This window comes from Apaloderma vittatum, unplaced genomic scaffold (genome assembly GCF_000703405.1).
Source record: "Apaloderma vittatum isolate BGI_N311 unplaced genomic scaffold, ASM70340v1 scaffold42434, whole genome shotgun sequence".
In the NCBI taxonomy this organism is placed as follows: domain Eukaryota; kingdom Metazoa; phylum Chordata; class Aves; order Trogoniformes; family Trogonidae; genus Apaloderma; species Apaloderma vittatum.
In genome coordinates this window covers 22,817-91,115 of record NW_009714071.1, presented here as the reverse complement: position 1 = coordinate 91,115, position 68,299 = coordinate 22,817, and the positions used below count along the sequence as shown (strand labels likewise).

The window sequence follows — 68,299 nt, the reverse complement described above, 5'->3', positions numbered from 1 at the left end:
AGGTGCTGGGAGGGCGGCGCGGGGAGGGAAGGAGGAGGAGGAGGAGGGCGAGTCCGTGCGCGAGTGAAGTGCTGAATGGATTCAGCGCTGTGGGGACCGGATGAAACTGAAGGAAGGTGATCTTCAGTCTCTTACTTGTTTCTGTGGTAAGTGTGGTTATTGTTGAAATGAGAAGTCGTTCATGGTCACCATATTCATAGTGAAGTGTTTGTGAAGTACCTTGAGGCTGCTGTCATGAAGAAGGTGGCATGTGAACTCAAGTTTCTTAGAAATTAATGGTTTTAAGCATATTAACTACCTTTTCTATTTCTTACTGTATTTAGTAGTGAGGCTTGGGTCATGTGATACCAAAGGAAGACAAATAATCAAATTGTCTAGTTTAAAATTGTTTCCCCTGCTCTTGGATTTATTTTTCTGCTGGATTCTTTTAAATGCTGCAATTACAATACCACAATATAGTTTCATTTAACTTATCATTGTGAGGCCCACCTTTCTACTGGGACAGACTCGTGTTTGTTTTGTGATTTCCCCTTTCTTGGATGTAGATTTTTGCTCTATGTGTGTTGACTTGGTATCCTGCAATAGCATTTTAAGGTTTGGGGTATAGACAAGCCACTGCTCTCCATTGAGCTGTGTACAGAGATGTACAGCTATGTTGGTGTGTGGAGGCAGTAGACAGGCATATAAAGCAAGCAGTGGATGAGAGAGTTGTTGTGCCTTTGAGGAAAATCCATTCAGCCCATGGTTTGCTCTTGGCTTTTTACAAGAAGAGAGCAAGGAACAGTCTGTATTGTTCTAACAGGCTACTTGGGGCCCAGGGCCACAAGCTGAGCTTGCCTACTTTGGGAGGACTGGGATGTCTTGGGCACATGGTCAAATGTGAACAACTTTGGATGCGTTTAGTTCTTATGGAAAGGGATTTAATGCTTTTGCGCGAGACATGTCAATCAGTGCTGCTCACTGGGAGAAATGTGTCGTTCCAAAATTGTTGCCTTCCATACTGAGTTTTTTGTTGGTTTGAATTTAGGAAGAAATCATTGTTTCTGGAAGAAGACCAGTTTAGCTGGTTTTCAGGGGTTTATTTTGAACGGATTATTGTGTAATTTCTACAGTTACTGCATCCTTGAAGAGCAGGAGAGACAGGCTTTTGTGAAGGTGCATGTGACCTGAAGGATAGCTTCTTTCTCCATGAAAGCACAGGCATCGTTAATACCTATGCTTCTACAAGCTATCAGCATTGCTTTCCTGTATTAGCATTTGCTATAGGATCATAATGGATTGCTATTTTTACTCTAAATAACTTTTTCTGGATTAGAATAAAAACTATGTTGCTTGAAGGAACTTGTGGTCAAAATGGTACAACTGCTGTGACAGTGTAAAGGAGCCACTGAAAAGCTTGGTCTGCACCATGGTAACAGCTGTCTTTGATGTACCTAGAGCCCAGCCTATTTCTATGTATAGAAACAAGCAAACAAACAAAACCTTAAAGGGAGATGTACCTCTGTCTTAAGGTTCCCTCTGCACATCTGAGATGTGATTGAGACATGTTTGAGATATTGTGCGTGAAAATTCTGATAAGTAAATACAGCTTGGATATGAGAATCTAGGTAGAGTTTGTTTGAGGATAATACTCCTGATGGGGAAGAGAGAATTCTGTTGCCTATACTCTTTTGGAGGCAGCAATTGATGAACACCTGAGTCCTGTTCTAGTGATTTCCAGCTAATTTGGAGGAGGTAGATGTATTTGTGAGACCTAGAAGGTTGATGAAAAATGCAGTAAAAGTAGCAGTGATACTGCGTGGCTTTTATCAGTGGCATTAGGACAATCCAAACCCAGATGCTTTTTTCTTGCAGTGTTCTGTGTGTTCATTCAGTTTTCCTGCCTCTTTTGAACTATTGCTTCATTTTTTCCTAGCGAAGCTGCAGCCACATGTACCTTAACCAAAATTTTTGTTCATTATGCCTGTTGCATCTTACCTGTAGTGTTTGCAATAGTTCCAAAGCTACAGACACTGTCGTACCAGATCTAGTGCACTTTGCTTATGTTGCATTTCTTCTGCAAGCTGGAAGACTCTCTGACAATTAAAATCTCTGTGTAGTAATTTAGGTGCATGTCTCTGAGGACAGAAGATTTTTTTCTGACTGCTTATCCAGTAGTTACTATACAGTGACCTGCAGAAGTATGGCTTAGTTGTTGATAGCTCAGAGACCGAACTGTTAAGGATCTTACACAGACATTATTCATCACCAGTGAGTGGAAGCAGAGTACATGGAATTGACTGAAAATCTGAGGGTGCTCATCTATTTGTTCCTGTTTCCAAATAAAAATGCTTCTGAAGGCAGTGTGTTTGCAAATTGATATATTTAAAGCTACAGTAGAGAGCTTGAGGTGCTGGAGCGAGTGCAGAGGAAGGCAACAAAGCTGGTGACGGGCTTGGAGAATAAGACTTATGAAGAGTAGTTGAAGGAGCTGGGCCTGTTTAGTTTGAAGAAGAGGAGGCTGGGGGGAGACCTCATCACTCTCTACAACTACCTAAAAGGACATTGTAGAGAGGTTGGTGCTGGTCCCTTCTCACAGGTAATTACTGACAGAACAAGAGGGAATGGCTTCAAACTGCAACAGGATAGGTTTAGACTGGACATTAGGAAGAAAAAAATTCACAGAAAGAGTAGTTAGACATTGGAATAGGCTGCCCAGGGAAGTGCTTGAATTACCATCCCTGGATGTGTTTAAAGGTCATTTAGATGTGATGTTGGGGGATATGGTTCAGAGGTGAGCTTTGTAGAGCAGAGTTAGTAGCTGGACTCAATGATCCCAGGGGTCATTTCCTGCCTAAATGATTCTATGATAGTAATATGCTTCCTAGTAGTTAAAATTGTGGTTATCAAGATGGAAAAATGCCTTTAAAAAGACAAACAACTCTATGGTTATCTGACTATGCTCCTGAGGGAAATCTTAGGTACTGTAAGAGTGGAGAGATGTTATTTTTTTTTCATTCCTGGCTTGAATTTTGTATTCGTTAGTGAAATTTGGGGATTATTGTAGCCCTAAAAGTGTGATAGGCATCCTGAAAAAATTATTAACAAAAAAAAAGAGTTGGAAAAGAGCCCTTCCTTGAAATTACTTTTTCTAAACTTTTATGCCATGGACACTTGTTGACTGGTTATTAGTAGGCTCACTTTGCTGGCAAGACTTGAGTTAAAAACTTACATATGTTTAGTTTTATTAAAGATAAGGTACTTGAAGTGTTTAGCTTGTACTGCTTTGAAAACAGTGAAGTGCAACAACTCCAGAGAACACAGTTGTACCAGAGTTACTGTTACGTATGCTAGAAAGTAAGAGTGCCTCAGAGGTAGAGCATGCACTGATGTTAATCTTGCCATAATGGCTTGTATTGTAACTTACTGAAATCAACCTCTAAACAGTTTGGCTCTTGTTAAAAGAGAATATTGATTGAATGTAACTGAATGTTGACTCTGTAGCTCGAAGGCTTAAAATTTTTGTGTCCTGGCGCAAGAGAAAACAGGGCAGGATTTCCTGATTTTCTTATCTCTTTATGGAGAAACTTCTTTCTTGTGGAATGAAGAGACACTTGTTGATCTTTTAATTATTATGGGCATGCTGTTACCCAACGTGAACTGAGGGATGAGCGTGTAGCCAGCTGCCTGTTCTGTATCAAGTTCACACCTGGATCGCTCAGGGTAATGTGTTAGTGTCGTCATGGTTTTTCACATAGACTTTCAGGATTCTTACTGTAGTTATTGCTAAAGATTATGGCTTTATAAAGCAGCAACATGAATTAACTACTAAAGAGTTGATACTACTTGAATTTAAAAAATAACATCAAAGAGGCTTCATATCTTGCCACCAATACTTGGTGCAATCTTTATTTTAACACTTAACTCTTAAGACAGTAGTGTTTAAACAGCACTTGACCCTAAACTGACTCCTGGAATAGCTGACTTCTGAGCCTAAGGTGGCCGAAACTTACGGCAAGGAAGGAAGGGGCTGATGCCACTAGAGAGTCTTAATAAATCAAAGAGTAAGAGCCTGTTGCCTTGAGGAAGGTGTGGCAGTTCACAGGAGGCTCTGTGATTGCAGCAAAGCAGTTAATTGCTAGTAAAGGGTAATGCCTGAAGAAGAGGAACAGATAAAGAAGTTTCTCATATGGAAACGTTATCCTGATAAAAATAAGTGTCATAATTTGAAAGCAAATGTGACTTCATGCACAACAGCAATTCCTGTCATCTAGCTCCGGGCAACTCAATATCAGGCAGGTGAAAGGTAAGAAATCTTGTAAGAATTCAAGTAATATAATATGTATTGTTAGGTTACTTGATACCATGTAAACCAAACTGGATATATTAGTTAAATTTTATCAGAAAAAAAATAGCTACAAGATAGAAGTACAAAGTATTTTTAATATGTAAAGTATAATATGGTTAATTATATGAAAGCAGGTAGCAATTTACAGCAAAAACTGAAATAATTTTGTGGATTGAAGTCATATCTACTGAGATCTGAACTGTTATGCACAAGAAACTAAATGTATATATACATTTAGTTATATAAACTTCAATTTGTTTATTTAAATTGAATAGAATGATCTATTAATTCTATAGACTTGGACTTCCTAGAGGCTATTCTGAGCTGGAGTAAAGTAAGGACATCTGTAGTCGAATAACAGCTTGCAGCTAGCTAGACTTTCCTGAAATGTTACTCTACCTCTTAATAAAGAACAAATAAGGTGAAGTGTTAAAAAAATCAATTGTAGGCTGAATGTGATGAACAAGCATAATGCTTCTGTAGTTTTGTATCCAAAATTGGGCTGCTGTGTGCAAGTGTTCAGGGTTGATGATACAGGCCAAAATTTTATTCAGCAGTTATCTGTGCTACAGAGCATGCTAAAAATTCTCTATGCAATAGGTGAAATAGTGTTATCTGGGAACTTGAGCAAATAAATGGCAGACAATCAATTCTTTCATTAACTCGTGATTGCCTCTTTTTTTTCGGTTTGTTTGTTTAAGAGAGTGAAGCAGATTTCGTGGTTTTGCAAGCTTTCAAAAAATATTTCCCAGCAGACTGATCTCTAGTGTTTGAAAAATATTTAAGGGCTTGCTCACTTACTGGAAGTAGCCATGTGCATGCATTTTTGTAGTAAAGCAGTCTCTTCAAAGATAAAAATGAAACCGGTGTCAACTGAAGTGGTAGGTGGAACAGAGAGAGCTTCTAGTGAAGTATTCGGTTGCATAAGAGTCATCGGTTGGCGAAGCGTGGTTAGAATGTCTTGCCTCTCCCAAACCTTTAATTTACCTTAACTGACTTCGGCTTTCTATGAGTGAACATTAGAGTACCACCAATTTCACTACTGCATGGGGGTTTGCTGGGGCTAGGAACATGTGTAAGGGGAGTTAGCGTTTATTAGAACAGTTGTTTAAAAGTAAACTGAAAACGCGCACTGTGCTTTTGAAGTATCTAAACACTTGAAGTCTTATGCCTAAAATCTTGTGTCTGCATTTGCTGCTCACCGTAGATATAAACTGTAAAATATGAACGCAGGTTTTGTTTTAGCCCCTCTCTTGCGCCCCAGACTGGGCACGCTGCCACCTTGGGAGCTTCTGCCCAGTTTGTAGGCTCCACAAAAGCAGTTTGGGGGCTTAGTATAGTGCCTTGTGCTGTGACCTAAGCAGCATCTTGCTCAGTGTTTCCTTGATAATTCCATAGCCAGTTTTCCAGAAATATGCAGAAAACACTTGTCTTATTGACCAAATATTTTGCTCTAAAAATCCATATTGCATCAAGTCAAACTAGTATTTCTGTGTTGGGCATTGTAATCAAACGGAAATATTTAAATTCACTTAACCTGGTCGCATTGTTTTTCTCTCCTGTTGTCACTGTTTCCACGGTAACTTTTCTTCCAGGTTTTTTCCCTTCAGGCAATATATGTACATATACACCCATGTGTATATAAAATAAAAATATACACTGCAAAAAGTTAAGCAGGCTTTACTTTGTAGTGTTTCATACATTTCCATAGTGAATAACTGACTTTTAAGTTAGAAGGCAAGAAAGAACGGGTCGTTTCCTACTGGATAAAATTCTGTATTTCTGTTCAAGATGAAAGTAGAGTTGGGGAACTTGGTCCATGTACTGAACAGAAAAGGTGTTGTCTTTAAGTGAGACAGTTCAGGTACAATATAGAGCTGAGTAACATTGAATTAAAAGCAAGAATAATACTAAATGTTGATGAGTATCTTTCCAAAAATATGTATAGCAAAAGGAGCTGTGAAGAAAAATAGAAGGATGTATAGATTATCTTGTTAGACATGGACTGTGTATAGCTTTAACATGTTGGTTCACTAAGCCAAACTGAGCATCTCTCTTCAGGCTGGGACATGAAACTTTTTAGTGTATTCTGAGATACCCTGTACAATATCTGGTTATCCAGGGCTTTTTGTGGCTGTTGTTTTACTATTTAGCAATTAAATTCTTGAATTTTTGAAGAATGGGGATAGAAACTATTTTTGCAAGGAAAATTTTGTTTCAGAATACAAAATATATAGAAAATATTGAAGTATTAGAGAATACATAATTTGTAGAAGTCTACATATAATAATGGTGGTACATATTAGTTGCAGATCAATGTGTAGTTTGGGTCTCTTGGTCTTGAAGCCAGGATTGGATACACTGAGTACTCGTACACAGAGGGGGCTTTTAATGTTTAGATCTTCACATGCTCACCAGTTCTTTCTGCTGCTTATACTATCCTGGAATATGAATTTAACATAGATTTTGGGGAAGAACAACATACTGCCCTGGCCTCTCTATTGCAGAGCTGCTTGCACCTCTTCTGAATAATATGCCGGCTAATAGGTAACACTTCCAGAAAGTTCTGCTGCAGTCTTTGAATTATATGACATTGACTTTGCCTCAGTAGTCAAGGAGTTTTGCAGATCTCCTCTGAATGTCTCCTGCTTTTGTTTGTGCTGAAGATAATTCTCTTGGGTTGTGAGGTTCACCAGCTCTGGTTCATGAAGAGCTTATCTTTCAAATGGTATGTGAGGAGATCTCAACAGCTTGGTCTTCCTGCAGGCTGAGTCAATTGCAAATCAGAGCTGACTAATTAGTCTTTCTTTTAAAATATTTTTTTTCTTTTTGTTTAGGCAGCCACATGCAGTATTTCCTTTACCATGTTCTTAGTGTGTAAGTATGAAGTGCTAGGAACTACAAGAAGTAAACCCAACAACAGTTCTTAAAACGGCAATACTCTGCTGTAGTGAAGCAAATGAAAAAAATAAATGTAAGATGACACTACAAAAATAACCCTTCTTGTCTTCAGACAGAAACCTTAGACGTGCTCCATATAGTTTTGAATATAAAAATTAAATGCTTGATGTCTTGTTGTGATATTTACCTGGCACAAGGTGTAATACTGCCTGTTAGGGGGCAGGGGGGAGATCTGCCTTTGTGTAGGAGGTAGCTGAGAAGTTTTAGAACAGCTTCCTTCCACAAACATCCAACTGTTATGTTACATTTTAATTTATTCTCATCACAGCAATAACAGCGATGTTGTCTGGCACAGTAAACCTTTGTTTGCTTATTTTATTCAGGAGTACTTCAACCTAAAAATTAACTGTTAGAAGTTAAAAGTTTTAACTCTTGTTCTGTATTTTAAAACCTGAGGAAAGCACCAGGTAGTTGAACACCAACCTAGAAAAGCAGGTATTTAGGAAAAAAAAAAATCTACTTGAGCTTTCCTCAAATTTTGCTTATTAATATCAAGTCTGTTCTGACTTTACAGAGTTTGGCAAACTATTGAGAGCAGGTATCTAGGAATACCTCATTTAGTCAGCAGACGGAGAAATCTTGCCTTGAGGACTGCAACGATGGCGATTTGAGGGGAACGTTTAGTTTAAGGAAATAAATGCCACTTGAGTTTGCCAATTCTGTGTCAATTTATTCTGATCTGGGAACAACTCAGCCGTGTATGACTTTGTGGAATTTATCATAAATATATTCAATATTTATGAAGAGACATATATAGTATATTCCTATATTGGACGTATGTCTAAAAATAGGCCAGATGGCATAACAGGCGTTAAGAACAGTTTCCATAATCTGTTATGTCAGCGTGATAGCACAAGGCATTCCCGTGCTGTCAAACACGAGTGCATCCCTGCGCTTTTCTGAGTAAACTCTATATGGGTAAGGATTACATCTGTCTAGAGAAGAGGCACCCAAACAGAGGGACTTCTGTATCTTGACAACTGCTCAAACGGTTGAATTTTGGCTGAAATTTTAGAATCAATTCCTTAGTGTGGAAGAACAGCATAGACTGGCTATTTCACAAAACTCAGTCAGTTACTTATTACTGAAACTGCTCTATAAAGTTTGCTGAAGTGCTGGATTTGTCAAAGACTTGTTGAAAAGTCTGATTCAGACAGTTAGAATGAAATATATGTCTATGGCTTTTTTTTCTTCTGTTTGAATAATGAAAACCTAGTGTACAGGCAGTTTGAGGAAAATGAATTTTCATTAAGCCAAGTCTGTTTAATTACAACACTGACAGTATGTCAGCAGCCTGTATTAACATTATCTTTATAACAAAGGCCTTTGGTAATCAGTCATCACCGGGTTATCTTGTATGGAGTTACAGCTATCTTAAGGCAGTGCTTTTGCAGAATCGTGAGGTCTTTTTGAAATGGTAGCCCATCATCATCTTACTCTTATACTATACAGTCAAAGAGTAGAAACTACATTCACATATATGTAGCAGAGTGAGGTAAATTGTCTGTCTTCAGACTTCTTTAAGATGCTTTTTTATTAACTAAATTTCAGTTTTTAGATTGCTACTTCATTTGTAATGTAAATAAATGGCAAACTTCTTATTTAAAACTTAGAGTAATTTAGTTTATGTTTACATTTATATATTTCTGATGACTTTATAATAATTAAGAGATCCTCTATGGCATTGTTTTGCATAAGGTATTTCAATTTTGTAGTTGTATTTTTGGCAGTTTTGAGTTTTGGATTTTTTTAATTCCCTTTATGGTGACACTTTCAGGTTGTATTTGGTATGTTACTCCTGCAGTTCTTGGGGTTTGATTTTGTGTTGGTTTTTTTTTTTTAACTTTTCAAAATATATTTTCAGTCTAAATGTGTTGTAGAGTGCCTCATCAAGTGAATGTTAATAAGAATGAAGTGAAATTACAGTAGTGATGTCAAACAACTAAAATTTAGAATTACTTTCTTGATAGAATAATAATAATGCTATATATATTTTCATTTTGAAAATATGTAGCTATTGTCTATTTGTGTGTTAGTATTTATGTATAGTTTTTAAAACAAGCATCTTCCAAACATTACTTCTGCCAATTTGAGAATGTTGCCAAGCAGTGTACATTGACTTAAGCCAGTGGTTGTTTTTATAAAGCATCTTGTCTTTCAAGTCTTAGGATACAATCTGAAGGAGTAGTGGTTGTGGCTGCAGAATTACTTTTAACTCTTAAGCTCTGCATTATTGATATGTACTTCGTTCCTTGAATTGCTATCTGATAAGGCATTTTTCCAAAGCTTTGTAACTGCAAATCATTTTGACTTACAATATGCTAACATTCTCACTTAATGATTTTTCTTCCTCTAAGGCAAGAACTTCTGAAGTGGAATGGATGGGGATATAATGACTCCAAATTCATCTTCAATAAGAAAGGTCAAGCAGAATTCACAGGAAAAAGGTAGACTGAAAAATTTTATAACTGACATGTCTTAGTATTATTTTTTTTAAAAAAAAGTTTAAAAACTGCACTGGTAAATTAATCCAAAGAAGCTGAAAAACTTGCTTTATCTCATAGAATAGGTTATTAGTTGTTTGTGTATTTAATATGTCTACTGAATTCTATACATTGTAGTCTAACATGTAGCAAAATAGACTGTATGGATTGCTGGAAGCTTTACTAAAAGTGTTATAAAGACAAATTAATGTGAGTCTTCTCTGTAACAATATACTCTGTGCATTAAACATTCTCTTGGAGAAGGGAATCAGATTGAGAAACTGCACGATGTTCTAAAACTTCAGATAACGTGCAGTTTTGAAAATCTCAAGCATCAACCAGTTGCTTTACTGAACTTTGAATTTGTGTTTTAGGTTTCTCAACCTTTGTGTATGGAGCTTCCTTATCTTCTGAGCTTAAAAATAAAAACTACTTCAGTTGTGTGTTCTGTAGTGGCAACACTTCTGATTTATTGCTTACTAGCCCTGTATACAGCAAGTTTGTTTTTCTGAGAGAGAGATTTTTTGAAGAAATTACATTAAAATTAAGTCTGCTTGGGGAACTCTTGACTTTCTTTCAGTGGGATTTAAGCCTGTCGCTTCACCTACTACTGTTGTTTTTTCTGCCTCAGTGGAAAGCAGTTTTGCATTCTCTTCCATGATTTAAAAATTTATTTTTTGTAAGAGTAAAGAAAAAGAATGGGAAAGAGAAATAAGCTTGAAACAAGTACTGTCCTTCAGGAAAAAGTCCTTTCTAAACTTCTGAGTTTATGTAAACTAGCACGAGCTAGTTTGAGTCAAAGATGCAAAAACCTAACTGGTATGTTGAGCGCTTCAGTACTTAATTCCTTAATTTTCAGGCCCAGATTAAAATGCAAAGACTTGTCTTAGGCACTTGAGTTCACTGCATAATATTTAGGGACACCTTGGTGATCTCTCTCCTCTTCCCAAGTTTCTGACTTGTGTCACTTTGTCACTCCTTTTCTCATCTGATATTTTTAGTTTATCTGGGATAGGTTATGTTGCTTAGAAAACCTATGCAATGGACTGGAGCTGGATTTTTTTCAGGAGGAAGCATCAAGACTGCTCCCTGACTGATGAATATCAGTGGCTGTTCTAGAATGGGGGGAGAATGACATTTTTTCCCCCAATCTGCATTCTTTCTCTCTGATAGGTTAGAAATGCCCTGTTGGGCCACGCTAGCATGGATTCTGTGGAATAGTTTGTCACAGTGGCACAAGGAGACTGTTTGAAGTGAAAACAGAATAGGCATCTTCAGAAATGTTGTAGATGCCTCGTCCTTTCAGTGTCCCCTTAGAGATCTGTGGTCCATGTATTTGTGTAAGAGCTTTCAAGTCTGCTGATACTGTCTGCCTCAGCAGCATCCTGCGGCAGCAAGTTCCGGGTTGATGTTGTGTTTTAAACCAAGTATCCCTTACTGTGTTGCGGGATTAGGTGGATGATAGTTCTTCAGCTGATGTATTGCTTTATTGATTACGTAAGACTCAATTGTTTCCTCTCGTCCACTTTCCCTCTGTTCTGAGGAATCCTTGGCCCTTTGGACTATGCTTGTAAGGCCCTTTGATCTTTGCAGTTTCTCCACTACGTCTTTTTGGAGATACAGGGACAAAAACTGTGTGCAGCACCCACGGTGTGGATAGACTGGGATTTTACAGAGCAGTAAAAAGAAATAAACTTTCTTATACCTGCCTGGTTAATGTGTAACACTGTTAACTGCTGTTGTATGTTGTCACTGAAGAGGCTGTGATTTTTCCTATACTGAAAACCAGTCTGATTCTGCAAAATATGCAAGCAAATTGTGGTGTTTTTCGCTTTTGCATTTAATTGCATCTTTTCTTCCATTTCACTTGTCTGCTGCTTTTTTTAAGGTTCTGAGTTCCTATCGGTGTAGTATCTGTCTCCCCAAAAGAGCTTAATATTATTCACTTAGTTGGAGAGTCCACTGATGAATCCAGATCACTGATGAAGACATTATGTAAAACTGGTCCCAGTACCAGTACCAGTGTGTGGCAAGCTGCACTCCTGAGTCTGTCAGGGACAGTGATCAATAAACCTTGCCCTTTGCTTCTTATCTGAACCTTATACTTCAGCCCATAGAAGAACCTTTTCTTCAGTACTGTAGCAGTGTATTTTCTTATATAGCCTTTGAGGTGAACAGCTTTGGAAGTATAAAGCAGCATGAAACTTCATGTTCACTGTATCCCCTTAATTAATCTTCTGGTTTTACCCCTTGGTAGAACTCCAAAGAGTTAGTGGAACAGGATTTCCCTTTACCAAAGCCATGTTGACTTTCCTAACAGACTATGCTTTTCCATGTGTCAAATGGTGTTTCTATTACAGACTCTACCATCTCACCAGGGATAGATAATACTGGGTAGTGTGAGCAACTAAACCCTTTTCTGGGGAGTGAGGGGAAGGAGGTCTGTTGAGGGGCTTCTTGCACCATCAACACACATAAAGCTTGTTTCCTGACTGACCATGTGTCGCATTGTGTGCAGTAAACTCGCTAATTCCCTCTATGCTGTGGTTTCTGTCTGTGTCTTGACTTAAAAGTTGTTGTTTTTTTGATAGCTTTAGTTTGTCCTTTGAATAAGCGATTAAGGTTTCCCTTGCAAGCTAGCTATAGTACTAGATTGGCGCTGCCACAAAGCATGTCTGGAGAAGAAAACACACCAAGTTGACTTGAGTGTCTTGCCTTTGTTGCAAGCTCCTGATGCAAATGCACTAAACTTTCATTGCTTATTGTGCTTTCTTGTTTTCATATAGGTATGATAATTAACAGCTGCCACAAGAGGAATGACTGAGTGCTGTCTTCTGAGCTGAAGACTGTAGCTTGAGTTGAGATACGGTTGTAGCCTCTTATCCCTAGGAATAGAGTAGGGTTGCTTTGTTGTTTTTGGGAGTTTTCTTTGCAATAGGAGAACTAAGAGATAGTTGAGATAAGGAAACAAAAGGAATTGATCTTTTTGTGGAATAGATGACTTAGTTTTGGAGTAGGTTGTAATAGCTGTGAAGGACAGTGTCATAACTGGATTAACAGTGATTGAATAATATTAGAAAGATGACCCATTAGGCCTAATGCAGTGACCCAAGTGCAAACTGCAGTAGGGATTCTCAGAGGTTGAAGGCTCTTAATACCAAAGACAGGTTGCTTTTTCCTCTTCTACTCAGAGAATGCTTGTGCATATATGAACATGCAAATGGTGTGTGTATATACACAATTAGTAGCATTAATTTCTACCTGTTTCACATGTGGTCACAGGCAGCTTCGTTGTCCCTTCTCAAGTCGTCATTTGTCACATGCCTAAGTTTTTGCCAAAGAATTTGTGATAGAAATAATTTCATGTTGCTTGGTGGATTCTCATGCATTCTGATGATGAGGGAGGAACCTTTAACACTGTTTTTCTTGAGAACATGTGAGGAGTACTGGGCTGGGTTTGTGTGTCTCAGACTGCTGTTTATATTGCACACGTCCTGTAACTGTAACTGGCATGTAAACTGTGACACTGCTTTCTACACCACTGAAAGGGAGAGATCTTGATTGGGGGGGATATCTGAAAAGTCTTGTGCCACAATTCCTAAAGATCTTGAGGAAAAGTAGTGCCTGAGATAATTTGATTTGTGTGAAGTATAAAACAAATACAATGAAATGTCCAATTGCATGAAAACTAAATGTGCAGAAGCTTTGCAGGCTCGCAGATAAAAATTAAAACTTTTCTATGTATGCAGAATCAAAAGAAGTGTATCTGACATACATTCTTTTAATTTAAAATGACCCTGTGTAATATTAACTTTTCAGGTACAGATTAGGTGGTATGGTATTACCAACTTTTAAGGAATGGATAGAAAAAACCTTTGGAGCAAGTCTGGAGCACAAAACTACCTCTAGAGTAAGTAAATAGCTGAAAACAGTTCCTTTGAACATTATTCTTGATGATAATCAAGACCACACTGTTAAAGATGTTTCAGCTGTTGTCTTGAAGGTCATATTGTGCATAATTGATTTAAATATAGTGTATTAATACCTTATTTTTGAAAAAAGTATTTGATGCAAAACTGCATGAAACTTCAGGTGACTTGGTGTGACTCGTGGTTCCAGATTAACTGGTAGTGCTTTCATTGCAATGAAAGTTTTTGACCCAGGGAGATTTTTTTTGTCCTTGTTTGTAGCTTGTTTTTCAAGATTGTAGAAACTGTTAGCCGAGGAGGGATTGTTTATGCAACCTCAGTGTGGTTGATGATAACAAAGACAGGAGATACAGAGCAGTTAAATTGTGCTGTTTGCAATATGTTTAATTATATCAAAGTTCATATTTGACAGTAAATTCTTGGATAAAAACTGGATGCTAAAAACTGTCTACCAGAATATTCAAAGGTTGTGTTGGATGTTTTCAGGAAAACATGTTTCGAATGTTCTGACTTTTGTGAAGCATCTATATTTTGCTTTTTAAAAAAAGAATAACTCATGTTAGGAGACCTGACTCCCTTCAAAGAAGAATTCCTTTGAGGCCACGTGTTCCTGACTAGATAGCTGCTTAAGCTTGTACAGTGACTGTAGCAACCCTGTTTTACCTACTTCTCAAGTGAGTTCAAGATTGCATTTTCTCTGAAGCATGTAATCTCCCAGGGCCCAAAAATGTCATTGTGTTTTTCAGTCTTCTGTTAATCAAGATATTCTTTCATCTGCTGTGACTTGTAGGATCTCTATTTGCCAATATATTTTGAAAAAAATCATCTTGATGTGAGCATTTTCCTTGACTAGATTGGTCTTAATTGGCAGTTGCTTTAACTTGCTATGAGCAGAGGTCCTGAGAGCTGTTCTTCCCTTTGTACATGTAGAGGGAATCGAGAATGAGGTACAGTTAGAGAACAGGGGCAGATTCTTGAATAGTATCTTGATTCTGCAGCGTGTCTTGCAAATGAGCTTCTCAGGATATCTGCCAGCAATGTTGAATGCTTTCTTGTTATGTTATGCCAGTCTGATTCTGCTATTCTGGTTGGGATCCGAAGCAAGCTGACTGCCTTGACACAGAATAGGGCTCTCTGGAGTCTACAGTAAGTCTCTAGACTTTTCATAGCTATTCTCAGCTACTGCTGCAGGTCCCTCATTTTCATGCCTCTGTCATAATTCCTAGTTTATGTTTCAGACTGTATTGCTATGTTGGTTTTTCACCTTCGATTGTCATGACAGCATAAAGAAACAGGCATAGGAATAGTGGTAGAAGAGGGATTTCCCGGTCCAATTATCTGTTTTATCTTCCTACCTCTGTTGTATGAGACTGGAGGATTCTGTGCTGCATCCAACTTTTCTGTTATAATTAACAACAGTAAGTGTACCTGCTTCTGTGATGCTCAAGGCCTGATGACATGTTTTCCTTTTTCAGACTAGGCTTAACCCCAGACAACAGTTTAGACCTAGTTCATGTAGGCTTTCAGTCTAGCCTAGTGCTAGACTGAATAAATCTTAAAATAAATAAATAAATCTTAAAATATTTCAGTCCCAGAAGAATAAAGGTGTGTAAAATTTTTATAGATTAATATTAACTTTGAATCATGAAGGTGAAAACTAAAGGATTAAAATACTCGTGGAAGAGAGATAAAAATCAAGATACTTAAAACCATCTGCAAGGAATTGCTACAGCTTTAAGGAGTTTTTGTCCTTCTTACAGAGAACAAAGATCTTCAAGCACTTTTTGTTCAACCTGAAATAATATGAAATAGTTATGTCAGGAAATTTGTGAAGAAAACAAAGTTTAAAATACAAAAACCTAAGCATTTTTGTTGATGGGGCTTTTTGTTGTTTTGGGTTTTTTTTTTGTATTTTTAAAAAGTGACTTAAAGGTCTTTATTTGGTACCCATTTGTTTCTCATGTTTCCCAAGTTTGTCAGAGCTCTACATTTTCAAAACATCTCTGTGCATGTGCATTAATTACAGAACAGTAAGAGCTAAGAGCAGCAATCCAAGAGCTGACTTCCTCTGTGCTTATTGTAACTGATACCTAAAATCACAATCTCTCATTAGTGGTGCACCTCTCACCTGAATAACCGTTAAAAACAACTTGTATTTGTTGATGACAGAGTGAATATGTTGGAGGGAAAAGTGGTGTGTGGTGTTTTTTTCCCTTCAGATGCCTGACACGTTGTTTCAAGAAGTATAATATTATCCTAAGGATAGCAGTCAGAACAGCATATATCCTCTTCTACAAGTCACATCATTGTTAGAATTATATTTTCATTAGGTCATGTGTCCCATAAGAGAACTAAAACAAATGTTTGACTGTCCTTTTGAACTTCGTTGTTATTAGCTATTGTCATAAAGATGGGTCATGCAGATCCTGCTTTCACCCTTAATTTCTGCATAGCTTTACATAGTTTTTTTCTGTGGTGAATACTGGTAGGCAAGTTCCATCACCATGCATCTTTGAACTATCTGGAAACTTTGCTGTTGATGTTCAAATCTTCCCTCCTTCAACTCTCATGACGTTGAGACTCTACCCGTTCAGAATAGAGTGCTGTCGTGGTGGCAGATGGGAGACTAATCTCTATTTTCCTTGCTGGTAGCTTAGTGGCTTGTGCTATCATTTGATCTTTTATTTTAAGACATTTATTGGCAAAAAGTATCAGCTGTTCTGAAGGTTATGGAGAGCAAAGATAGGCAAAACTCTGAGGAAAGAAAACTTGGATGGATGAATGCTTCTTTTGTAGAAAGCTGGAACTTCAAAAGGTAAAAAAGAAAGTGAATTTCATTTTCCTGTTTTCTCTTTGTACTTGTCCAGAAGTGTAGGCTAGACTTGTCAAAGAAATATCATGTTGACTACATGGAACATTTTGTAGAAAATGCTTTTTGATGGTAGGTCTGTAAGCAAGCTCTCTGTAGTGCTATTAGGCAGACTGTAGTCTTTCCTGATAGCTTTATAACAAAATTGCAATCATGTTCTTCTATTTGAGTTGAAGGCGATGCTAACTAATGTGCCAGCAAAGTTTTCATGACAAAAGTTTGAAAGAATTGCACTATGTTTTAACTAATTTTTGTACAACTCTTAATTTTTTTTAAGAATGCATTTAAAATAAGAGAGATATGGTAGTGAATAATTTTCAGTTTTCCTGCTCTCAAACTTGAGGAACGACTTCAACTAGAAATGAGATTCTTGACCAACATTTTCTTTTGACATAGGAGTTGAAGTCAAGAAGCTTTTGGTTATAGGACAAGCTTTATACCTAAGTAAGGAATTCCTTAATTAGAGGCTGTTTATAAAAGACCTGTTGCTTTAGGGAGATTACCCATAGAAAAGTATAAATGAATTTGTTGGCTGCTCTTTAAGGAGGGAAAAAAAAATCAAACTGTTCTTTTGGAACACTCAAAGCATTTAGAAGCATTACACTTAGTGTCTACTAAAGTCTTACCTTTCTGGAACTGGATCCTATAAAGAATCCTCATTCTCTTAAGTGTGTTTAAAAGGTTGACACAAGAACTATATTTAGTAGACTTCAGAAAAGAGACTCAAATGGCTAGGTCTGCAGTTTGAGAAGCCATAAGAATACTATTTAAGACATCTGTTGTAAGAACCTGGAAGAATGGATTGGTAGAAAACCTTAAGCAGGGCTTCTCCCTCTGGACTTACAGAACCTTGATTCAAGACTGGTAAGCGAAAATGCCCAGTGTACCTCCTTTAAAAAAAAACTCAACAAACATTTTTGCAAGGTGTTGACCAGCACTTCTAACAAGAAGGTTTCTGGAAACGCCTGCATGTTCCTGACTGAACATGGATTTTTATAAAGTCTTTCTGATGTGTGAGGTCTACTTAAATTATGCCAATTATGTAAGTCAAATTTAGTTTTTTGCCTTGCTTTGGACTTCTGATTAGGCTTTGGTATCCAGTACATGACAGGAGGAGGGGGAGTGTATTGGTAGAAGCAGAACTGTAAGTAGAAAAATTTGCAGAGTGGGAAGTGGCTTTAGTGTGTATTTCTCTGTAGTGGAAGAGGAATTTATAGTCAAAAAGGAGTTTTGACTTTTAATCTCTCTCCTTTATCAGCAGGAGAGTCTCTAGTTCAGGCAACTGGTATTCTTGGATCTACGGAAGTCTTAAAAGTGTTATTTTGTTCAGTATGTGCTCATAAACTAGTGCATTTCTCCAAGTTTATCAGGAGGAAAAAAAAAAGAAAAATAAGAATGTGCTACTGAACTAAAGCTTGCCCTGTGCATCTAGTCAGCTGAGTGCCAGGTAGGACAGATGGGGTCAGTGACTGAAGCTGAGGAGAACTTCTGTATTTCTGGTCGTGGATAGTTGTGCTTGGGTATCAGTTAATGTTCACCTGTTTTTATTGTTTCTGTTATACAGAAATGCTCTAAGAGTGAACGTACTTTTAATGAACTTATTTTCTTGTGTTATAGGCATCCTTAAATGTTAATGATGTACCTCCATCCATTGTAAATGAAGAATTTCTTCATGATCTTAGAGCCACTAAAATCTCATATTCGCAGGATGCAGAAGATAGAGTATTCAGAGCTCATGGTAAGAGAAGTTAATTCATGTAACTGTGCTGCTTTTGATGCTTCCTTGTTTGAACTTGTTAACTTATTGTTTGTTTTTCAGGTCACTGCCTACATGAGATATTTGTACTCAGGGAAGGAATGTTTAAGCGAATTCCTGATATAGTTGTATGGCCTGGTAAGCTTTAATTGTCTTCTCCCTTATGATCTGGGAGGCCATTGTCTGCTCAACTCCTGTGCTTTCTTGTCATGGGGAAGATGTCTCTTGCTTCACTGACTTCACTCATCTTTACAGAAACTGAAGGAATTTCCTTATGAATGATAATCATGATTGTTTAACATCTAGATTGCAAGTTGTGCCTGTGGAATCCCATCATTTGATGGGGAAGTCAGATTTATTACTAAATATAGCTGAAGGTTCTGTTGACCGCTCAAATAATGACTTAAGTAATCACAGTCTAATTTGAACTTTTATGTTCGCCAAGAATAGTTGTCTAAATGGCAGTTCAAATCTTGGTTTTGTGAAGGAGTTACATGTTGGTAGAAGAGTAGTGAAATGTTTGTATTAAAGAACTTCTGTTTTATGACATACTGTACTTTAAAAAAAAAAGTCTTAACACCTGTGATTCCTATCAGAACTTTACTTCTCACTTAAAATAAATTAGACAGACTATTTTCAAGAAAAGCTTTAAACTTGATTTGTTCTCCACGTTACCTAGATTAATTGTTAACTGCTTCGTAGTAGCCCATCTTGCCCTGAGAATTTAGTTTCAGTCCATGAGTGGAGCAGGAGACTAAGGCTGTAGTTAGTTCTTCAAATGTAGAATTGTTTTGGATCTGGAACTCTGATACTTCAGAGCCTAGCTCTTTAGTGCCTAACTCCTTGAAGTGTCTTCCTTGCTGGTGTTAGAAAAGGAGCTGATGATTATTCAGACTGCAGTATTTGGTACTAAGCACAGATCTTGGTTTTTAACTGTTTGGACTTTTCTAGTTTGCCATGAAGACGTAGTTAAAATTGTGGAATTAGCCTGCAAACACAATCTCTGCATAATACCATTTGGTGGTAAGTGTTACGAAATCTTAAATCTCTAATGTTACGGAGGAAAATGTATTCTACTTGAATTCAATTTAAATATGTATTCTTAGTGATGTATTGTACCAATAATGCAGTAGTTAGAAAATTTTTTAGTAGTATTTTAAGTGTGGTGTTAATTCTTTTTTATGATCTTGCAGTATTAAAAGCTGATGTTCAGTTTAGTGAAAGTCATTAAAAGTATGTGAACACCGTGAATATTCAGTGTGCAAGAGGAGAGATGTTCCACAAAAATATTAGGAAAAACCTTTTCGCTGTGAGAGTGACAGAGCCCTGGCACAGGCTGCCCAGGGAGGTTGTGGAGTCTCCTTCTCTGGAGGCATTCAAAACCCGCCTGGACGCATTCTTGTGTGACCTACTGTAGGTGATCCTGCTCTGGCAGGGGGGCTGGACTAGATGATCTTTTGAGGTCCCTTCCAACCCCTGACATTCTGTGATTCTCTGATTATATGTAACTGAAATCTACCTCTGTGCCTTGGAAGTCTTCTAGGAAATAAGTCAAGAGATTCAATTATCTGTGTTAGAGTTACTGTGCTTTGGATGCATTACTTGTGCTCGGTTCCCACAAATGTGTGTAAATTCTTTTTTATTTTTTATTTGTTTGGTTTGTTTTACTGTTGAAGCTCATAGGTCCAGGGAGGACTGTGGTCAGACAGTGTAAAGCAAAATTGTTAATCATAATTCTAATTTCCTTGTAGACATTATTCGGTTTAAAAGTTAAAGTAGAGACTCCTTTGGCAAGGGGTTTTCAGGAAATGTTCCAGGTGCACAGTACAGGTAAAGGCCTGTATAATCTCTGTCCTTCTCAACCTAAAGAATTTCTAAAGGACTTCAGGTATTTAGTTGTGGATGCTTTTTCCTCTAAGCCTGCTGAAATGGAGGGGTTACTTACCTTGTTTTGACCTTGAGCTCAGGGAACATGGGATGCTGGCTTTCATGAGCTCCTTCTGTGAGAAGCTTTTTGTCAAGAACTCCTTAATTCTGTAGGATAAATTTGTGTATTTTACTTGGTACTTGCCTATGCTGTAAGAGTAGGAAGGACATTTACTACTTGAGAAGATGAGTGTTTCACTTGAAGAGAATACCAAACTAATGGAGCTGGTTTCTCTGTAAAACTCATTCACCCTTGCCTGATACATCTGGAGAGCTGTAAGACTGCCACAAGTCACCTTTGGTGCCCGTAGAGTGGTACAGCTGAAAGCAGCAGTATTAGCTGACTCTTATTCGCTGACCAGGTTAAAAAAAGATCTTCAGATTGTTTTCCAAGTCTGTTTATACTGAACTACAGTCAACTTGAGTTATTACTATAGGAGTTGGTTTTTAAGGAAGATGCCACCTTTTCTGTCACTGGAAATGAAGATGACGGGCTTTGCTGCTCTTGGAGCTTGTCTAACTAATAGGCACTGTCCCTGTACTTGCTGTGGATCTCTGGCACTCTAGTCTCTCTCTTCCTGTGGTTTTTGTAGTCTGAGAAGCCAAAGGCTTCTTGGAGGCTGTTGTGTGATGTCCTATAAAAATACATTAGAAACCTTCAGAAAAGTTTGGCGTTTGGCTTTACCCATATTGTAGCTATTTGGAAATAGTTACACCCTTTCAGTTTCTTTTTGCTTTCAGGTAAGTATTGCATTCCTGTGTTAGGTAGACCTCTTAAGCCAGCCTGCAAGGTAGAAGTGTAATAGCTTCCACAGTGATCTCAAAAGAATGTGTAAAAACCAGAGCTATCTCCATATCTTGGATGGCTTTGTTATTTTGTATGCTTCCGGGTTTTAAAACTCTATTCTGGAGTTAACAGAAGCAGCTGAGATAATCACAGAATTTCATGGTTTGTCAAGCATTGTCACCTTGATTTTGTGAAGCCCAGTTTGGGACAGGGGACATCTTTAAAAGTCTAATCAGTGGCCTCAAACAGTTAACTTAGTGATCTTTTTAGTTCAATATCAGAAGGGGAGAAGGGAGATAGTATGTGAAGAAAAGCTACCTGAGAATTTTATAATCACAATGTCACTCCTGTATTTGCAGGAGGGACAAGTGTGTCTAGTGCCCTTGAATGTCCTGAAGAAGAAAAAAGAACAATTGTCTCACTGGATACATCACAAATGGTATGTGTCTCCATTTCTTTCTTTATATTTTTAAATTATATCGTTGTTATTTTGAATGGTGATCGCTGTTTCTTTCTTTGCAAGAGTAAAGTTTCTTTCTCTGCAAGAAAAAAGTAGGGATGGAAGTATTTTTCTATACCATTCATGATTAAATTGGTACTCCTTCAGCTGAAGTGATACTTTTCTGATGTTAGCCCTGCACTTTGACCTCTGTTTAATAATAAAAAAATAAATCACTGTTAAGCATTCTCATAACAGCTTTAAGTGAAAATCAGAGGACGCTTCTACTCTTCTATATTGGGACTTGTATCTGGGATTAAATGAAAGGCTAAGAGGGAGTTATTTGTCATCGCAACTTACGCTGGATTTTGCAGACACTTAAAAATATTTAAAGGAAAGGTTGGTAAGATGATCTAATATCTATAAATCAACTTGAAGGATCAACTTAAAAGGAAAAAAATAAGCCACCCACACTACATTTTGGTGTGGATGGCACCTTTAGAATGTGAAGTTCATAGCTTTATGGCGGTTTAGAAATGAAGTTCTGAAAAATTTAGTGCTAGTTTTCATCTTTCCATTACAAAGGAGCTTTATACTTTTAAAATTATAGTTTCGTGACTGCATGGTAATTAGATGCTTCAGAAACAGCTCTGTGTGTTTGATATAAAGCTCTGCTGACTCTGAGCACCTGCTGAGCTTATTAACTTCTTTAGCCTTGAAGGCAAGGCCTGAGTTTTGGCTCCATTTTCTCTGCTCAGTCTGTGGTGTTTCAGTTCAGCTGCTTGTTTCGCAGCGTGTGTGGCTACCAAGTGATCTTTTCTGCACGGGTGGTAGTTGCATATTGAAGGAAGCTCTTCAGGTGTATATCAGGGTGAAATCCAAAGAGTACAACACTGACTTAGGCCTTCATGTGACCTCATTGATTCATAGCCCACAGCTGTGACTTCTGTGTGGTTTGGGAGTGGGAGAGGAATGTGGTCAACTCTTACTATCACGCTTTTGTGTCAGTTAAACATACAAGCATAGACAAATAGACCTCTTTGTGTCTTGAGTGACTCTGCCAGCCAATTGTAACCATTAATGAGAGGGGGAAAATAAGGAAATTAAGCATTGTCAAAGTTGAAACCCTGATATTTCAGAGCAGTTAAGATAATTGGCTAAGCTTTACTATTTTAATAGACATTTAATTGGTATCTTCATTTTACGTGTAAGGTCTATATTTCATAAAAACTGATTTACATAAGCATCTTAGATCAGTTAAGCGGTTTATGTTGAAACTGCAGGTATCTGAAAGGACCTGAAATAGCTGGCTCTGAATAAATAGTTAGCCCGGTTGTTGTGAGGGGAAACAATTGCTTTACCACGTAGTTTAAGTTGGACTACACAATATTTGTCATTTGAAAAATCAAGGCAGTGGGAAGTTAGAGTTGTTCTCCTCTATAATTTTGTGTATTAATAGTGTATATAAGTATACCAGAAGAGTACTTAATAAGAATGAAGAGTGAGGGTTGAAGCTTTTGTGGTGTCATATAATAAACAAAGCTAAAAATTTATTTAAGTTTCTTCTTAATGTGGATTGTCATCATTGTCAATCATGCTTAGAGCACCGTCTAACTTGTAGCAGTTACCACTTCTACTTTTTTAGCAGAATATACTGATGAGATAATGAGTGTCTCATTAGATAAAATGATGTAATCCTTAGAAGTGTCTTAAATTTCTAAAGTATGTACATACTCTGACATCCTATAGTATATCTTGCTTCTAGCTTACTGTGTCAAATTCAAGAGCTGAACTGGAATAATGGAATGCAGTCTTACTGCAAGGAGTATGCTTAAGAGTACTCTTCTTGGTGTGTACTTAATGCCCAGATAGTTAGATTCAGGCACCTTCAGTCATTAATTATGTAAATCACTGTATTGCTTTACCTTCTGCAAGGGTTTTAACTTAATTATTTTTTGCTTTTCTGCATTGTTTCTGTAAACATTTTGACTTTAAATTGTCTAATAAATATGTTACTCTTAGTAGAGACTTCATAAATTGTAACCTGTTGTGTAGCTGTTCGAGGGAGTGAGGGGGCTCAGCCTCCACCACTGGATTAATAGGAAGCTCTAAGACCAAGCATGTTGATCCTGTAGCATTAGGGAGGGAAATAACTAAGAACTGGTGTTAAAGTTTCTTGATTTTGTTTGGCTTTTCAACAGAATCGGATTCTTTGGATAGATGAGAAAAACTTAACAGCTTGTGTGGAAGCCGGCATTGTTGGACAGGATCTGGAAAAACAGGTATTTTAACTTGTCAAGCATCTAATATTTTTCCTTTTTTTTTTTTTTTTCCTTTGCTCTTTTTTATGTGTCGTCTAAGTCATTGAATTCTGTCTTAATTCTTCTGTGTTTTCATGCAGACTGGTGTGGTAGGCATTATATGCTGTACTGATAAACACTTAAAATTTTGTCTTTTTAGCTCTAGCCACAAAATGCAATTACCCTAATGAGGTGACAGTTCATAGGATGTAATGTTGTGCTTTCTGTTTCAGACTTTAGATACTTGGTACCAATTAACGTTAAAAGTTCAAATTTGTCACTTTGTGATGTGATCTGCTGTTGCTGATTCTTAAGGCCAGCTACAGGAAAGTAGCAGGAAGGGAGAGTTGCCAAAAGCAAGTGGAAGATTAAGTCACCGTTTCTAAGTGACCTCTAGTGGCTTTTAACTGCAGTTTATCAGATGAGCCACAGCAGCCTTCTCAGGGTCTCTCGGTGCTCCTCTACAGGCATGCACGTTGAGGCTGTTCCTTACTCTTCTTCAGGATGTGCAGTTCTGCTTGTTAAAAAAAAATAAATTCTAGGACATGGCTTGTTTAACAGCTAAGTGTTGTCTAAACATTTTTTTTTTTTAGTGCCTAAATGCACTTTACACATATGCAGAGATTTGAAGGTTTGTAAACGTGTTGGTTTTTTTTTTTACCAGATCACTTTTTCAAAGAAAACTTGTCATGCTTGATTAACAGAGCTGTTTATAATGAGAATGACAACCTTTCTTGCCTCTTTTTTTCCCTTTTGTCATTTGATATAATATTTTAAGCTTTATTTCAGCTTGGAATTAAAATGCAAAGAGAATATTTTCTGTATTTAAATTACACTTTTTAGGGTAGTAGTTTGATATTTCACTAGTGTCTATATTTTAAATGTCCCTGCTTTTTCAGTTGGAGCAAGGGCCAATATTCTTTTGCTGCTTATAGCTCTTTTGAGCTGAAATACTACTGATGCAGGGTTTTTTTAATATTTTTGATCAAAAAACATTTTCAGTCAGACTTTTGATTATGAAAAGAGTACTATTTGTCAATTTGTTTAATATTAAATATAGACTAGCATTTGTACAAAGATTCTAATATATAGAATGACTTGGCATGTGAGGACTTCATGTGGGGAATGCCTTCAATGTGCAAAGAATACAAAGTCAGATCATTTACTTTAAACGTGTGTGTATATATATTTAAAAAAAAACTTAATTGCATATACTGGAATTCAGTATTATTAGCAAATGGGATGTGATTCAGACTAGGACTCCAAGTTGTACTTGTTTTATGTAGTACAATCTGAGCATAATTTATGACTTAATAATATAGTTAATGCTAATGCAAACTTCCACTGAAATATAGGTAGACTGCAGATAGACATTTGGACAAAGAGGAAAGTTCTAAAGGGGTATTTTTTTGTTTGGTTTGCAGCTTGCTAGTATTAAGTAAACTTTGGATTGGAGGCTAATCCAACTTCTTTTGCCTTAAGAGACTTCACCATCATTGTTTAGGAATTATGTTACAGTGAAAAAATTTAGTGCCTCTTAGTGTGTTCCTAATTTTTGGGGTGCTAAAGTTACTTAGTAGGCTGTCTCACAAATAGCACAAACCTTGTAACAGTAACTAAAATCCAGAGCCACATTCTAAGCACATTACAGACTTGGAAAGCCTGGTACGTGACAAAAGTTAGACTGTAAGTGTTATAATGGAGCATTCAAAATCAGTGTACACTTAACACATTTGCTGTATTAGATGATGACTCTAGTGTGATTAAGACACTATTCTCTGTGGGCTGGGAACTCTAGGTATTAGTGGACTCTATAGAGAAGCCTCAGGTTACTTATTTTTGTCAGAACAGAATAAGGAATAATCGCTGGTAGTTGAGGGCTAAAGATGACAAAAGGATCATGAAGACAGAACAATATTTGATGCTGTTTTTTGTAGTAAGTGTTATCAGTGAGGCCATGATTCTGTAGAAGAAGCTACTACATGGCTCGTATTTTCTGCCTGAGGCTGTCTCTGCCATCTGCAAAGTACAGCATAATCTATCCCGTGTCCTTTAAGTGCTCGCAGCACATGCTGATCATTCAACAGATGCAAGGAGTTCGGACCAAGTGTTCTGTAGATGCACAGTCAGTTACAAGCATTCAAAAGCCTGAGAGAAGTTGGTAAGTGTGACCGGAGCAAATTTCTTGTGATGTTTGGGAACGAGGAGCGTTCAAGCTCCATCCCTTCCCTAACATACAAGCAGTAAGCATATAAAGCCACAAACTCCTCTGGCATGAGAGAGGAGACCATGGGCTAGATGAATCGCCATAAGCATTGCACTGAAGTGACTTTTAATCATGTAAGTTAGAACCACTTTGTACAGCAGAACATAGTTAATGATCCACATTATGTGGTGTACTTAAATACCGGTGTCCAACTGGATTGTTTTCAGCTGGGCAGTGCAAATCGATCATCTCAAATGCACTAACACAGTTATCACTTACTGTGATACTGTTGGGTCTTTAATTCTTCCTGTCTGACAGCTTTGGTGTTGTGATTCTGAGGGCACCCAATCAACCTCAGGTGCTGTGCAGATGGCAAAGCCAAGCTAATACAGAAAAATGAGAAACAAGTGACTATTTAATGTACAGGAATGCATGATCTGCATCACAAACAGTTGACAGCGTTGCATACAGGAAGCCCAACCAGATGGCTCTATATTAAAACACATTGCTCCTTGAGAGAATTAAGTACAGGCAATTTGCTCACATTTTCTGCAGAACTGCTGCATATCACATTAGGACAGAAGGAACAAGAGATTATGTGCCTTATTTATTGGCACATTTGTGCAAAGTTGGCAGTTACTTTGTTATAATTTTTTTTCTATGTGTATTTGAATTCACACCTTCTTGTGAACAATAAAGGTCTTAGTTTTAAAATATGGGGTAGGAGTATTACAGGTTGATGTGTAGCACAGCACATGCACAGTAGAAACAAAAATAATTTGTTTTTCATTTCCATATCAAAGATAAAATGTGTGCGCCTGAATAAATGGGTGTGTGTTCAGGATATTTACTGTGGTTTAAAAAAAAAAAAAAAGAAAAGTAGTATACTGGTATTTAGAGTACTAAGCAAAGGCAGGCTCTGGGCAATGTATTTTTTTTCCTTTCTTTAGCTTGCTGAAAGTGGCTTCTGTACAGGCCATGAACCAGATTCCATGGAGTTCAGTTCACTAGGAGGATGGGTAGCAACACGAGCATCAGGCATGAAAAAAAACATCTATGGAAACATTGAAGATCTGGTAAATACTTTTTCTAATTAATTATTTTATTTGGAGGTTTAACTTTTATAGTCACTCACAATGAGAGGGAAAAGGGATAGTAAGTTGTGGTTCTCAACAAGTGATACAGTTTTAGTATCAAATCCTGACTGAAAAGCTTGTTTGCTTGCTTTTAGTATTAGTACTAATAATCTTTATCACTGATCTAAGAATCACTTTAATTTTGGTACTCTCTGGCTAGTTTTTTAGGAGGAAATTCTTACCCTGTCCTGTCTCTGGTGCCTTGTTCAAGGCCAACTTGGATGGAGCCTTGAGTAGCCTGATCTAGTTGAGAGGCGTCCCTGCCCATGACAGGGAGGTTGGACTAGATGATCTCTAAGGTCCCTTCCAGCCTAGGCCAGTCTATGATTCTATGATTCTTCCACTGTTTTGTGCCCTCTATTAATCCAGTATAATAATCCTGTTGAACTTTTGGGGTGATTCCAGAAGACCCATGTTCTCTCCTACCTGTTGTGTGTTCTTGAAGTTGTCTAGCTGGATCTTCTGACTCTGACAGCAAGCTAGCTGTTTCCATTTTCCTACCTCCCCCTAGATTAGAAGTTTTTTAAAACCAGTAGACTGATCTAATTGGCCATGTGGATGCACAATGGTGAAGTCTAATGCCACCACATGGTCTAGGAACCCTGAGGAAGGAAGCCTTGGGCTGGGAATGGCAATATTCTACTTTTTTGATCTGTTTTAAGCATTAAAATGCATCATATTTATGTTAAACCAGGCAATTTGTCTTTTAAAATCAAAAAGTATGCTTTAAAAAAATCTGCTATTTCAGTTATAACAAGTATATTGGATATACTGAAGTTAAATCATCACTGTTCAGGCTTTGCCTGTCTTTTTGCTTCAGATTTCCAGCTTTCTCTCATAGTTTGTACAGTAGCCCTTCCACACGTGGGCTTTTTGCTTTTTTCTTGCAGCACACTCTAGGTCACATATCCCCATCGCCTCAGGCTTTTTCATCAGCTCAAAGTTCAGACACGTTTGTACTGTGCACAGACATGACATGTTACTGTCAGTGAGTGAGCTTGGCAGGAACTACACAGTTTTTATTCAGTAGGCTTGGCTGAACTAAAAGTGCCAGCACTTAAAAGTGTCATCTGTCCCCTGCTGCTTGACATGTTGCTGAACGGTGTAGCAAAGCTGCACAAGCTCTTTTTGTACTGGGAGATGTGAAGCAGAAGGCTTATCTATTGTGGAATCATGACTTGAGGCTAGAACAGCTTCTGAAATTTTCATTAGGAGGAAATGGGATTGAAAATTGATCCAGAACAGTTGGTGAGTTTCACAACGATATAGTGAGACAGTTTAAGGGAAGCATTCACCTTCTGAGGAAACTTTATTGTAGAAATGGTGTGTTATATCAGCTGCCTGAAATCCACTTGCTGCAGAATCAACAGTTAGTAAAATGCATATAATGAAATTCTTGAACAACTTAAAGCAGGATGAAAATTGCGTAGCTACATGTGCTTGAAAGTTTTAAAGCTGTTAGTTGAAATTCAGTAATTTTGCTTCACTTAGTCATCACTAAAAAAAAACCCCAAACCTTGATAAAACATAATTGCATAAGGGATTAAAAAAACCATCTGGACTCTATATTGCATGTGTATGAATGAAGCTGGAAGCAATAACGTTGAAAAATGTTTTAAAAAACACCTCCTAGACTTATATACGTGTCAGTCGTGTGGCAGGTTTAATATCGATAACCTATTTCACAAAGCTTACTTCTGTCTTTCCTCCTAATAGAAATACTCCTGTAGCAACTGATGACTGAAGTATATTAACTTCATCAAGTAGCACTTTTAAAACAAAATATAAGCAAAATCTAAACCCTCATTTTTTCCTCTGAAGTAGTGCATATATTCTGGATTAAAATCGTAGTATTCATGAAGGTACCGTCTGCACTGAGAAACAAACCAGTTTTAACTGGTGTCTGTGTGTAGCCAGCACCTCATTTGAATTGGCATGGAGCTGGAAACAATCCCTTGTGTGGGCAAACCATGCTGTGTTTGAAGTAATTGTTGGTAACAGTCTTCAGGTCGTTCTAAAAGTTCTTGGGACTGCTGACAGAATGTCTAAAGTCCACAAAGCTGAGCTGTATCAAGCTTAATATATATTTTTGAGAAAATGATTATAATAAAAAAAAAGAAATCTGTGCTTAATGCTGGTATTTATAGTCACTGCATATTGTTTAAACAGGTGATCCACATAAAAATGGTAACTCCTAGAGGAGTAGTAGAAAAAAACTGTCAAGTACCTCGCATGTCAACAGGACCTGACATCCATCACTTCATTATGGGATCTGAAGGTATAAACACAGTAATTTCATGTAACTGCATCTTCATTCAGCTGCTGTAATGCCTTGATGATTTGAATATCGTTAATGCTGTGGCTTCCAGTGTGTCTGTGGGTGGCGTTGTGCAGGCGTAAATGTCTTGTGTTAGGTTAATACATTGAGACCTTAATTAGGGCTGTGAGGTTGAGCAACGCTGAACAATGCTTAAAACAGTTCTTTGGAGTTACCCTGCAAGTCTGGTAACAAATGTCATAGTTTAGAAGATATCATGTAAGAGTTCACCATGTAGTTGAGGAGAAAAATCCGTCTACTACTGCAATACTGGGTTTTGGGGATGTCTGAGTTACATTAGCTTACAACATCCTGTTAAACAATGTTGAAGTTGGGTAACTTGCAAGAAGTACATCTTGCAACACTTTACTCAGTTTTGGTTTGTTTTTTTTTCCTGAAGGAACTCTGGGAGTGGTTACTGAAGTTACAATAAAGATTCGCCCAGTCCCTGAATACCAGAAGTATGGCTCTGTGGTTTTCCCCAACTTTGAACGAGGGGTGGCCTGCTTAAGGGAGGTGGCAAAGCAGGTAAAGAAAAGCTGGATGTTGACTTCACTGAAGAGCGCAGATGTGCTGGTGCTTTAGTATTTCTGGCAATTGATAACCAAGGATTTGAGACAATATGAGCTTTGTAAGAGTGTGTGGTCCACAAGACTTTTAGAAATGATGCAGTTGAGGGTTGAGCATGTTTTGTATTTGCTTGATATTCTTAGCCAAATTGTGGATGTGCAGTTTCATGGTTTTTTTTTTTCCAGTGGAAGATATTTACATATCTCAGCACAGAAAATTTGGCTTTGCATCTCCTTCAATGGAGAGCTTTATTCTCAGGTTAGTTTGGGACTGTGTAAAGGGACCAGTACTTAAAGGAATTAAGTTGCAGCATACAAGTAAAAGGCAGTTGAATTATGGCTCTGAAGCGACAAAGGAATAAAACTCGTGCAATGGAAAGGTATGGCCTGTGTTTAGAAAACAATTCCTGAAGCACAGTAACATTTTCAAGTGAGCTGGATATTTTGAGGTGGATTTGTGCTTATACTGTAGTATTTAAATCGAGCCTTCTGAATAATGTGGTCAGATGGTTTTAGAAAAACTCAGCCATGGGTATCCAAACTGGGTAATGCTTTTCGTCAATGCCATGCTTCCAAGCAAACCTTACACCAGCTAGCCTCTTTGTTCTCTTTGGTCTGTGCAAAACATATCCAGTAATTTCTGTGAATGATGGAATATACCCCGAATTGAGGACATAATTTCAGGTATGTTTGGGTTAATGCCAAACTAAACACGACTTTACATTTTTTCCAGTGATTGGTCTAAATTAATGACTTAATGTTCCAAGCCAGATGTTCAAACTGGTATGTGAATGACATGTATATGCTAGACAGCAGCACTTGCGAGTTCTGTCATGCTTCTACTGCTAGTGCTTGTTCTTCCTGTTAAAGGTACCTAAGCAGACTCTTTGGGAATGCTTAATCATATGGCTGATCGAAATTTTAAGTCAATTAAGGATCCGTTGTATTTTCCCTAGCTATGGGCTTAGTTAGAAGAGGAAAAAAATACACTATTAGCCACTCAATGTTACGCCACTTCTACTGCTGCTGTTTCACTTCTTACTTGAGCTTGAACTACTTATTTCTCTCTCCTGTTGCCCCTCGAATCCATCTTGGTGGTAATTACAATAACTGCTATCTGAAAAGCTGTTCCTTGTCTATATTAGTCTATTTTAATGTACGAAAAACTAACCTGCAGGTTGTGGATGTGTTGGTTTTGGTTTAAAACCACTCATCCAGCTGCCTTCTATTAACCTGCCTGGTGAGCTATCTTAGTTCTTCATGTTCTTTCTTCCTGTTGTGTGACCAAATATATGTTAATGATATGGTAGAGGTGAACGTGTCAAATCAAGTGATAGAGGAGTACTTCCACATCTGTGTGATCAGATGAAGATGAGTCTAAAACTCAGGCTTTGTCTTATTCCTCTGGCTTTGCAGTTCAGTATGACTGGACATGGCTGTCACAGTTTACACAATGTAGGCATGTGTATGACCAGCAGCTTGCCTTACTGAAGGCGGCTGTTCTTACTAGTTTTCGGATTTCCATTCAGTTCAGAATCTAGGTTGGACCCAGCTACAGTTTTTAGTTGCTGTCTGATGGCAGAGCATTAGCGTGCTGCGTCTGGCTGGGATGGAGTTCATTTTCTTTGTAGCAGCATGTGCGGTGCTACGTTTTGTACTTGTGACCAAATCAATGGTAACGTACCAGTGCTTTAGCTATTGCTAGACTGTGTATATGCAGTGCCAAGGGTTTCTCCTTTTCCTGCTTTCCTTCCACCTGCAAGTAGGTTGGGAGTGGACAAGAGGCTGGAAGGAAGCAGCTGGAACAGCTGACCCAAACTGACCAAAGAGATATTCCATACTGCATAACATCATGGGTAGAAATAACCCGGGGGGCGGGGGGAGTTTTCCAGGGGCTGTCTATGCTTGAGGACTGACTAGATATTTGTCAGCTGGTGGTAACTGATTGCTTTTTGCATCACTTCCTGGTGTTGTTTTTTTTTAATCTCCCCCATTTTGCTTATCAAGTTGTCTTTGTCTTGACCCATGACCTTTTCCACTTTTGCCTTTCTGTTTTTCTCCTCCGTCCCACTGAGGGGGAGTGAACAGCTGTGTAGTGCTTAGCTGCCTGCCAGGGTTAACCCACAACAATTAGAATTTTACAATGATTTTGTAATGTACATGTATCTTTCATTACATAGCAACATAAACTCAATATTCTAATCAAGTATGGTATCTTCTGTGCACATAGCAATTTACAAAACCACTTTATACTTGAAGGTCAAAGATCTTTGGACTATTGCTGTGTTGGCTTAAGGTTAAACTGAAAATTTGCTGGTTATATCTAGGCCTACCTAACAAGTGGTACTTCTTAAGTGTAAAAAAACTTATAGTCATCCCTTTTGAATGATGATGATGGCTATAGGTATCACTGTGTGCTTTCTTATTTGCTATTTTTACTTGAAAATTTGATTGCTGTGAATTTCAGCTAAACTGTGTACATAACCTTTTTATTCTTCCTCTCATTCCCCTAATTTTGCTCCAAGAGGTGTGCTCCTGCATCAATTCGCCTTGTTGACAATGCACAGTTTCAGTTTGGTAAGTATGTAGATCTTCTTGGACAAACATCTGTTTCCAAGGGTTTTGATTTTCAGCTTAAGTCAGTTTTAGATGGTAATTCTTTTGCTCAAAACTAGATGAGGAAGGTAATGAACCCAAAGTTCAAACTCCAAATAGTGTCATAACGTGTACTTTCAGAAACAGAAGCCTGGTTTTGTCTCTGGGGAAATAGTATCAAATACAACAGTCAGTAAAGAGCCATGCTCTGCATTTAAATACGAGTGGTTTTGCTATCTTTCTATTCTTGGTGTATGAGCTACTGGAGAGTTTGAAATTCTGGAGCCCCTTGTTCTGTTTTGCTGCAAAACAGCAGAGGTGATAGTTTCGCAGTATAGTACTTGAAATATTTTTATGCCAAGAGTACTAATGAAAGGTTGAGTATAAAAGAAAATCAGAAAGCAGACACCTTTGTTTGAAGGTAAGTTTTTTGATTCCTTTAAATTTCCTAAAAGCATCACAAGTGGTATACAGATTCTTTGGAAGTAACAGGGTTTTTTGAAAATATTCTGCTGTGGTAGTGATTGTTTGGACAAGTGTTGTCATTGCTTCTCTCCCATCTAAAGTGAGCTGTCTCTTTTTTTAAAGAAGCTCAGATGTAATGAATACCACAACTGAATGCAGATAGAACTAAGCTGTGGGATTTAAGTGTAGAAAGTCATTGAAGTCAGAAGATTATTGAATACAAATATTTTGTGAAATTTCAACTAGTTCAGATACCTAAATAAGACACTGTCAGACATGCAGAGCAATCGTTTTTGAGTGATTCTTGGGGAAAGCTGTAATTTTAAGCTGTAGGAAATCTGGCAAAAGATCTCTTCTGGCTCAATGCTCTCGGAGAACCTAAAGTTCCACTACCGTAAGGCGTGCTGCGCCCGTGATGTTTTGATGATACCCAGGAGATGAAAATGTGAAGTGTGACTGACCTCGAAACCCTGTATTTTAATACGACATGAACAAGTCAGAATTTCTGAAACTTCTTTTGGACAGAAGCTTCAGTGATGAGTCTTGACTTCAGATGGCATTAATATGATGGCATTGAGAAAGTTGAACTTTGTTTTTCAAACCAAAGATACCAGGATTTGTAAGACCTGAGAGCCCAGCAAAGCTTGCCGCTTGCTTTACTCACTCTTTTGTTTTATATTGTTTCTCTTGGACATGTACTACAGGGGGCAGGTGCGTTTTACTTTCTTTTTAGTTGAGAAGTTGTTTGACCAATTACATGCTTTAAACCCAACACTGAATAAATAATTCCACTTTTTAGCTTTGATCTGAAGTTGCAGCTTACATGGTCACCTGCAAAACATAGTTTTAGGTGTGTCAATATAGATTTTTCTTGTAGTTATTATTGAGTATGCTTAAATCCAATAGTTTTTACAGATTGGGGTTTAATAAATTCATGTCCTTTCATCTGGTGCACTTTTGTGTGCTTATGTTAGTGTGCTTGGAGGTGTGCTCCTTGGTATTTGTTCGTATCTGCAGGGAGAGTCCCTCTTTACTGAAGAGGTAAGGAGAGTAATCCGTTGCTGAAGTTCAGGCTTTATTGAGGAGGAAATACTTTATGAAGTATTTTAGAAGGAGGCATCGTGTAAATGGTGCATAACTTCTTTATGAATTGGGCTCTCAGTGTGTAGGCCAGATGCAAGACTGCTGAAGTGAAGCAGTGATGGGAGTTCAGAAGTTACTTGTGACTGAAAACAATGGAACAAACAGTAAAAGACTTTCATCTCAATGAAACCTGGTCCTGAGGCAGAGATGTTAATTTAACAGTCTCCAAGACACCATTTATATACTGTGGCAGTTTTAGTTCCCTGTGTGTGATTAAGGAAGCTTTATGTAGAAAATTTTGCAGAAGTGACATAACCGTTAAGGAAAAAATTGCTTAACTCCCAACTTGCACCATTTTTGACTATTGGTTTCAGTGGTTTTGGCATAACTTTAAAAAGAAGTCACTGATTTTGCTTAGTTTTGTAGTGTGAAAACTAATGAAGTGCTCTTTTAAAATTTTCCATGTCATATACTTGTGAAGATCTAAACTAGGGCAGCCTTAATTAAAGTGTCAGATAAAATATTTGTGCACAGTTTTTATGTATGTCTTAAAAAATTAATAAAAAACTTTTCCTAAATCATCCTCTAAATTAGTAGCGAAGTCTCTTTAATCATGATAATCAAAGTGCTCCAAGCAATTCTTGCAACTTTGACTACGAAGCTATTTTTTATTTGCCTGTTGAAGTAGGTATTTTGAGTAGGTATTTGAAGTAGGTATGTTTTGTTTAACACACCTTTTTCCACTTTTTGCCAAAGGTCATGCTCTTAAACCACAAGTTGCTTCCATTTTTACATCATTTTTGGATGGACTGAAAAAATTCTACATCACAAAGGTAACTTTTGGGATTTAATACTGTTTGGAACTTTGCATGCTATTAATAAAATTCAGAATTTTTTGGTATGCTGTGTCTAATGCAGCTCAGTTTGAGTGTAACAGATCCTGTGTTGTGATACTAGTTAACCTGAGATTCTCAAGGTGTTTTAATCCAAAATGGGATTATCTATTCCAGGAGTATTCCATGAGAGCTCTTCTCACTTCATATCTGTAGGTGAGATTAATGTGCCGTGTCTAACAGCAAGTCAGTGACAGAGCAAGGCTGCAACCAGGTTACCTAGCATAGAGATCATCAGTTAATATTAATGGAGTAAGGCTAACAATTTACTGTCTTTTCATCTTTCTGGATTTTGTCAAGGCATGGTCTACCTTGTTGTTTTTAAGGTGAACTAGAACTCTGGGAGAACCTTGAGATATTTGTACTGAATTGCCTATCAAAACTGGGGTTTTTTTGTTGTTTTTCTGGAATTCATCCCAATGAATACCCATTTAAATCCAGAATTATCTGGTGCTAAAATGAATTCACCTAGGCTTTTGTATTAAATAATTTGTCTTGTTACTGTTTTTCTTTTCCTCCGAATTAGCCAGCTAGAGAGTTCCTGCAAATACGTATGTTCAAATATAGAGAATTGCATTGTCTGGAACTGAGATAATTGTTAGATAGGAGGAGGTAAACATTCTGTTCTGATTTGGTACTGTTGAGTTCTTCAGGAAGTGGTCTTATTTGAGAAACGGTGGCTAGTGTTGATTCTGCTGCTTTTTCTTCTGCTCCTGCAGTAAAAAGTGCCCTGTGTCTTGGGACTTCTTTTGTTAGGGAATCCCTATTAGATCCCAAAATCTTGCCTTACCTCCCTGATTGCTGTAGTGCAGTGATATCTGAAGTAGTAAAGGATTTGATTACAAGATTGCTGTCAGTTTGAAACAATCTTAGTCGGTGATACGCTGCTTCTGTAGTTGGCAACAAGCATCACTGCTTCTTGAGATGTTGTAATCACCAAGGGGTGTTGTGTGCCAAATCCAAATTTGCCAGCTCTGCAGGAGACAAAGAACATGTGGAGAAATGAGAGAAATGCTATATAATGCTGATGCAGAGATTCCTGGTTCGTGACCAAACTGGAGCTCGTATGTCAGGGCTCAGTCCCCTGGTGCATGTGAGCGACTGCTGCTTCAGAGAAACTCCTGGCTGGGATGGGAGGTAGGAATAGAGAAAGGAGCGAGTTTAATGGCACCGAGACTGGTATTGCAGGTGTTATTGGGACCAAGATACGCAAATCCATCTTGCATATCATCTGTGAATTGCTCTCTATTTTTTTTTAAAAAAAAAAAAAGTAAATACCAGAAAACAGAACATGAGACTAACACTTCTTTTACTGAACAAAGTCATTTAACTGATACCACTCAAGGGAATAGGGACAAGGTCTTTCTGGTTTACTTCTCTGTGTAGTTTGGCACTGTCACTGGTAGATTAATGTTCTAGGTATTGTTTGTCTTCTCGATCACACTAGCTTGTTCCTCCAGTGTCTCTTAAAAAGAACTAGAGGATGTTACCTGAGCATTACAACCAAAAGATGGCAGAATAGACAAAAGGATTCATACTGGATCAAAGACTAATGGTTCTAGAACAAGAATAGCAAATAGCATCTTAATAGGCCTTCGTTCCTTTTCTTGGAGTTTTGTCACTGTAGTAACATTTCTTTCTATTTATGTTAACTTCGCTGCTTTTGTAGGACTAATGGATAAGACAGATCCTTTACCTGGGGAGGTATATTCTAATTCACGGTGGTTTTCATGGTGGTATTTTTTGGGGGAGTGGTAGGATGCAATATCCATTTTAGAAATACTAATCTGGTTTTCTGTGGGGCTCACCATGCTAATTTGAGCTCACTAGCTGGAGGACTGAGCCACCCCAAGATAATTTGTCTCCTTCCTGGTTTGGGTTTTTTTGTTGTTTGGTTTGGTTTCTGTTTTTTTTTGTTGTTTTTTTGGACCTTCCTGGTACCTTCAGTTAACTTCCAGTACAGTTCTGTTCAGTTAATGGACTAATAAAAAGAATAACAACTCACTGGGATTTTTCACAGCATAACTGTTGTGCATAAAGGATGAATTTGAATCTCTAGACTATCGATGTAACTTCCTATAACCTTGCTTGGTGCTTAAGTAAGAAGTTATGAACAGTAGAGCGGAAGAGATGAATGCCACTGGAAAGGGAAAGGCTTTAAAAAAGTGATTTCTGGTCTATATCATATTAAGAATATGTTGTTCTAAATTGTAAGCTTTTACCCTTTTTAACTGCTGAAAAAGTTATTGAAATTTATTGTAACTTTGTATTAATTTCCATTCTATCTGAAGCCTGCTTAGTACTAGTAGTTTATTGGAGCTAATTAATATTTAAAAAGATGTGTAGAGAATAAGTAGAGTTCTTACTTTTTTGGACCATTTGCAAAGATAAGACTCGACTGTTACTCCTGAAACAAAGCCGTACAGACAGCCTCACTGCATTACTGTTAAACCTTTAATAGTTTTCTCCTCATTTCCACTGGGATATACTGCCTGCCACAAATTTAGAAGCTATTTTCCTTCCATAGTGCTTTTTCCAGCATAAAGATTTTCTGTGGTACACTGCTTGATACAATTATTTTGAGGGCAATGATGGTCATCATAGTCATCTTTCTGTTTTAACACAGGAATAATTAATAGAATATGAATGTCTCCCTATCGCTCGAAGCACATAAGACCTGTTCTTGCTTCTGGTAGACAGTTGTTCTGTGTATCCTTCTTTTTAACAGGATAAAAAGGTGACAATCTCTATTTCAGTGAGCTTGTGAATGTTCGTCCTGTCAAGTAAAAAGGTGGTTGTTTTGGGAGTAAATTGTTGAAAGATTTTTATTGCCCAATCTTTCCCCTCATTTTCTCCTACTAACCAAAGCACGTGCTGTGTATGTTCCAAGTGAAAACTTGTTGCTTCTGTTCTACTACATAGGCTATGACATAATGTAAATTTTCTCTCATTGCAGTTTAAAGGATTTGATCCCAACATACTGTGTGTGGCTACCTTGCTCTTTGAGGGTGATAGAGAAAAGGTTCTTCAGCATGAAAAGCAAGTCTATGATATTGCCACCAAGTTTGGGTATGCTTTTCAAAGAACTTTTTCATATGTAGCTGAGGGTTAACTGTCTAAGACAAAATAGGATTACCAATTTTTATAGTGATTACTGTACAGATACATCCTCAGTTTACTAGTTGGAAGTGGCAATAATCAATTAGCTACTGAACGCTCCCTCTGATAAATATGGCTTGTGCTAACTAAATCTTACTAGATAACTTTGACAGCTGCCTGTACAGCAGAAAAATAACAACTTAACTAAATACAGAATTGATGCTATTAAAATGGTGACTTGCCCTTGTAACTGCTTATAGGCGTGGAAGCTGCCTGTTTTGCATTAGATGGGATATCTGAACTACAAAAGGGGAAGACAAAATTATAAGGGTAATATTAAATCTTTGCAGCATTGGTGTGAACATGTGAATACAGGAGGAGTTTGTACTTAAAGGAATGCAGCGAATTTTTGTCCCATGGACTGTTTTCTGTTCTTACAAAGGAACAGAAAACATTCATTGGAGTGGCAGCCTGAGTAATGATCAGGTAGTTTCTGTCCTGCTTTGGTCGAGCATGATTGAAAACCATCGTTAGAAGTATGATTTCTCAAAAACATACTTTTTCCTTTTTAAGAAAGTTATTGTTAGTATTAGTCTCAAGTATTTGAATGTACATAAGTATTGTTTTATCCATTTCAAGGCTATCCTTTCTGAAATTTGTATTTTTATTGCACTTAACTTATAAAAGTGGGATTTCGCATGAGCAACTTTGTCATTCAGTGATAAGAGTAACACTGCTCTTGAGCTTAAAGAGCATTTTAGTTATGTTAATATTGTATGCAGGAAAAGACTTCAACTGTGAATCCTTTTGTATTTTAGAATTTTAAGATGTCTTACTGATAAGGGGGGAAACTCGTCTGTGGTTAGGTTGGTTAGAAGCTGGTGCTATCTGTGCTGCTCAGGGCTGTTAGATAAGAGTTTAAACCATTTAATGGTTTAATAGTCTAAACTGCTTTAACTCTGTCCTTCTCAGGATGTCTGATCTATTTTTTCCTGCCCTGCTTCTTGGATTTATAGGAGCTTCTAGGGAGACAAATACATAGCACTTTCTTGTTCTCGAAACTGACAGTAAAAAACAGACTTTCATAATGTTCTGACCTTGATAGACTAGTGAAAGCAAGGCTTCCTTTTCCTTTCTAGTGCTGCTTCTTTTTTATTCACTTACATTGTTTATACCTTTGGGATATTAAGTCAGTAGTCTTGCTCGTGTGACCTGTGAGCATACAAGTGCACAAATCCAACACACTTAGAAATGTAGTTACACGTATTCCTGTAAAATAACATCAGGGTTATACTAGGCCTATTTTTTTTTGCCCTACTCTTGTAACGTTCGCAGACTGATGTTTGAAGATCACATAAAGTGTTTTGTTATTTTTCATCTCTCTTCAGATTATGGAATGAAAAGAGAAATGCAAAGAATTAAAGGTCTGATGTGAAGTATTTTCTAATTTCTAGTAAAGAAGAAACTCTGTTTAATTTGCAACTATTGTAACACAGCTTGAAGACAGCTAAACTTGCACATATGTTTGATAATTCTTCTTGGAAATCAGTGACTACTTTGCTGGAAAGTTAATTAAACTCTTTTTAATTACAGTGGCTTGGCAGCAGGAGAAGATAATGGACAGAGAGGGTATATGCTGACGTTTGTAATCGCTTATCTTCGGGTAGGTCATCTTTTTTCTGCATGCTGAAACTTCTGTTAATACAACAAAAATGAGATGTCTTTCTGAAGACGCTTTCTCTGAAATCTAAATGCAGATTGCCTTGGACAGTATCTCAAAAACTACTCACAGAGATTGTCTGTCTTTCATTTCTGAATAGTGTTTACTCATGAAGCTTTATCTTGTTTACTCATGAAGCTTGATCTGCAAAACACCATAAAAACATTAATTTGTCTGTTTGTTAATAACATAATTTCTAATAAAGGATAGAGAAAATTAGACTGAAAAATCAACTAGCATTTGCTAAGTAAACCAGATCAGACTTGGAAATCTACAAGTTGAATGTAATTAGTGGCTGGAAGAATACTTGAAATACTCATGTGCTCACTTGGCTCATACTTTCTTTGGACATCTGCTTGTGGCTGTGGTTTGAATCAGAATTCCAGGACAAATGAACCTTTAGTCTGAAGTGGTGCAACTGTTCTTATGAATTTTAGTCTTACTATTTGAGAGAGTTTGGTGATTTTTTCAGAATTGTATGCACATCCAGAGTGCCAGATTTTTATTTGACTTTTATAGTCAGTGACAAATCACTGAATTTCCCTTTGTTTCAGCAGGCTATATTTAAAATGGGCAACAGATTTGTCTTTATTCTACTGAGATAGGAATTACAATCCAAATAAATATTTCTACTAGGTCTTACATTGGTTAGCGCAGTGGACCTCTTGGCTTGATGCTCTAGTGGTAGAAATACTTGATTAGTGTAGGCGTACTGACAGTCTGAGAAGTCGTCACAGCTATAGCCGCGGCGTCAAAATGTTTGTCATCTGTGTCTTTGAAGAGCTACTCTCTTTCCATAATTATGAACTGATGTCACTGGAACAGAAAGCTGCGGAGCCGTTAGCTGTGTGGCATACACTGGGATCCCAGATGTTGATGCTGAAGGTTACTGATAATTTCCTTTCTCTTTTTATTAGGACTTGGGCCTGGATTACTATGTAATAGGAGAATCATTTGAGACATCTGTTCCTTGGGATAGGTAAACTGTTATTATTCTTTAGAATTGTTTAAAACTCATACTTGAATTAATTTAAGTTATTCCTGACTTGTGCTTGCTCATGGGGAAACTTAATTTAATTTAGGCCTTATGTGTACTGGAGGCTCCCTGATGTGCGTCAAATCTTGCACCTGTGTGTTCTTGCTAAAGTTCTGGTAAATTACATGCCAGCGTTTTGTAAATGCAACGTATGCAAGCATTCGGTCAAATTTCTATTCAGGCTAGCTTACTGTTACAAATCCAGGATTTGAAACTGCCCAGTTTATGAAGCTGGGCAATGGTGACAATAACTCTGTGGTGTGTTGAGCTGCCATGTGTGTAACTCAAATGGGAAAGTTTGTAGTGAAGATTGAAAAATATGTTTGTCTTCTTCTTTCCCCATAATGCAGGGAAATTAAAACAGAGGAGATGACTGTAGCACAAGACTAAGATTTTTTTTTTTCCCTGCCCCCCCCAGGCTTATGTTTCCTGTTAGCTATGGTTGAGAAACACTTGACCACAACAGAGTTTAATATATTAAATTGCTTTGGATCTTTCTGTCCATTTGGTAAGCCAGAAACCTCTTAAGGAGGATCTAAGGTGATTTGAATCAAAGCTTTACAGTATTTAATGCAAAGTGGAAAGTGTACAAAGGGTGATGACTTACATGGGCAAACCTGCATCCTTGCTCTTAAATTTAATGGCAGTAGTAAATTCCAGCCTCTGCTGTGAAAATTAGCATAGTGTCTTAAATGGCTGGCAGAAATTTGAGGACAACTTTGAAGCAAAATAGCTTTATAGATTTTTGAAGTATGTTAACTATGTAGTCAACAGTTTATTTTGCCTATCCCTTGTTTCAGGAGAAAATTAATTTTTGTCTAAGAATTTAAGAAAATATTTGAAATTGCCCTCACCAAAGCAAATGCTTTCAAAACCTTTTTCTGCTTTGACTCATGAGAACTATGTAATTTTCCATAAATCGATTACCATGTTCCTGACAGGTTGAAGGTACTTGAATAAATTACTTAGCTCTACTTGTTTATTCACTAAATGGATCATTTTATCTTGTGTATGACTTCTGTCAATCTGTGAAGTATTTTCAAATCTGTGTAAAAATGTCTTAGTCTGAGTTGTATAGTATAGCACTGCAGACCTCTGTGGGAGAACATATAACCAAAGAAACGGTCATCTGAAAAGCAGTGACTTCTTTTAGTTGTTGTAGCACTTTGGATGCACCTGCGTCTGCCCTAGAAGACCCGAAAAAAAAAAAAGTGAAACAAGTATGGCTTATAACATGGTTTGATAGCTCGTTAGAACTATAACTTTTCAAGCTGACAAACTAGCGCGTAGCTGGAGTATCTCCAGTTTTGGCCTTGTAACATACCAAAGGTACGGTATTAGCAGACTGTACAAGGCCTCAGAGTTCTCAGGCTTTCTTCTGTGAGCTGTATTTGTCAACCACTTTGCTAAAAATTTGAGGCTGTTTTGTTGAGCAAGTAAAGACAGACAGAAGTAGGTAACCTATGTTTTAGAAAAGAACTTTCCTTATGTGCTCTGCTTGACAGTAAACTTGATATTCAGGAGAAGTATAGAAAAAGCAATGCTGGTGAAGTCTTGATGAGGAATCTTAGAGCAAAATCTAAGCTAGTTAAAACTGGTTCTAGAGGGCAATCTTGTGTTTTATTGGATTATACTTTTTAAAAAGATTACTGAAGCTGAAGTTGTGTTTTTTAGGAAATTGTATAAAATCATGTACTAAGCTTTTATATTTTAACATGTTTTCTTTTGCAGGGTTTTGGACCTCTGTAGGAATGTCAAGGAAAGGATAGTAAGAGAATGCAAAGAAAAGGGTGTTCAGTTTGCTCCTCTTTCCACCTGCAGGTAAGCTGTGCAGCAACCTAAATAATAATTTGTCTTGAACCTTTGATTAGTAAGAGAACAAAGGAAGAGGTCATTAAACTTGCTAGCTAGTGGGTAGAGTGCATCTATTACTGATATTACAAACACTAGTAATCTTGACATTTCTTTTACCTGCAAGTGGATCACATGCGAGAGTGGGTAATTCAAAGGATTAGTAGCACTTGGTTAGATTTGACATTCTTGCTTACATGCACGAGAGTCAAGTGTGACAGTTTAAGTGCTTCAACTCTAAGAGTTTTGGCATTGAGTTCCTTGTGAAGTACAGGCCAAAAGGGTACAAAACCATTCTAAAAAGATGCTACCTTTTTAAATAAAAGAAGTAACCTTATAGATTGGGTAATGTCACGTAATGGCTGGTTTAATACCATGAAGCTTTGTTTGTAATGCAGTTCTCTTCAACAGGGTGACACAGACTTATGATGCAGGTGCATGTGTCTACTTCTACTTTGCGTTTAACTACAGAGGAATTAGTGATCCTATTCATGTCTATGAACAAATTGAGGTAATGTACACAAGAACAAATTAAGGGGGAGAAGGTGATATCCTGTAATATGTGCTGAATCTGTTGGCCAAGCTAACTGAATTTTTCAGGAAAGGTCCCAAAAGTCTGTTTGTAAAGCTTTGATCATTAACAGCTAGGGGAAGAGGTGCACACTGGTAGTGCACCAAGTAGAGGAAAGCGTGCCAGGTGACTATTTTGTTCATCATTAAATGAATACTTACATTAGGGAAGCTTGAACTGGAATTTGTTCTTGGATGGCAGAAACTATCAACCAAATCCATGGGAAAGCAAGACTTTCTTATTTTTTTATTGTTTGCAGAACAAAAGGTTTATGCTTCACAAAGCTACTTCTGTCACGTGTTACTTGATTAGTCTTTAAAATACATGGCCAAACTGTCAAGATTATACTTTAGTAGTGCTACATGTAGAGAATAATGAACCTGGGGGTTTTGCTTGTGCTGTGTCAGAGAATTAACTGCTGTGGTTATTTCTGTTTAGGCCTAGATGAGTGCTGGTCTAAGTCTACTGTGTCAGAGCAGCTGTAAGCTGCTTCAACATTGACCAAAACCTTCTGGAATAACTCTGCTTTGACACTTCGGCTGGTGAAACACTGTACTTAACCTAGTTAGGAGAAACTAATACCCTTGTTACCTTGAAGGTGTAATGTTTAGACATAGGACTATGGCCAAACTGCTTTTCATCCTAACTTTTGGTTCATATGATCAGACTTCAGCACCAGAAGATTTCTAATAGGACTGCGGAGAAATAGTCTGTAACTAGGATTTCATTCTTCTCATGCTTGTTCTTTAGACATTTCTTCTGAACTTGGCAAGCAGATGCAGTTTTATCTACAAGTTCTGGCATTTCCATGCTGTTGAATCTAGGATATTGGAGAATGTAATACTTGAGTGCTTATTTAATAAAACTATTGATACTTAGATATTACCATTTACTCGATTTAGTTAACAGTGTGATCACCTGGATGCATGTCTTCCATTGTAGGTGACTAAATTTAACCTAACAAAGTGAGTTTGCCAACCAAGTATATGCACTCTGTGGCAGACTGAAAAAATCTCTAACTGCATAGGTATGGTTATATACGTTATTCCTAAAAGCAGTACCCTTTTTTTGAAAAGACATTTAATGCTTATTTTTAGGAAAACTTTCTTTGTTATACCACCTAAGCTGTCTAACTATTTATAACCAGAGCTGGATGGGAAAGAAGATTCCAGAACGTCTCATATTTCTTAACATAAAAATCTAAATTTTGCTTTCCATCAGAAACTTCACCTGTGAAAGGTTGTCAGCTGTAAAGTCCTTCACTTCTTCAACCACAATCCTGGAGACCTGAATCTAGACTCCAGTCTGAATAAGGATCTTTAATCACTCTGGGAAGCTTGTTTTCAAGCTTCTTTATTGTGATTTCTTTTTCAGTAGACACATGAGCATCCCAGCCACTAGATCAATTTATTTTCAGCAAGGGAGTAGTGACCTAGAATATTCCATTGTGGAATAATAAATTTGTTGTAACAGATGCCATTTGAAATGTCTTGGCTTTGATAACGTTTATTTGGAAAAATGCCCACTTACCTTTACCTGCAGACTTGAACTGAAATGTTTGCCTGTATTGTGTACCCTAATTACTTCTGAAATTTTTCCTACACCTGTGTAAATGAGTATGATAACAAGCATTTCAACTAAAACCAAAAATCTTGTACATTTGCTGATAAATTGATACCTCGTCTTTCCGATTTAGAGGGCTGCTAGAGAAGAAATACTTGCCAATGGAGGAAGTCTGTCACATCACCATGGAGGTAACATTCTCAGTCAAATATGAGTCTCTGCTGCGAAATATTCACGAGTATATAAAATAGTTTTTAATAGAAGTTTGAAAAATATTTCACAGGCATAACTGAAATTACTGAGGGGAGTGGAATCTCCTGGCATTCTTTCTAAAAGCTTTCACTCCTTTGCCAGACTTTTGGGGGAAGTGTCCCTGGACCTGGTTTGCTCAATGTCAAGTCACACGGTGTGGTGCATTTACAAGCACCAGCTTCAGACCTTTGGTAGGGAGCCTGAGAACCTGAAAATGTAGTTGATCGGTTTGTCTTAAGCAACTTCTTCCTGAACTTTGTTCAGAGGTATATTCAGTTCAAATGAACAAAGAACCCAAATTCCCAGTTTTAAGACTGATTAATGCCCCTTGTGGCCAGGTGAATGCCTTTAACACTAGTTCCAGAGCTCATAGTGAATGTGTCTGCACAAAAGAGCTGGTGACTTTAAATTAGGCTATGTTCCAGTCTACTGTTTTTTGCATAATGGATGTTATGTAAGTATTGATATTGCTAGTTTCTCTCTGCTAACTTGCTTATTCATTTTCCTCTCTTTGGAGTTTGGAAATTACTTGTCCCGAGTTAACTAGCTTCCTTTGCAAGCTATTTTTTGCTTTAATATTTGAGAACTGATGTCATGTATAAGTGATGCTTCATATACCCGAGGCTTAACTTATGCTTTTCTCACATATTCAGATTTGACTTGATTAATTTGATTGCATGTGTCGTGTATAATGCTGTAAAATCAGATGGCCAGAAGACTTGTTGTGAAGTCGATTTGATTTGTGCGCTTCTGAAAAGTGGTTAACTTACTGCATTTCTTCTCTCTGCTCTCTTGTGATGTTGTCTGGCCACAGAAATAAAAGCAAAGAGGTAGTCTAATGGTTTCAAACTAGATAGAAAAAAATTGTAATTCTAAGAAAACTCAGTGTGGAAAATTGAAGGGCAGAGCTGTGCTTTAAAACATGTTGGTGACTTCCTTTTTAGCTAGGACTGTTCTCAGGCATCTAGCTTTGTGATAGAAACTTCAGTGGACTCGGTTTCAGCAATATCAGTATATTGAAAGACATGTAGGTCTTAATAATGCATGTGAAAACAGTTTCAGTACTTTTTGTTCCGTATGCTCCTACTGCCCTCTGATTAAATCTTAAGTAGGGTGGTATAGTGGACCGGTCGGGTCTCACACATGGGGTGTGGAGCTGCCCCCTTGATGTACTCCGGTGCTCTCCCCTGCTGTGGCAGCTGCATTTTACTGTCACTGGCATTTCATCCATTAACTCGCATGCAGCTGGAGCTTGTCACATGTTTGGATGTATTTGTCTTCACCAGATGAAACCTTGCTTACAGCATATGTTGAACAAGACAAAAAATTAAGGAGCATTTTTCAATCCCTTGCACACTTGAACTTTCTGACTACACAGATATGGAAAACTTGGTTTCTGTTAGACTTACGCTCCTGTTGTATGCATGACTGCCTCTTACACTGATAAAATTTTCTACTTTGACTCTTTTTGTCTGGCAGTTCGTTGTGTGTGATATTCATTTCTTCCGGTGCTTAGTAGATAGTAGTAGATGTGCTGCTGAGAATTAGTCTAATAGTATCAGTGTTACCTACTGACCTTCAAGCCATGTAACTCGCCACTAAGACTGGTCTATTGTGGGAGCTGAAAGAAAATACTGGTGCAATTTCATTTAGTATCTGTCTTGTAATTATGATTAATAACAGTTGTTTTCACTATCTGGAAACAGACAGGCTTGTTTGTCTGCCTACAATCACACTGTGATAAATGGGGCTATTTTAACTCTGGTTTTGTGTATCAAAGAAAACAGATGTAGTCTGGGACTTGAGGCTATAGGAAATACAGCACATACTTAAGTCACTCTTCATACTCTCTTTGAGGGAAGAAGTGGTCATATATGACAGTTTGAGATGTGTAAAGCTCTAAATTACACCTGGGGGGTGCTAACTGCAGGTAGACATATAGCTACAAGCTACAGTGACAACTGAAATCATGATACTTTTTTGAAGAGTAACTTCAGAAAGACTTTACTTTGGATTCTGCTTTAGTCTCTATCTCTCCTCCTCTCCCTCCAAGCTAACAGTGCAACAATTACTTGTATTTGGGAGTAGAATATCTGGCGCTTTTTGGGGGTTTGGTGTGGGTTTTTTTAATCTGGATGCTATATCTGTGATACTGTGATACTTAAATTACTTTTGTCCTTTTAAAGAAATAGTCTTTTCTTTTTGAACTCCATCTCACTCTTGAGTTCCAAGTATTTAAATTTAATTGGTGTCAGGAATGATTTCCTACTTTAGTGTTAGTATTTAACACTTCATAATGTTTCTGGATTATGTAAAACCAAGGTGTATGTGTTGCTGTAAAAATACAGCCAAAATACGTAGCTGATGAGAAGCATTTCTTACCCAGGGTGAGTTCAGCCATTCTGCAGTCCATCAGAAATTGATCCTTGTAGAGGAGCTTATAAGGTTTTTTTATTATTATTATTTTTATTTTTTGATGCTGGCAGTTTTGTCTAAATGTGGTAGATCTGTTTATCGCTAAATTTTTTCTGAATAAACTGCTGAGAAAAGCTTCGTAGTGTTTTTCAGGTACTATTTAATGTGGGACTTGGTTTTCTTAGGCCTTCTGTCCCTTTTACCTAATGCTGTGACATAATCTGTGACTTAATAAAAGCTTTTGAGAGGTATTTAGAAATTAGATATCCTAGTTGTAGCATTCCTTGTCTTAATTTTCTACATGAGATTATACAGTTTCAAGGCAGGGTGATAACACAATTGACTATGTCTGACACTTGGACAGTTAACATCTGTGAACAGAGCTTTGATTCTTCCGCTCTTCTGGCCACTGAGTGTCTAGATCTGAGAGTCGTATAAGGGCTCCTGAAGCCACAGATAGCTTCTAGAGACATAGCATTTAAAAAGCCACATTAGGAATGACAATTTCCTCTAGGTACAAGTTTAAATTTAGATAAAAGATTCTTCTAATAATTTAGGGCAAGCCCTAAAGCCACCCATATGATGCACTTTGCATTCTTGAATTCCTGTTTCATAAAATACATGCTTTTTTTTTTTTTTGCTATACATAAAATAACATGCTGAAGAAGTATCAATAGGTACAACTTGTGTATAAATACAACTATAACCTTTTTTGGGGTACAGCCTCAGAAGGAAGCTGAGTGAATTTGGGCCTGATCCCTTCTGTGTTACCAAGCTAAGCACCCACGTAAAACTAAGGAACCGTGTAAAAATGAATTACAGATTGTTTTCATTTCAGAGGATATTCTAACTAATACTGGTTGCTTAAGGTAACAATTACCAGCTTGTGGGCTTGAGGAAAATACCCCCAATTAGCCACTTAACATGATGGAACTCATTTTCTTCCCTTTCTGGACAGACTGACAAGAGTAAAGGTTAACCAGGTAGCCAAGGTTCCACATGTTTAGGTATAGTATCAGTTTCCTGGCAGTTTATATAGGAAAACTAAAACCAAACCCAACAAACACACAGGAAAAAAAATAAACAATGCAGCAACCCTAACCCTAAAAAAACCCGGAACAACCAAACAAACAAAATAGTCAAAATGCCCAACAAACCTGAAGAAAACCCCACACCTTGTTTTTATTCAGTTGTGTACTGAATGTTGCAGTTCTTTGGTATCGTTAAGAAGCTGTGGCTTAAGCTATACACGTCAGTAAGTAACCCCTCCAAAACAAAACCTGGAATTTAAAATTCCTTTATGGAGGGAGTTGAACACATTTTCTCCTCTACTTGGGAAAAGTATCTTCTTACCTTTAAGTTAGGGTCTGGAGGCTGACCATACTTTCATCTAGAGCTTGTATCGGAACTGGAGAAAATTTGCTTAGCTCACGTGTTTCTTCCATACATTGACTATAATGATAAAACTTCAAAATACTGCAAAATAAAATTGATGTTGGACTGTTGCTACTGAGCAAGCTTCTTGGCTTTCTGGTCTGAAGTACTTGTGTGCAGTAGACTGTCCTGCTGGGGTCTTCGTAGGAGGCTGGGCTTCAGACTGAAAATAACTGGCTCTCTAGCCGTGAGTATTTTAAAAGCATTGGACTGTGGGAACAGGCACTTGCCACTTGTAAAACTTAATCTACCACACTTCATCTTGGATAATTAAAATGCAAGATTAGGCAACTTCAGAGGAAGAAGATGCAAGAAGGAAGGGCTATATTTGTTTCCAGCTGGGGCAACAAGTATTGTGTGTCTAATGGTGTGTGTCGCTGAGTTGACAAGTAGTGACTTGTTAAGCTGCTGTCCTGATTTGAGAACTTTGTTAATAATGTTACGATGTAGCATATAGAATCAAGTGAATTTGATCTCATGTTTTAATTGAGAGAAATATACTGAGCTGAGAGCCCATAAATGGCAGATGCTTGGATAAAATCTGGTTCTGTGCACTGTCTCATGTCAGTTCTAGATAAATGGTGTCATCTAGGCCTAAACCAAAAAGGTCTGCTCTCTCTAGGCTAGACATGGAAAAGTGGTCTTCTCTAGCCCATGGTAAGATCAGGCTTAACTGAGACCTTTTATTCTTGAGGAAGTTAAGGCTTCTTGAGGCCCAAAGCTGTTCTCTGGCTGGGCTTAGAGTGGAGTTAAGCAACGTTGCCACTTGTTACCACAAACATAAAACCAATTACATCTTTTACTATTATGGCTTTTTCTTCCTCCTTCCCTGTCATCCGTGAAGCTGGTTAAATTGTTGTGGGAGAAGGAATGGAATACTTACAGGGCAGCACTAACCTGAAGTGAAACAAATACAAACATTGCTTTTCTAAGCATTGCTCTCATCTGCACGGGGTTTTTCTTCACTTGGTCTATTTGCCATTTAATTAGATGCCCCAGCTTGGAATTTGAAGAGTGGGATTGCTTCAGTGCTTTTTAATTCTAATATGAAAACTTGAGTAGCTGTAAAATCCACATATATCTTATTGACATAAACAGTAGGAACAGAGGCTCAACCTCCTGTTACCAAGGGGTTAAAATATCTTCACTGAGTACGTTTGTGAAGGACTGCTGGTAACTGTAGTACAGCTTTCTTTTCTTTCCAGTTCACTAATCAAATGTATGTTAGATTTATTATTGCAAAAGTATAAACCATAGAAAATTTGACAAGATAGATGTGTAAATTATCACTTTGACAGAACTAATGATGCACTCCAAGCACCTTCTGTTTTCTAGCACTTGGCGAGCGACTTCATTAAATATGCAGCAACTGTTTGATGCTGCTCAGACAGTAGTTCAGTTCCTTGTGGAATTGCATTATTACTGGAGGTGTACAAGAGGCAGGCATGCTAGCTGTTGGGCATCCTGCTGTGATTCTAATGTGCTCCATCTTGCTGGAGCAGTTGTTCGCAGTCTTTTCAGGACAATTACATCCATAACCACAGGACACGTTCGCTGAAAGTATATTACAGATAACAGTTGAGAATAGTAATGACTCTTCTTCAGCTGCTTGTGTGAGAGCCAGTGTGAGTCACTTGAGGTGATGGTCAAGCCTCATCCATGATTTTTATTTTTTTTTGTGGCAGCAATATGAAAGTTTCTCCAGACAAATTTCAACTACATCAGCTTGCTCAGACAGTCAATTCATAGTGATGGCGTATTTACAGATGGGGAATTTTTCCTGAGCTGGGCTGCAAAATACAACCACAGTTCCTACCACAGGACAAATTCTTTTGTCCTTCAGTTATGATCTTTGATCTTGACATGCATGCTGCTAATAGTTGTTTTCTAGCAAGCTGCAAATTTCATTCTTCCTCACATTATTTGCTTTTTCAGTTGGCATTGTGACTAGCTCATATTCCTTAAGGTATAAACAAATATACTCTGTTCTCCAGAGGTGTCCCTGTAATTTATTATTCTGATGACAGTTTGATGGTTACCCTGAGAACAGGGCACAAAAGATGGCTTGAATTTAGCTTCAGATACTCCTAAAACATCTGTCTCAAACCTATACTATATCACATCATACTGACAAATGGATTGTGTTTCTGTCTGACAAGTTAAATGCTAGAGTCTGTTTAATGGGGGGAAAAAAAATTCCTTTATTTTGAATGATCTGTTAAATCAGAGTTGATGACTTAGTTAATTAGTGTGTGAACACTTGGCCATTTAACAAGACTATTGTGAGACTTTACTGAAACGAGTTCTTAAATGTCTGGTGTTTCAGCTTTGCTCTGTATTTGGTGTATGTTGTGAATATCTATTTTTACATGGGAAACTAAGCTCATGTGTAATGGTGTGAACAATTACCAGCCTGTGTAAAAGTTTTTGAAGGAAATAAGATATTTTGTTGTTTTAAAACAGTATTGGTATAAATAACAAAAAATTTGTTTTCCGAGGAGAAGGCTTAAAACCTAGTTTTAAGTCGGTTTGATTGAGTTATGTTTTCATTTTAAAGCAATCGAGAGGTGTGGGGTTCTGCTTTTTAGTAATCTCCTCCACAGTTTCCTACTTAAAATCAGTTTGGTGGCTTTTAAAAACTTACTACCAATTCCCTATTTTAACAGAACATGTGATCTCAGCCTAAGCTTCATCTAAATTTCATAGTTTCTAAAGAAAGTAGACAGTGTGGAACACAGTCTTCCTCTGGGAGTATGCTGAGCTTAATGAGCTTGATAGTCTGGTGGGCTCAATAAATCAAATAAAGCAAAACATTTCTCATTTTTGAATAAAAGCATTTATCACACAGTGTTTATTCATTCATGGTCGCAAGATTGATTGGCTCCTAGAATCCTGCCATATATTGAAACGTTTTGTTTTTGTTTTTCCAGTAGGCAAATTGCGGAAGCGCTGGATGAAGGAAAGCATCTCTGATGTTGGCCTGGGAATGCTGAGATCTGTTAAGGAATATGTGGACCCCAATAACATCTTTGGAAACAAAAATCTTTTATAAAGCCTCGCACATCATGATGTACTAAAACTTCTTCAAAATTACTGTTGAAATTCCTCCACTTTCATTGTATTGATATCCCAGTAATCAAATATAACATAGACTAAACTTTAAAAGCCTAGTAACTTACATTGATTTTTTTTTTTTTTTTTTTTTGCCACTTCCTTCCTCCTCCCCCCAATAAAGCGTAAACATCACAGATAATGTTTATGGATTTTTACTTACCATGCTCTTAAACTCTTACACTTTGTGCCCAGTAGGTTGTTTATTACTCATCAGGAAATGCAAATTTGGGGTTCCAGGTTTGGTTAGGCAACACAGCTGACAGTATTTTCAATGCTGGATACTGCCAGATGTTTCTTACTAAAACATCCCCTGCAAGGAGAACAAAGACTGACAACAGTGTTTTCTACAGAAGCAGCTGCTCACAACCCAGCCTCTTGCTAAAGGAAAGCTGCTCAGAGACAGAGGAGAGAACACCGAGGAGTACTTCACTGTACCAAAGGATTAAGTATGTACCAGACTTGTAACCAGCAAATACTTAAAATGCAAATGTGGGCTCAAAAAAGTATGAATGTTCTCAAAAGAGATGATGCAAGTCAAACTGCATCTTAAAAACTCAGTAGTCTCCCACCGTAGTACTCTTGGGAAAATCTCACGCAATTGAGCTGTTTGGAGTTGTATTTGCATTGCTGGGATCATCTTAAGTCGTAGGCCAGTCCCTCTGAGTTTTGTACAATGGACATTTCTCACTGTATGTTGACAACAAGTTTGTAACAAGACTTTACGTTCATCTGTACTTCAGTCCTAGTGTGTACGGTTTTTGCTCCTGTTTTGTTTTGCAGAAATGCAAAATATGGGTTTTTTCAGTAAAAAAAAAATGTTTTGGCTTTTCAGATGAAACTACCCAGCACTGTCTTTTGAAACAGTCTTAACAGTTTAATAAAACACTTAAGTGGACAACATACTGTCATCCTGAAATTGAGATGTCCAGTTTTAGTTTTGTACAGTTTCCTATGTCCTTTATGAATAATTTGCTTCACTGGTAGACACAATTTTAATTATCCATTGAACTTTAAGAAAATATTTTCTTGATCGGTATTGTATGACAGTAAGCATTTTTACATTGAAACTTGAATCTTAATCAGTAAAAAAACTTAAAGTATTTGTCAATACTCATGATCCATTTTTAAGGTGGGTTCTTTTCTTAAAGCAAGTTATCCAACTTTTTGATAATGTGTATGATCACATAGGATAGAAAAAATACAGACTACCCTTTGAGGACACTGTCTCTCTAGCCAGCTGCTTCACAGCTCTGTAGTGTCAGTTTGGACACCTTTTGTATTGGTAGTGCCCTTAATGAGGAGAAAAAGGTAAAATTGCATTTTTGTTTTTAAATGATTTTAGAATACTGTCTAATTAGCTCTTAGTTTTGGTAATCCACCACAAGTATAAAATGCTTGAAAAATATTGCATATCGGGCAACTTGGAACTTGTTTAAAGATGAATTTCAATCCTGTAATTAAAATGTTCAAACAACATGAACACTCAGCACATCACTTTAAAATGCATGCTGTCAGGTATTTACAGAAAACTTTTTATGACCTGCAGGTCATAAAGCAGTGTTAATGTGATGTTTGCAATGCAGCTCCATTTATTTTGAATGGTCTTTGTTTCCCAGTATTTCAATATAAAAATCTACTCTTTTGTATTTTTGGGTTTTGGGCCCTAGAGTTCTCCAAGACAATAGGTGCAGTCTGTTTTGAGGAAACTGAGTCTTTGTGCTCTGGTTAATTGTTCCTTAAGTACATGATGGTGTCTCTGCAGGCTTAATCTGCACATGTTCATGTAGGGGCCTCCCTCCTCTCGCGTGCTGCACGGTGGTGACAACGTGGCCACAGGTGGCATCTGGCCGATGACTTGTAACACTCTGAAATAGAGACCCTTTGAGGGGTTGGTGACTATGAAGGGTGTTCGTGTGCCTCAGTGGACGCGTATGTCTAACTGTAAAGAACCAGTTTTGAAGGAAAGCATGTGAAGCCTTTTTTTTTGAGTGACAGGACAAGCAGAACTGAAGCAAGCAGTCTTAAGATTTTGAGTTGAAGCGCCTCACAACTCTGCAACATCCCAATTCTTCGTTTTCTGACTATGGTTTCATCAACCCATTTTTGTATTGAAATTACACAGGCAAAAGCTCCTTATACTCTCTAACCTCTAAACAGCCACTGGTTTCTGAAGTGATTTAAAATGCAGTAAAGATTTTTACTGCACATCAGTTGTCCTGTGGGAAGGTGAAATAACAGGCTGTAAGGGTCCCAAAGCAATGTCGCTGGATAGCTCTGAAGAAGAGATTAACTACAAATGTAATGGATATTTTTTTCTAATGGCCACCCTATTGTGTCTTCCTAAACACTTTTCTGTGTTAGGAACTGGTCAGGGCTTAGTGAAACTGCAGTTGTAAAGCATGTACCACTGACTGTCTTTAATTTCACATTTAAATTCCTAATGAAAATAAAGTGTAACACAAGTTCAGGAGACCTAGGTAAACACAGATGCTTACCCATTTAAAAGAAAGCTTCCCTTCTCTGATACTAAAGTCCTCCACCACTCTTCCTTTTGTGTTCTCTACTTTCTTCCTAAAGACTTTACTTCCCATAGCCACAGCCTGTTCACAGACAGTGTAGCTTGGCATAACACCTTACTTTTTAATTTGCTTAACTCTTTTGGCTGTGTGTAAGTTACAAGCAGTTTTAATTAAGCTTGTCATGACTTCCAATTGCACAGCTCCTGCTCTCTTCGAAGAGTGAGTATGGCTTGACTGCAAAATGTATTTACGTTAGAGAGGCTTTGATAAAAGTTTGGAGGGGTAAAAAGAAAATCCGTTAGAAATTGATCTAGAATCTGAATCTTACAAAGAAAAACGTGTCTCTTCTTGACTTGACTTACAATATACTGGTTGAGTTAGAGGTGTCATCTTTGCCTTATAGCTGTGAACAGAGGCCAGGCCAAATGGTTCTTCCGTAACAATGTTAATTAACTGAAACCAATTTCAAAGGCAGGGATACATTAGCACTGAAATCCAGAAAACAAATTGCTTCTCAATCTTGGAAATCTATATTTATCAAGGTTGTAATTTAACTTTCTGCCAAACAGTGTTTGTCATTTTAGTGTGAGATTAACTGTAAAATTTCAGTTGTAATGTTAAGAGATTATAGAACCTTATATTATTAATAAAAAGAAAATGGGCCTAAACAGTTACGTGGTTTTGTGCTGGAACGAAAAAATACATTCCACTGACTTGTCATCTTTGGTTCATTTTAATTTGGTGGTGAGCTCTTACCTGAGGAAAACTGTTAGGGCATCTTTGGCACTTGCAGAGAGAAATGAGATAGAATGTGTAAGTGTATGCTAATAGAAGCTCTGCTTTTGTGTCTCATGTAAAGTAGGAAAACATAATTTCAGTGAAGGAAGTGCAAAACACCACCTGAACACCAGTCTTGGTTCAGAAGTTTCCCCTCCTTGGTATTCCCTGTTTGGGCAGCAAGGGGTCCACATTCAACTGCTCTTGGAAAGTTCTCTCGACTTAACGCAAGAGCGTACCTTGCCTTACTTAGCTTCCCCGTGTTTCAAAGTCCTGTTGTACTAAGCTATGGCTTAAACAGGTGTGTGGCTTCCCGCTGTTGTGCACGTCTCGTTTAAAACCTCCTGTTACGTGTCCTGGGACCTGCTTGGAAGTTCTGCATGGGTGAACACGCCCAGTGTGAGCAGAAGAGTTAACCTGCATCGTTGAGATAAAGCTTTTATGCCCTTTGAGCTAAAATGGCTGAAACCACATCTTGCTTGAGAGAGCTGTTCCGTTATCTTGGGTTAATGCAGTTTCTTCAATGTGTATTATTCAGAAACTGCAAAAGTCATAGTGTGCAGGGCACAGAAGTACTGACATGGTTCAATTTGTAGAACTGTAACAATTTTTCAATATGATCCAATTTTTTGTCTGTGGTTGTTCACAGGAAGGAGAAAACTATCTGGCAGTCAAGCATTTTGTTTCCCTTCTATTCACAGCATAAAAATGCAATATTTTTACTTTTGATAGTCTCCATTTGAAGGAGATCTTAGATGATGATATACTTGTCTCAGGATGACAGCCAGATCCCATCAGTGTTCTCTTTGTCTAAAATCACTAAGTTTTTATAAAAAGTTGGACCTGAACTCACAGCTGTGTAAATACTGTAGGCTCACTGTTTATGGTTTTGTAGTCCCAGCACTGACTCTGAATTCCGCATTACCTTTAACATAAATCGATGTCTTTCCCTGGGCTTTTTATGGAGACCAGAACTGGCAGGTGGCTGCTTTGTTCGCATTCAGCGTTAAGGTCTGCCATGGTGCTCAACAGCAGAGGTGGTCAAAGATATTTTTCAAAAATGCTTGCCATCCTGTCTTTGAAAAATACTAGCGCTCTCAGTTTGAAATTAAAACTTCAGTTTCAAAAATATGTGGGTTGTAATATTTTAAATGGTATTGTTACTCGCAATATTTACCAATTCAAGTTGCAATAATATGTACTTCTAGTGAAATGTGGTGAAATGTTTCATTTATGAATTTGGTTTTTGCACTTTTGAAAAGCAAAGCATTGGACTTTTAATGGGAATTTTATGAATGCTTAATTTTGATTCAGAATAAAGCTAAATTGATTTCAATTGAGTGTTCAAAAATTCCAGTATAACATTCCTATTTGAGTAGCATTCAGCCTATTTGTACCTTCACAGAAGTACTATAGCCCTTCCCACCCCAGTGTATGGGGGCATAAATGCTTTTAAATTCATGTGCTTGTTGTAGTACTATAAAGTATCACAGCAGCTTTCTAAGAGAAATGTTCACAGCTGTGAAGTTGTGCGTATGCAAAAAAAGATGATGGACAAAACCCGATGATGCGACTGTAGCCATGTAAAGTTTAAGCTGATTCTTCCAAAACTTCAGATCAACTTAGGAAATATGTGAAAAACGGTTTTGTTTCAAAATACCATTTTCTAATGATCAAGAATGTCAAATGATTTTCACAACTTTGCGGTTCAGTACCATGTGGGTTGTTCTAGTGTGGCTGACCTCCCAGGATGCTTCTACAAAGCAAAATAGACAGTGGATGCCTCAAGACAGGGCCTGGATGAAGCTGCTCCTGTCTCAAGCTGCTGGAAGGGCTCAGCTCTGTTCCCCCCAGTGACACGGCTGCTCTGAGCACGGGGGTATCTGGGGTCACTGTGGCATCAGCCAGCGCTCGCTCAGCAACCCGAGTCAGAGCAGCGTGAAAACAAGGAATGTCTCGGTGTGACGTGCTCAGATGAAGTTCAGCAAACTGAGAACCTAAGAAGGCAGTTTGGTAAGTTCCATTATTTGGAAATTGGTTATCGATAGTGGCATTGATAAATGCAACATTGACGAGACACAAGCCTGAGGACGTGGGACTAATGAGAAGGTACAAGCGCGGCTGTTGACCTTTCTCCTTCCCAGCCGCTGGCAGCAGCCGGCAGCCTTTCCTGTCTCGCTCTGTTCCTGCTGCTGCAGAGCAGGAAATCCTGGCTCCCAGAGGCGAGAGTTAAAAGCCCTTCTGAAACATGAAGTGACACACATGCTCACCTAGCAAATACATAGCAGCTGGGTAAATACATGTAGAGATGAGGCCGTAAAAGCTGGTCATTAAGGACAGTAAATCTGGCTAATGTTAGAAAGCAAAAGAAGAAGATGTGGGTGAGCTGAATGCTGCATGAAAAAAGGTTTAGAACGATGCTTGTTGACAAGCCTTTGGTGTGATACTGACCACACTATAGGCTAAGAGCATAGCCCCAGATATATTTGAAGTTTGTTCCTTGACTTGCTTAGGACAGCATTCTGGATTTAGCCTAATTTGCCAGGAAGGCAAAGCAAATGCAATTGCTCTGCTGCCTAGTTTGCTCCTCATTCTGCTCCCTTTGTCTTCACCAAAGCTTTTGAGCCCTGGACAGCTTCAGCCAAACTCACAGAAGATAAAAGTCTCAATGGATTACATTCCTGTAGTTTTTTGTGGAAAATACTAACCTTAATTTGGGCTGGTGAGAAAGATAAAAGCAGAAATGTCAGCTCAACCATTGTTAGTACCAGAGAATCCACGTGTTTGTGTACATCTGCTTCAGATGGTCAGTGTTTTCTGTCTTGTGGTTCATGGACCTTTAAAATACTTTGATGAGTGAGTCAGCCACAAGGCAAACCCACCTTTTTAGTACTGCTGTTTCTAAAAGTACAGGGCAACACTGTTCTTCCAGTCAGTTGATTTTTAATTAACGTTTTCTGAATAAACAAAGGTTTTCTCTTTCTCTGTTCATGCTTGTAAGTATGTTATGCCCAAGTTCTCAGTTGCATTCAGCTTTACAGGTAGCATATTCTAGCATAGGAATGCCAAGAACAGAAGCTGCTGCCTTCCTTGAGGTGATACTGGAGTTCAGTTTATATGTGCAGAAGTGCCTCAAATGGGTTGTAGCTGGTAGCCGCCTTCTTAAGAGGTGAGATCCCTTTAAAGCATTGAAAACATGTCCGCAGGGAACAAGAACAAGCTGTGAAAAGGTTGGGGAGAGAGAAGGGGAAAGCGAAGGTGTTGGAAGAAGACAGCAATAAGCTGTGTCTGTCTATGTCTTAACAAAGTCCTGGCCGTTCTCCTGATGAAGAGTTGCTCTAGCTCTACAGGTGTAGAGTTCTTCCATGTTGTTACCCCGTGTGAGGTTGAAGAAGCGAGGTTTACTGTTTTAGGTGGAGGAGATGAGTGACTGCTGCCCAAGGGGCAGTGAAGAAAGGCTTCTGAGAAGGCTTTTAGTCCTGTGCGGTGCAAAGTCAGCATCGCAGCCTGGAGCGCGGTGGCTGACCATCTGCAAAGCTTCAGCAGGCAGCACAGCCCCTCAGCATGCTTAATAAAAACTTCTTTGTACAACTTCACCTGTCTGTTGCATGACTTATTGCTAATGAAATAGTGACCAGGAAGCAAAGAGAATTGCTAACGGGGAAAACAGAGCAAGGGCCATGCGAGCCAGTGTCTTGCGTGTATGGCTAAATTACACTGACAGGAACATATGGCAGCAACAGCCAAGCAGAAGGGATGTGGTTGCTATAGAGAAACAATAAATTTAGTGCAGTAACAAATCTGCTACGTTAGTTACAATTTAGTACATTTTCAGGCTGATGAGAGGAAATCACTGTCTCTTCATTTGTGGGGCTGTGTGCTGCTCTAGACATGAATAAAACACAACATTATTTCCTGTTCTTTTCAGTAGCTCATATAAGTCTCCCCTACATATCGGGGCTTGAGTAGCCGGTGTTCAGGTGTTTACAGCTGAGTGTCTCGGGGCCGGCCTGCTTGGCCACACTGCAGGGCTTTGGGCCCTTCCACCCTACCTCTGTCACAGTGTGATTTACATTACTAAAACCAAAGTTATCCTTTTCACCGTTGCAGAAAGGATCCACTCCTTCGAAAAAATAGTGTCAGAGCAAAAATGTTGCTTTATTTGCTTTGCTTTTGTTTTAAAACCACATGCTGATATTCTACAGCTGCAGAGCACTCAGTGCACAGCAAAGTGAAAACAGCTGTGAGTGGTAGGGTGGGGAACCTCGTGATGAGTGATGTATTTGTAACGAGTTATGCCATTGCAGAGACACTACAGCAATCAGCAAGACCTTCAGCAACGTGGGTACAAGCACTTACCACTGCCGTTAAATGCAAATTCCCTAACAGTGAGCTGAGCAGATTTATAAATGCAGGGACTAGCACCTAGGAGAGGAGTCCTTGTGTTCGCATTCATCAGCCTTTGTGCGCAGAGCCGTGTGTTTAGTGCCAACACTTAGCAGTTTGAGTCATAACTGTGACGTTATACTTCTACCCTGAGTCTGAATAATGGGCTTTGCTCATTCCTTGTAACTAAGCTCTTCAGAAACAGAGGTTTGCTGATCCCCTGCCAGGCTGGACTGCGTGGGTATGTAATGCAGAGGGAGCTTAACTGCCTCACAAGGGCTGTTGTCATTCTCTGCATCTACAAGTACCTGCCATTTTATTCCAGATGACTTTTCGCATTCTGGCTGCGCATATTCTGGTCCTGGGAGAGGCAGTTCTGGCCTTCATGTGGTTTCCACCCCTGTCCGAGCAAACCTCACCTGTCTTCACCACCTCACGCATGGGCACAACCCCTCCCACCTGTCCTAGCAGCCACAGAGGGAAAGTTCTTGACTCTTATGAGGGAATATTTAAGGAAAGGAGAAAGAAGTCAGAAACCACTCTCTGAAGGCTTCTCATGGGAAAGGCATCAGTCAGCCTTTTCCCCACTGCAAATGACTCAACCTATTTCTTCCCCACCCCTAACGATAAGGATGGGTCTCAGCTGTATTTTTGTGGCAGGTGAGGAGGAGATTGGTGCACCTGGTGGGAAGTAGCTCCCTTCTCCCCGAGCCGTGGCAGGGTTGCTTGCTGGCTGCTCCTGGTGTATGGTGAGGTGGGGCTGCAGCCCCTGGAGTGGGTGGTCTCCAGGGAGCAGCATGGCTGACCACAGCGGGCAGAGGCTGGCAGGATACTCCCTGTTGAGGTAAGGGGAGATGCTTGTGAGGGTGCTGGTGACTTTATTGCCTCCTTGGCTGATAGTACCATGAGGGCTTGGAGCAGATGGCTGGCATAGGTTGGGAGAAATCTGCAGTGGGGCTGCCTGTGACTGGGCAAGGTGTCCCGAGGAGGCCCTGTGGTGAGAGGACCTTGAAGGTTGCCCTTCTCTGGGCCAAAATGAAGCTGCAGGAGATGCCCCCTCTGAGACAAACCCTTGGAGAGGGGCTGGAGGAGTCTTTGCCCCAGGGCTGGGAGGGCCAGGTTTTCCCTGGGGAAACAGGAAGCTCAAAAGAAAACCTGAGTGTTGCTCTGCGCAGTTTGGTGTATCTGTGTGTTTGTGGGTACGTCTTGGCTTTTGCTTGTGTTTCAGACATGTTGAGATAGAGTTTGAATGCGAGTCCTGAGTGACTTAAAGAAGCTATTGCGTTTCTGTGCAGTTATACTAGTTGCTTATGATAACCATTCTGCAAATCGCGCCCTGCTGTTGTTTATAAGTAGCCTATCTGTGTGTGTCCAACCTGATTTTGCTACTAGATCTGTTCTTTGTGTGTTGAACAAGCTTGAGGTTAGGAACTGCTCGGCTGTGGAGTAAGAACAGTAATTGTTATTTGCCTTTGTGCTCTGAAATGACACGACAATTTTTAGAGAAAAGAAGTAAAACGTGTAATCCAAGTTTTGCTCGGCATGTTAGGCTTCTGAAAGAAGGAGTCTTTTGTGGCACCACTGTGGGTCACTTGTGTATCGTGTGCTCTGGGTTTGGTCTTTAAAACACCCTTCTTTTGTATGTTATTTCTGTCAACTTTGAAACATGTGACTGTGAAATATCAACTCACATGCTTACATCTTTGAATGTGAAGAACAGTTCCATTTCACTCTTTGCTACTTTTTCAAAACAGTGCATATGAAAAAAATAACACGCTCCTGTACAGTGGAAGCTACAATTGCATTTGCTCTTAACCACTGCACTACAGTGGCTTGGGTATAACCTGCCCATAAAACTCCCCAGCTGCTCTAGATATTTTCCTGTTGGAGAGCTGGCTGTAGAATAAATTAAGAGTACAGAACTGAAACCAAGATGTAAAATTAAACTTTTATTAAAGTAAATCAGGTCCTGGATTTATTTTAAAGAGTGAGGCAATAAAAGCGAACATATAAAAAATTGCAATTTAAAATAATGTACGTTCTTTTTATGTCACTTCTCTGTTTTCAATTTTATTTGTACAACCAGGTTACATTTACGTAAGTTGCATACCTGTGTTTTTCCAACTGTGATGGTGGCTTGCATGTTTGATGCCCTTCACTTTTGGAATACCATGAAGAAAAAAAGGGGGAAACGTAGCGGAAAAAGGAAACTGGGGAGAGCTCATGACAGCTCTCTGGTTCGACTCAGCGTAGGGTTGCTCAGAGTCCTTATTTCACAACAGAGGAGAAAGCCTCAGGCCTCTGCCAAACCATGGGGTGTCCTGCAGCTCCCAGGGCTGAGAGAGGGGGGACAACTGTACAGGCAAGGATTGTCTGCAGGCATTGGGTCTATTTGACTATTGATTAACTACTATTATTTAAATAGTGAGGTCTGGTGTCCAGAGCATCATTTCTCTGTACTTCAACAACAACGGCAGCAGAGGTGACATATTTGGCTTATATTGAATTGCATTACCTGTTGATATCATTGATGAGTGTTGCTTGACTGCACTGAAGGTAAAATAAAAGCTCTTCCTTCTTTCTTCAGGATCTGCTGGGGTAGGAAGGAAGAAACCTTGTTTCCTTTATGGATTCTTCGGAATGAATTATCTTTGCATTGAGGAAAATGTAATTTCTCTAAAATAGTATATACGAGTGTGCTCTGCAAGGAAGGCTGGATGACAAGAGAGGAGCAGGTGTGCGAGTGAAGTGTATCTCATACCCAAAAGGGAGGTTGTGTTTGCCATGGATGCAAAAGGAAGAATCAGCTGAGTGAAACAGAGAAGTGACTTTATAAGAAGTACTTAGCTCTGCTTGTGTACTTTGCTCATTCTTTCTCTCCATCCCATTTGTTTGTGGAACTGTGGTCTCAGTCCTGCAACTACTGAGACCCCTTGATACCATTGCCTTGGAAGATGCAGTAATTGTAATGAGTCAAGCCCACATATCATAATGAGTCCAAAATGCTCTTCTGTGTCTATAGTTGTGCCATCCACAGGGGTCTGGCAAGGCTAGTCACCTCTCTCATAGGTACTGTAGTTGCTTTCAAGCAAAAAAATCAATTTTTCCACCTGTTTGCAATTGAAAATTAGCCTGTTTCTATGACGCATTGGCTAGCAAACCTGCAGGAGCAATACATTTTAAGGTATCGGGACAAGTTTGCTCAGTGTGGATACAATACTGTGTTCTTCTGAGCTTCTTGTACGGTTTACATCAGCAGAAACAATTTCGATGCTTCTGTTGATGGCTTTCTTTTTTGGATGATGGTGTATTAACTGGGTCTACAATGTCAAAGCTGTGGAGACTGTTTTATGCAGAACAACACTTTCCTCTATTGTTGGTTCTCCTGGCATTTGATTAATTCAAAGAAAACATCTGTTTGGCCCAGTTTATAAAGCTGGAGGGAATTTATTTAGGTTTCTTCAGCTGACCAAAAGATAAGACTTATGATCAAGTGTCCTGAGTCAGAAGTGTCCACTCTGGAGCACTTGAGGTTCATCAGCTGGTAAATGAAGCTGTGGTATATCTGTGCTTGTGCTTCCTGATGCTTCCAGTGTAGACCCTTCTTCTTTAAAATTTGGGGTAAGGTGCTTCCTTAGTGATGATCTTAAGTCCCATCGAGATAATCTGTACTAATCCTTCTCATGTAGACTATCTTCAGTAGTGCAACCATTGTGTTGCTAATTGATTCTCTAGTTTACTAGACTTAGTTAATGTCTCTGTGTGGATAAAATGCCAAACTATCTATCTGGCAGCTATAACAGTAGTCAAAAATTGTACAGACAAACATTAACATGCAAAGCTAGTGTTCCCCTCTGGTATTTGAGAATGGGAAAGGTTATTATTTTGTCACCAGGATCTCATTCTTGCCTGCCACATTGCCCTTCCACTTTGGAATCGGAGAGACACGAAGAATGTGTCATGTGTGGTGCTGGTACAGAACGGAGGGGTCTAAAGCTCTTGTAGTTTCTCTACTGTTGCCAGCATATTGCCATCTGGAAATTGCTGAGGGAGCCTGTTAATTCAGTTTTATTACTGTATATTTTAAAGACAGCCAGAGAAGCCCAGGGCTTTGGGACAGGTCTTCATTTTAGTTTAGTCTAAATCAAAATAAATAATAAAATCCTCATGAAGATGTACAGGCACTGTGAGGTACTTACCCAACCTGACATGACAAAAAAAATAAACTGATGATGTTTTACAGGCTCATGAAAAAAATATTTACTTACTTCATATGACTGTGCCAATAAAGGTTTAAACAGATTAAAAGCAGACAGATGCAAATGTTCATACCAATCACTTTGCATATGAAAAAAAACTAAGAAGGAAATGCAATTATCCCAGATTTATTGTTGCCAAATCTGATTTAAATGCATCAATGCTTGATGCATCATGTACTTGTTTTTTCTTAAAAGATCTAACAAGTTTTGCTATAGATTTGGCAAGCCTCTAGAGATAGTTGAAGAAAAATGGTACAAATGTTTATTAGAGTAAGATTTTTGGATCAGAATATGAAGTTTAGGAATGCAACTAAGCTTGAAATTAGGCTAGTTTAGCTTATGCAGTCATGTTTTTAGAGATACATCTGATATACCACTGGCTGTTAGAGTAAGGTTTTGTTCGCCAAAAAGACAGGGCACTTGCAAAGTAACCATGTGAACTCAGCTGAACGGAGCCAAACATGATGGTGATGGTGAGTACGGGTACATTAAAGTGTTCAAGTGTTTTGAGTGTTTGCCCAGGAAGTATAAACACCTAAGAAAACTGGGGAACGTGAGCAAATCCTTCACCTAGCACAGTATTCACAAAGTCTATGCTGTGTGCCAGAAGGGTTTTGGTTGTATATGTGTTTCTTAGATGGGAATTACTTTTGGCTCAGAGCTGCACTTCTGCTGTGGTTTGCATCCCCTGCTAAAAAAGCCAGATTGGTAGCTCTAAAATTAGGAAAAATTGGAATTAAATTTTACCAGGGGGATAGCTCTGTAATGAAAACACCCAAGTTTTGTCTATAGAGCAGCTGCCAACCCAGCCCCAGTGAAGGCAGTGAGGAGGGTGATAGGGGCTCAGGGTGGCTTAAGCAGAGCAAAGCTCAGGCACGTGCACAAACAGACAAGCACGAGTGTAAAACGGAACATTCGGTAGGTGGCACCAAGGTGGGCAAGTTCTACTTCAAGGACAGAACTGCTCATAGGAAAGATGGAGATATCTGAAAATGACTAATTCAATGCATTTGTGGTACTTGCCACTGTACAAGCACATATCTTGCCTGGCAATGAATTAGCCTTATTAGCCTTTTTCCCACAGACTACATCAAAGAACTAATGAGTATCCACATGGCAACAACTCACACTGGCTCTGAGAAAGGACCCTGGCATTTCACCACATCCTTGTGGGGGACTTGTGAAGTCCTGCAGTTGTGTAGCACTGGCTTTTTTTTTTTTCCTCCCTCCCAGGTGACAAACTGATGGTGCATTAAAAGACTATTTAAAAATATTTATTTTTTTTTCCATTAACTTGATCTGCCACGGAGGTGAATGCACCATGTGCAAATAGCAAAAATGGGAGAGCAAGCATATTTCTGGTCTCCAGATCATCTCTGGGTCTTAGTTCTGGCTGGGAAAGGTCCCTGCATCTGATTTATATCTGGGATGAACTTTTCATAAGTCAATGTTCTTCCTAACTTGCTGTTTTAATTCAGACCTTCAAACTAGCTTGTGAAACAGCTTGCAAAATTACCAAACGTATTTCTACCCATGGGAGATCCGTAGTTGGCTTTTTATTTATTTTTTTTAAATCAGATTTGAAAATATCTGAGCAGCCATAAATGCGATCTTCATTTTCCCATTGCTTGCATACTATACATCAACCCTAACATCTCGCAGGAAAAGCTGAGCAACCTGATCCCTAGCTGGGGCTGGCAAGCTTCTTCCGTCAGTTGTTTTATAGTGTCCATCATGATCTGGAGGAACCTTGGTCAGAGAAGGAGGAGGAAGATTCCCAGCTCATTTAACCTTTGGGCTTTCTGGAGGCATAACAACAGGAGTATTTATTACTGCTGTTTGGTTTTAATGGCCTTACAAAAGGCCAGCAATTCCTCAGATGTTTGGTGGGCCCCTAGCCCAGTCGTGAGTAATGAGTTGTCTGTGACAAACTCTAATGTGAATTCAGCCTGATCGGACAGCTTGCTATAAAGGTGAACTCACTCGCTTCCCTTTGACAGTTTTCTTTATCTTTTTCACGGATTAAGCCAAAGGATCTGCTCCAAAGATCCCGAACTCTAAGACATTCCAAGTCTCTGTAGTTCAGGGCCATCTCTTAATAACTGCAAAGTCAGAATTAAGGCTGCAGCTTCAGAAAGGATGATGGAAAACACATGGGAAAAAGCTTCAGTTGAGAAGAACTAGCCTGTTGGATCACCCCCTTCCCTGTGTCCCAGGTGACAGAAGATATTGCCTCTAATGATGAGTCCTTTGGTTTCACCACGGGCACTTCTAGGTTTGCTTTCCTGGTCTATCCCCGTCCTGTGATCCTGCTGCCAGGTACAAAGGGCCAAGAGGAGATTTCCTGTTGTGGGAAATCGCCCCTCCCATACAAAAGCACAGGTTCAAGTTGAGCAACTATGCTAATAATTGGCTCTGAAATAAGAACTATCCATCAGTTTTTCCAGGCTGATCCTTCCAAAGTTTTGAGATGCCTTCCCTACTTCATGTTACACCCCTCTTCATTTATAAAAATTGAGTCTGACTGTAGTAAGTGATTCAACTCTTGGAGGTTTGTTGAGCTTAGATTGGGTTTTGTGCTGCTTTACATAAAAATATAATTCTTTCTTTGGGTGCTGGGTTACAGTTATGAGGTGTTAATGGGCCCTGGCAGAGCAATCATGCATCCTAGAGCACGTTAGGATTTGCTTTGGGCCTTTATTTCATTCTCTCTCTGTTACACCTCAAATTTGTGTTAGTTTGGTGTTCGACTTTATCTCTGTCCTATTGCTTTCATAGGTTTTTGCTTCTGTTCTGCCAGGATGAGAGGTTTAATGAGATTTCAGCCACGCAGAAATATGGCTGTGTGAAGTCCTGAAGTGGCATTGATAGCAGTTTGCTGATAAAGATTGTGTTTCACCGGGGAATGGTCAGAATCACTCTAGTCCTAACTTCATTGTGTGTATGAATTTGTTAATATCAATAGATCTTACTGTTTCTTTGTTCCTTCTTAGGCTTCTTCTGTTCCTGTTCATTATAAGGATTTGCTAAAAAATTCACATGCTTGGGCTGTCCGTACATTCACACTTTGTTCTGATCTGTGTTGTAACTTTTGGTGATCTATTGCCCCAGACACAAGGAACTGGCAAGGAACTGCCTGAAATTGTAGCTTGGCTACAGACTTCTGGTTTAGAGTCCCATCCTTCTATTAATCTGCACTACAGACAATAGACCAGATCAGTACAACTCCACTGGGCTTTAATTCAGTGACCCAAAATTTATGCCAGCTGAGAACCTGGCCCAATGTCATATTTATAACTGAGGTAAAGTTTGTAAAGAGATACAATATCTCCTTGATATATTTGAGGGGAGGAAGAAACAGAGAGGTTTGGGGGCATACAAGTCCCTTTTCAGAGAGAAGTATCTTTGTGAGAATGTCACAGAAATTATTGCAGTTTATCCACAGCAAGAAGACTTTCAGAAAAGATGTGCATGAAAAAGAATGTGAATAATAACGAAGCACTGAGCTTTCTCTCCTGGGTCCTGCGCTATTGCTCGCATTGAGCTCTTCCCTTTTTTCTTGGCTGTCTTACCTGGGAAGAAGACTTGTGGAGTGCTTCTTCTCTCTTTCCTTGAATGAAGGGTGCACACAAAGCTGTTTTGCTAAGTTTAGGTACATGGGTTGCAATTAGAAAATGTGAATTTGGATGTACTCTCAGAACGGTTAACTTACAACCTCTTCAAATGGGGTTTGAGAAGATGACCAAGACTCTTTGACTGGGCAGTGCTGGGTCTCCCTCCGTGAGCCCGGGCTCAGCAGTGGTGGCACTACAGAGAGCTTTCCTGAAGGGCATGGGGTAAGTGCTGCTCTCAGTTTTCTCCTGACGTAACGCCAGGTTGGTGTGTGGGAACACCAAGCGTAGGTGTATGACTTTGGCTGTGAGTCCAATTGGAAGCAGTGATAGCAACACTGCCTTTCAATGCTCGTGTACACCACGTGCTCGGACTACCTTGTACAAAGCAGGATTTCTGTAAATCTCCTCAAGCAAGGAGACCATTTCTTCAGTTCCCCTAAGAGCAAGAGAAACTAATGCCTTGTCTGGGATCCTCACCATCGCTGCTGTTGGATATCCCAGCTGTGCCTGGGCCAGGGCTCTACTGAAGACTTACTGCCCGGTCTGTTGACATGAGTACATCTCACTTTCTTCGTGCATTCTGGAACCCTGGTGGGGTTTGCAGCAGAGACCATGCTTGCATGTCTTCTCTGAGTTGGCCAAGAGTGT

General features: G+C 38.6%; 1 protein-coding gene across 1 annotated transcript; it reads left to right on the top strand.

The window, feature by feature from the left end:
- Positions 1-9,648: 9,648 nt before the first annotated feature.
- AGPS (alkylglycerone phosphate synthase) lies at positions 9,649-52,255 on the top strand. Its single transcript, XM_009868594.1, has 19 exons — positions 9,649-9,735; positions 13,591-13,681; positions 18,187-18,307; positions 18,389-18,463; positions 19,277-19,348; positions 21,398-21,477; positions 23,679-23,759; positions 26,934-27,059; positions 29,289-29,397; positions 29,837-29,964; positions 32,531-32,582; positions 34,905-34,981; positions 37,998-38,110; positions 39,734-39,803; positions 40,778-40,839; positions 42,628-42,717; positions 43,159-43,258; positions 45,015-45,072; positions 51,913-52,255. Exons 2-19 carry the CDS (start codon positions 13,607-13,609, stop codon positions 52,032-52,034), a joined length of 1,611 nt encoding a protein of 536 aa, XP_009866896.1. The 5' UTR covers positions 9,649-9,735; positions 13,591-13,606; the 3' UTR covers positions 52,035-52,255.
- The last annotated feature ends 16,044 nt before the right edge of the window (positions 52,256-68,299 follow it).

Bases quoted from the DNA above. Each gene is read 5' to 3' on its own strand.
- AGPS (XM_009868594.1), top strand. From the start codon at position 13,607: ATGGTATTACCAACTTTTAAGGAATGGATAGAAAAAACCTTTGGAGCA. The intron at 21,478-23,678 runs GTATGTGTCTCC...GCTTTTCAACAG, and splicing joins CACTGGATACATCACAAATG to AATCGGATTCTTTGGATAGA. The intron at 43,259-45,014 runs GTAATGTACACA...TTTCCGATTTAG, and splicing joins ATGTCTATGAACAAATTGAG to AGGGCTGCTAGAGAAGAAAT.